This window comes from Triticum aestivum, chromosome 3A (assembly GCF_018294505.1).
Source record: "Triticum aestivum cultivar Chinese Spring chromosome 3A, IWGSC CS RefSeq v2.1, whole genome shotgun sequence".
Taxonomy (NCBI): domain Eukaryota; kingdom Viridiplantae; phylum Streptophyta; class Magnoliopsida; order Poales; family Poaceae; genus Triticum; species Triticum aestivum.
In genome coordinates, this window is record NC_057800.1 from 175,779,248 (window position 1) to 175,851,336 (window position 72,089).

The window sequence follows — 72,089 nt, forward strand, 5'->3', positions numbered from 1 at the left end:
CCGCAGGTAGGCGTCAATCGAGCAGGCGATTAGGTCGGGTATGTTAAGCACGCAGGAGGAAATTCATTTTAGGCAGATGCGGGAAAAGCTAATGCCGCTGGGCCAGGCCCGAGCAGCTTGGGGATGATGCAGCCCGAGGGGCGCCCCCAACAAGGTAGGTAGAGAGCATAAGCAAAACGGATACATGCCGCAGGGACGGACCCACGCGGCCTGGGAATGATGCGGCCCTCTGGGCGCTCCCAGCTAAAAATGGAACTCGGAAAGATGTCACCTGATGCTGTTGAAGACGAAGCGATGCTGAAGAAGTGGGCGATGCGCGGTGAAGACGTCGACCCTCACAAGCCCCCAGGCCTTGGAGCCTCGGGAGGCTCTGGGGGCACGGGTAGGTCTTCGGGGGCCATCTCCACCTCCGCCAGGACCGCGCGATGCCTGACCTCCTGAGCCTCCAGAACGCTCCTCGGCAGGCTCTGATGAGCGGCGACCACGTTCGGCAGGCCGAAAGGCATGCGAACATAGCTGTGAGGTGGACCCTCGCAACGCCCCACGCGCGAAGGCCAAAGGCGCTCCTGAGACGCGGCTCGGTTGAGCCCTGGCACGTCGACGAAGACGCGCAGCCCACCATCCTCTCCTGGATGTGGGGCTATGGCGGGTAAGCGGCGGCTGCCGCGCATGACTCTCGACTCCTGTAGCTCCTGGGTGTTTCTTGCGATGAACTCCTGAGGGTTTGGTCTTCCTTGCCTTGTACCTTCCTGAGGGAAACGTGCCTGGAAGCACCCCTCCAAGTGGTGCCCGAGCGCCTCCCTCGCGACCTTGGCAAAGTCGGTGGCTCTCCAAGAAAGAGCCCCCGAGCCCTGCCTGGGGAGGGCGCCGGGCGCGCCTTCCTATGCGAGAGAGGGTGGCGCTCCCTGATCGGGCGCAAATCCTGACGCAACACCTCTGGAGGCGTCTGCCTCCTTATGGCTCGGGCCAGGCGAAGCCTTCTTCTTCTTAAGGGTCGCCTCGGGAAGTCTTCCGCTCCTGTGATCTGGGTCTTCGATTGCTGCGGCTTGGAACGCACGCTCAAGTGAACACACTGCGTCCCTTTCTTCGCAGGGTACGGTGATGACTCCACCGCTTCCCGGCATCTTGAGGACATTGTAACCATGGTGAGTCACTGCCATGAACTTGGCTAGGGCTGGGTACCCGAGGATGGCATTGTAGGGTAGGCGAATGTGGGCGACGTCGAAGTCGATGAGCTCGGTGCGGTAGTTGTTGCGCTGCCCGAAGGTGACTGGGAGGCGAACCTGCCCTATTGGGACAGTGGAACCATCAGTAACTCCTAAGAAAGGCTTTGTCGGCTGAAGTTGATCGTACGGCACTTTGAGATTGTCGAACGCCTCGACGGACAGGACGTTGAGTCCTGCTCCGCCATCAATGAGGGTCCTGGTGACCTGCACATTGCTGATGACTGGGGAGCAAAGCATAGGGAGGACTCCGGCCGTTGCCGCGCACTTGAGCTGATCCGCTGAGCTGAACATGATAGCGCATGCAGACCACCTGAGAGGGTGCGTGGCCTCAAGCTTGGGGAGGACTGCATTCACCTCGCGAGCAAACTGCTTGAAGATGCGCTGTGATGCTGGGGCTTGGGCGCCACCTAAGATCCAAGCGATTGCGCGTGGCTCGTGGAAGCCCCCAGCCCCCTCGTCTTGATGTTGGTCTTCGTGCCTCCTTGGCGGTGGCGGCAGAGGAGGAAGGCCTGTGTTGCCATGTGGGCGATCCTCACGAGGCTGATCCCTCCAGCCTCCCTCGCGAGGCTGGTCCTGCCAGCGATCCTCGCGAGGTCGGTCACGCCACCCATGGTGAGGGCCACGGTCTTCCCATCGTCCTCCACCTCTTCCTCCTCCTCGGCCATAGCCCCTGTCGTTGCGCTCGGGGCGTCGGCCGATTTGCCCATCTCGCACGGCCCTGAGCTCTTGACATTCACTGGTGTTGTGGGTGTGGAGGTCGTGGTACACGCAGTATCGACTGCCCTTGGATGACTCAGGCTGATCCCTGCCTCGCTTGGTGTCTGGTTCCGCTGCCAGCACGGCAACCCCCTTGCGCTTCACGTCCTCGGCCTTGTGCTTTTTCTCTTCTGGGTCGGCTGTCAGGACCTCGAGGAGGGAGAGGCGCCCCTCCTCAGCCCTGGCACACTTGGTCGCCAAGTTGAACAGCTCCAGGGATGTGCACAGGTCTTCATGGATTGCCAGCTCCTCCTTCATCTTGATGTCGCGCACGCCATTGGAGAAAGCTGAGATGATGGCTTCTTCAGTCACCCTGGGGATCTTGAGGCGAGCGTTGTTGAAGTGTTGGATGTATTTTTGCAGGGTTTCCCCTGGCTGTTGCTTAATGTGGCGCAGGTCGCTCACGGCCGGGGGCCGGTCGCGAGTGCCCTGGAAGTTGGCGATGAAGCGAGTGCGCATCTCGCCCCAGGAGGAGATCGTGCTAGGAGCCAGGTTCAGGAGCCAGGTGCGGGCGCCGTCCTTGAGCGCCATGGGAAACCAGTTCGCCATGACCTTTTCGTCTCCGTTGGCGGCTTCAATTCCCATCTCGTAGAGCTGTAGGAATTCCGTGGGGTCTGTCGTGCCATCGTAGCGAGGGGGCAAGTCAGGCTTGAACTTGCCTGGCCATGTGACGCCGTGTAGCTCGGGGGTGAAGGCGAGGCAGCCTGCTGTGGCCATCGACGCCCTTTGCTGGCGCTGAGCCTGCTCTTGGTGGTCACCACGCGCCGCCGCTTGGAGTAGCGCGGGGTCTTGTCGTGGAGGCGCAGGGACGCGATCTTGGCGCGTCGGTGCTGGGAGCGCGCGAGCACCTTCTTGGAGACGAGGGGTCTCTTGGCAGCTTCCTTCTTGCTGCGTAGGCGCCGGACGTGGAGGGTCTCGCCCTGGGGCTGCGCGCCTTGGAGCCAGGGCGCCTTCTTGGGGAGGAGGTGGTGGAGGCGCCTCCTGATCCTCGCCCCCTGCGCGGAATGGAGGGTGAGGCAGCAAGAGGGATGGCAGGGGGAGCCCCCTGCGACGCTGACGAGCTCGGTGATGCGGGCGAGCCAGTCCTCGTCGATGGGGCGGTAGTGCAGGAGCTTCCTTGCCAGGAGCAGCGCGGCGTGCGCGTCCGCGGGGGCGCGACGGGCGTGGGACGATGAACCAGCTGGAGTCAGCGACGGGGTGGCAGTGCAGCCATCCCGCCGCACCGAAGGATGCTGGGACGAGGCCTGCTGCTCGTTCCCCGTCGGGCCGGTGGCGGCGTTGGCGGCAGGCGACGGGGAACGACGAGGGCGTCCACCGATGGGCGCCGTCTGGGCGACGCGGGTGGCCTGAGCAGCCCGGCGCTCGACGCGAGCCCGACGAGCGTCAGCCATGGACACGACGGAAGATCACACGCGAACAGCGGAGGAAAGATTCCGGCGCACCCCTACCTGGCGCGCCAAATGTCAGATTTCGGGTTCCGGCAGACCCTTAAGGTTCGAACTCTGGGGTGCGCGCGGAGATCTCTCCCCTATCGATCTACGTCCGATCTTCTCGTGTGATCTAAGCTAGAAACGATGAACAACACAAAGAACGCGAGATTTATACTGGTTCGGGCCACCAATGTGGTGTAATACCCTACTCCAGTGTGTGGTGTGGTGGATTGCCTCAGGGGCTGATGATGAACAGTACAGGGGAAGAACAGCCTCGCGAGAGGTGTTCTTGAGCTGGTGCGGAGTGTTCTACTTGGTCTGGGTCTCTCCCTCTATCCGCCTAGATGCCTCTACTCTGTGGTGGCTAGCTCTATTTATAGAGGCCCTGGGCCTCTCCCCAAATAATGAGCGAGAAGGGCGCCAACAATTGTCCATTTCGAAGGGGAACATCTAGTGCATGTTATCCTGACCAAACGTGGTCTTCGGCTGCCAAAAGCACTGGTGATGACGCCGTCTTGGGCTCCACGGTGACCTTCGTCCTGCCGCTCTGCTGGTCTTGGTCTCGTTGCACCGGAATGGTAACCTTTGCCCGATGCCTTGGCCTGTGCTTGCTCCCTTTGCGCTGAAGAGGAAACAAGGACACTGCGCAGGCCGGCGCCTGCCTGGCGCCCGCCTGGTCTCGATCGTCATGTCTTGCGTCACGGGTTCCTCGCGAGGTACCCCTGCCTTGATCTCTCCGCCTCCTCGCGAGGCTGCCTGATGAGGCTGCCTCTGAGGAAGCTTCCTGTCATCCGCCCCGCGAGGCTTGGTCCCTCACGAGGGTCTTGAGCTTGAGCTGATGAAGATGGCCCGTGCTGGGCCCCCACTTGAGCCACGTTGCAGGCCGCAGGCAGGCAAGTCTGGGGACCCCCGTTCCCAGAACGCCGACAATCTTGAATAATCATCAACAATGACGAAGCCATAGAGACAAGAAGTTGTAGTGGGAGTAGAGTAGTGAGTAGAGCAAAATAATTCCATGTGTAGCAGCTCGAAGGGTCGAGATGTCGTCATGATTGTCTTCGAGGGATGCTTGGCCCTAGTCATCTTTCTAGCTTCGCAGGCACCGCACAAGTGATCCTTCTTGAACTTGACGCCCTCAATGCCTATGACATGCTTCTTATTTGTGAGAGTATGTAAGTTCCTCATGCCAGCATGCCCTAGCCTCCGATGCCAGAGCTAGCACTCTGAACCTTTTGCAAGAAGACATACGGCAAGCTGTGGCCCTACTGAGAAATCTACCATGTATAGATCATCTTTCCGGTACCCTTCAAAGACTAGAGACTTGTCAGATTCCATGAGTACAAGACAACGATATTTTCCAAATATCACAATCATGTTCAAGTCGCAAAAGCATTGAGACAGACATTAAGTTGAAACCAAGGGATTCAACAAGCATCACTTTATCCATGTGTTGATCCTTTGAGATTGCAACTCTACCTAGACCCAATACCTTGCTTTTACCAGTGTCGACAAATGTGATGTGACTTTTGTCAGATGGACATAAAGTTGAGTCCATGAGAAGACTTCGATCACCAGTCATATGATTAGTGCATCCGCTGTCCATAATCCATTCTGAAGCATGAGGTGTCATACCCTACAGTACAGTTAGGGGTATAGGATTCACCAAGAGTATTGTGAAGCATAAACATTTGACGGGCAAGAGGATTATCAAAGCTCGGATCAAGATTAGGACTCATAGGATGTTTGGCAAATGATTCGGGAACAAAATACATAGTAAGACCATTTGGGCATTTGATATTGCACCCTACAAGATGTTTTAGGTCCCCAGCAATAGCATCAGACACCTTTGATTTCCGGCTGGAGACCTTACTCTGCAAAAGAAAGTTAATTTTTCTTAACCACCCACATCTTTAGGGATGGCTTAGAAGCAATGAGTCTAAGTGCAGCATCTGAGAACTTCGGCTTTGGAGCCCTAGCAAATAGCCTTGCAGGAGATGAATGATACTCATATGAATAAGCAGAAAAGTTCTTAGTCTTATGAACATAGCGGTTTGAAGAAACACGCTCATATTCATAAGTCTGAGTATGGTTTCCCCGCAAAACATTGGCGTTAGGGTGACTCAGGTGAGTCCTCTGTCTGTATGAAGCCTTTGGGCCATATGAAGCCTTTGGTCTGGGATTTGTCTTCTTCCCAGGTGGTGTCATGATGACATTCACAGGAAGATTCTTAAGACAACTTTTGGGAACCCAGATCTTCTTCATAGGTGGCCCATTCCTACAATTAGTACCAATATACCTGGCAAACATTTCACCATTCTGATTCTTAAACAGTTTATAGTTTGCATCAAAGGATTCATCAATGATAATAGGGTTAGCACAGGTAAAGCCAGATAAGGTGAATGGATCCACTGAAGGTCCCTTTGCAGCAACCCAAGTGGTTTTGGGATACTGCTCAGGCTTCCTGTAGGAGCCATCAACATTCATTTTCCTCTCGAACCCAACACCCTCTTTCCTAGGGTTTCAGTTGAGAATCTGCTTTTTGAGGACATCGCATAGTGTCTGATGCCCTTTCAGACTTTTGTACATCCCTGTTTCAAGCAATGTCTTCAACCTATCATTTTTATCAGCAATAGTAGTGGCATCCTCAGCAGAGGGGTTAGTTACCACATTAGCAGTTGAAGACAATGCAACAGTAGCAGCAGTAGAACATTCAGCAACAGAGGTAGCGTTGTCACGCTCAAGGCATTTTAGACATGGTGGTTCAAATCCTTCCTGAGCGGAACTGATCTGTTGAGCGCGAAGTGACTCATTCTCTTTGAAGATCTTCATGAGCCGCTCTCAATTTCTCAAGCTCTTGCTTCCTTTGAAGATAGTCATAGGAGAGCTTTTCATGAGTGGTTGAGAGCGTTTCATGACGACTTTCAAGTTCCTGGTACTTAGCATGAAGATTTTTTATGTCTTCAACTAAGGACTGAGAACGGGTCATTTCCGCATCCAACATGTCATCGCTTTTGTCTAAAAGTTTTTTAGTATGTTCCATAGCTTTCTGTAGTTCAGCTACAATTTTAGCAAGTGTTTTGTAGCTGGGTTTGGATTCACAATCAGAGTCATCTTCACTTGATGTTTGAAAGTAAGCATCGCATGATTTTACCTTGGCACCACATGCCATGAAGCAGTAGGTGGGAGCAGAGTCGTCCTTGTCATTAGCTTCAGCACTGGTGACGGAGCCATTGTCTTCAGTGTTGAAGATTGACTTGGCAACATAGGCTGTAGCTAGAGCCAGACTTGCAACACCAGGGTCGGACTCCTCCTCAGACTCCACCTCCGCCTCCTTTGAAGCAGACTCCTCCTCTGAATCCATCTCCTTGCCAACAAAAGCACGAGCCTTGCCAGATGAGCTCTTCTTATGAGATCAAGACTTGGATGAGGACTTGGAAGAAGACTTTAAGGATTTCTTCTTCTTGTCATCAGAATCATATTCCTTGCTCTTCTTCTTCTTGTTGTTCTCATTGTCCCACTGTGGACACTCAGAGATGTAGTGTCCAGGTTTCTTGCACTTGTGACATGTTCTCTTCTTGTAGTCATGAGTGGAAGCTTCATCATTTCTTGAGCTGGATCGTGAAGACTTTCAGAAGCCCTTCTTCTTAGTGAACTTCTGGAACTTCTTCACAAGCATAGCAAGTTCCTTTCCAATGTCTTCAGGATCATCAGAACTGCAGTCAGATTCTTCTTCAGATGAGGAAGCAGCTTTTGCCTTCAAAGCGTGAGTTCGGCCGTAGTTGGGACTATAGATATCTCTTTTCTCAGATAGCTGTCATTTCTATACCGAAATTGACAGTGGTGGGCCACTCATCTGTCAAATACTCCAAACTTGTTATTAGATCCACACCCGTTCAGGTACAACAGTCTCCTTCTACCTCTCCTTCTGGAAATTAACATTATTTATAATTTTGAAGATGTATGTTCGTCCATCATCCAGAAAATGATTCCAACAAGCTTAACCCCGAATCTACGCAGTGAAGGTCTTGGCACTAGAATCTATAGGCCCCAACCTGGACCAAGTTGTCAGTTTCCTGAGATGCTTTCCGTGCCTGGAGAAGCTATGTATCGAGGTGATGTTCCTTTCCTATTAAATGTTAACCATAAGGGAGTTCAATTGTTGCCACCTTTTCCCAAGTTTACAATGACAATGTACTACGATTTCTGAAGAATTTTTGGTGGATTTCAGTACATACATGTTTCCCCCCATATTGGTTGCTTGATTCATATAGTTACAATCCATAAGCATTTCTCCTTTGGATTCATCTGTACTAGTTTTCTTAGGGAATTTTTCATCCACCCCAGCCTTTTGTGAAGAAGGCTACATTTTTCTAGATTGTAATCAAATGCCCATGTTAATCATGTCGGATCGAAGATGGCACGTTAGTGCATTTTACAAATCTTGCAAACCAAATAGGCCTATAGTAGTGTTCAAAACTGCATTTACGCACTAATACGTTCTCTTCTTTTGTAGATAAGATTAGGTCCGGTGGTGGATAATGTGATAAATATAATAATCACATGGAATGCCTAGATCTGCATCTCTCAGAAATTACTTTGAACTCCTACCGAGGGACCTTACCGGAGATTATATTCGCCGGGTTCTTTGTTGTCAGAGCAAGGGTGCTGAAGGTAATGAGGTTTGCCCTACATTTCTTTAACAAAAATGAATGGTTTGTTGATCAACGTCGACGGCTGCGACAGAATGGAAAAGGCTCCGAAGAAGCTGAATTTCATTTTGGAGCTTCAGATGACAGAGTAATCGGAAGTCATTATGTCAAGCTCATACATGACTTGTCAGCGGCTGATCCCTTTGCAGAAATGATGAGGTTTCTAAACAAGCCTTACAAGTGGTAATATCAGTTTGAACCTCTCTTATATCCATGTTTAGCTAATCTGCGCGGGCGTTTGCAGCTGCATGAGCTGAATTTCATTTCTAATATCAGTTTGAACCTTGTAATCTTCGACATTTGAGCCATATAACTCTAGAACTTGAACCTTGTAATATTTGGGGCTTTTGTGGTACAATTGTTGAAATGGCATCGTATGAGACTCGTATATTGGTAGTACTATTTTGACCTTAATATGCATTGGACTTAGATTTTATTAACCATTCTCGAATGTGTTTTCCCAGTCGATCTCATCGCAAATGATCTATATAGCTTACTTGATTGCGATCTTCGACATTATTGCACACCGTTGGTTTCTTCAACCGTGTGCCCTGTAGAGCGTGGAATTAATTATCGCAATCGAGTGTCGATCATTACCCTTATGTGTAACTTTGACCTCATCACCAATGGGTAAACTTATGGTCGAAGTCATTCCACACACTTCGTTTTTGCAAAGCCTTTTGCCAATAAATGCCCACAATTTGCCCCTCTTCTAGCCGACGCATGGCCAAGCTAGCCGGGCGGGAAGCTTGCACGGTTGCACGCGGTAAATTGCGCGGTTGCGCGGGAACAGGCTCACTAACGATACATTTGGCGCCTCTTCGAGCACACTCGTGGTCAAATGAAATGCGTGTGGGGTGCTCAAGTGTGCACTGGAATCCTCAGCTACGAACGCGGTGACAAGACGTGACGATTACAGGCCGATCGGCCCCCATTTATTACAGTGGCCATTTAACCCTTGTGTCTCTTCAACCTTTCGATCGCGCCCCAGTATTGCATGAAGCACACCCACCGTGACAAATTCTTAGAGGGTATCCTGCGCAGCTCCAATAGTGCGCCGAGCGGCTTCCAACGACGAGCAGCAGTTCACCATGCATGCCGTGGTGAACACCCACAGAAGGTTCATTGAGCTCTCGGTGGTGTACACCAACAACCCGGTCTGGGTGGAGCACTCCATCCACATCATGAAGTTTTTGCTTGCTGAGGAGAAGTACAAGGTGGTCAGGTTCGACCTCGAGTACACCCGCGCTCGTGTCGGGTCTCATCCCAAGGTCGTCGTCGTCCAGATGTACGTGCGCAATCACATCCTGGTCTACCACTAGTGCCTGGCCACAAGGCCTTGCGAGCATTTCACCAGGTTTGTCAACAGCGCCCACTACATGTTCGCTACGGTGGACATCACCAATGATGTAAAGGTGCTCAAGAATTCGGGCATCGCCTGCTAGAATCTTGTCGACATCTAGGGCCAATACAAGTTCTAGGGAAGTAAGAAGCATGAGAAGGACTCGCTAATTCACCTCGCCGAGGCCATCATCGACCCCTACTACAAATACATGAAGGATTCCTACAACAAGGACAAGCATGCCTGGCACTCGGCCTGGATGGAGAAACTCGACAAAGCGCACATCGTGTATGCGACCAAGGAGGCGTACACGAGCTATGGGATGTACAGGCAGATCATTGACCTGAGGAAGTGCCTCCTTCCCAAAAATGTCCAGGGATCCAGCCGGAAATAGAGCAATGGCAAGGGTCGTCACAACAAGAAGTAGATGATTAGATGCTTGTTTCTCCTAGTTTAGTATGCATGTAATTACTTACTTTGGTGTGTGGAAATGTTATGTGTGTAGTCACTTATATAATTGTATGCTTAATTTGGTTATGCAATGTTGTTCTTATAAGTATATATGTTGATGTTCTGTAGACAGAGCGTAGATGTTGTGCGGATAGAGCAAATCACATCACACACGGACTAAACAATGGAACCCATCGGTGATGATTTCATCAATCTCTCACAATTGCACACCAACAATCATTTGCTAACAACACACACGGCTTCTTAACAGGAATCGTCTGTGTTGTTATTGGTCTTCCCACACATCTCTGATTACTGACCTGTTTGCCGCGTATCACACGCATCTTGTTAAGTCAAACCATTTCTTTTGTGTTGGCTCATCGGAAACAGTTCATTTGAGTGAACTGTATGTCATATATCGCACAGACCTTGATCTGGCTGAACATTTCTGTTGTGTTGCCTAATCACAAACAGTTCATCTGAGTGAACTGTATGCCGTATATTAAAATTCCATGAAGAAAGATCCCAAATAATGGATGTTGTGATGCTACTCGATGGCTAGTGGGCTAACTTGGTAGGTGGATCAAGGCAACCTTTCTGACCCATTTCTCCCAAGTTTTTTTTGCTATGTGTCACCTTATAGTTGTGTCCTTGGTTACAAACATTAGATTGTCTTTTACAATGATATAATTAAGGTAGAGCTTTATTGGATATAATTGGATTAAGATTAATATTACAACTCTCTACCAAATTTTGTTAAACAACATAATACTACTGCTCTTGAGTCCCAGTTAACCTCTCTGGCCAAGATTATATTTCAAGTAGTTTTTGCATCTCTGAACAAACAATGGATACGGATTCTGCTTTATATACATGGCCCTAATGCTTTCTAAAATAAATTGTCCTTGGCACTGCTTACTAACGACCTGAATTAACCTACTCCTAGATAGGACATTTAGTATGTTGATTACACTTAAAATAAACGCCCACAGTCTATCCTCAAGGAGATTGTACTATCTTTTTAAATGGAGTAAACAGGTTCATGTTGTGCAAGCATACCGGCAAGTGAGGGGTCTACTTAAGTGGTATTATAGGTGTACTTCCATATTATTAGTATTGTTTTCTCTTTAGAAGATTTTGAGTCCCTTAAATAATGGTTCATGGTAGCTTGGTTTTGCTGAGAAGTCATTTTTAAGAATAGTGTTCGACCATCAGTACTTGAAACAACCATCTTGGCTTTTTCCCTCTTCATAGATGAGGGGTAATTATCTTGGTTATATGGTTGACTTGAACCCCAAGAGGAACAAAGCTTGCATATGTTCTTTATGTTTACATTGAAATGTATTATGAGTGTTTTATTCCGTTTCGCTCCTCATATTTCTTCCCCTGGGTCTTTTTATCAGCGTACTGCCCTTATACCTTTCCATCATGTGGACCTGGTAGTGAAATATGCCCTGATTATATGATGCAAATTGAGTCTTCATGCTTTGTAATTGGTGCCATGATTTTGATGGTGTGGCTCAAGGAGGAAGATGTGGCGCTCGTGCTCGTAGGCGGGACGGTGCAAGGCGCAACTCCGACGCGGTTCCTCGCCAGTTGGACGGCATTCAGGCGCAACTCTGTCACCCACTGAGTGCTGCCTCAGCTACAACCTCCCTTGGTGAGCTCCATTTTCCTCCTGCTCCTCTGCTTCGGCTATTGTTTGGGACATGGTCATGGCTATCTTGATGTGGTCTTCATCTGGTTGATGCATTGTACCCTACTCATGCATCAATTCCTACTTAATCCATGTTGTTCTAGGGTTTACGGGTTGTTGTTCATGTTTAGTTGCTATCATAGGAGCTCCTATGATGGCCCTGGTCATGGCTATGCTGATGTGGTGCTCGTCTGGTTGATGCTTTGTGCCCTACTCATGCATCAGTTCCTACATGATCTCTATAGTTGTGTATCCATGCTATTCTAGGGTTTGCATGTTATTGTTCATGTTTAGTTGCTATCATAGGAGCTCCTGTGATGCCCTGGTTTGCATGTGGATGCCCTAGACACGGGAGGTCCGTCCCCCTCTCCTCCTCACATGATAATAATGGCTAATCACATGATAATATCACATTAACATATGTACCTGACACCACTCATGTAATTACCCATTATTTTTGCCTTAAAGATGAGCTTGAAATCCTAGCCCTCCAAGGATTCTGATTTGAGCTATCGTTATGTTCATGTCGTTTTGAGTTTTTTTTCCAACAATTAATGCCCTTCTCGTTTTCTTTAGTGATCTTTGATTACATGAACCGAGCACTAGGACTGGAATCTAACTGGACTACCATGGCACTTGAGTATTCAGTCTGTGTACTCCCAAATTTAATCTTCCCTTTCTTAGTTAGCAGTATTGATGTTGCTTATCAATCATGCAATTTGTTGTTAGCAACATGTACTAGATTTGAGTTAGTTTCATTTCAATATTGTTTTTGTTTTCAGACATTCTGGATCGTACTAAGACACTTGGTAGAGATGTCCTAGATTTATTCTTTTGAGTTTCACTAATTTCTTTCTATGCTTTCAAGTTTGTCATTGTCATCTCTAGTTACTATTGGTCTGTTTAGGGTTCATCTAGATATGACATTTATGTCACATCTAAGTTGACTTCATCACCTGTTTATGGCTCCCACAACTTGTTTTCTTTGTTTTTTTACAGTATATAAACAAGAAAGCTACCACATTCTCGTACAACTACATGCTCAAAAAAAGTTTGGCTATTTGATGCTTAAAAAAGCTACACGTGCACGTCCGGCTAGCTAATGTAAATCATATAGATTAGAATTTTTCTTATATGGATTAAGAGAGATAAATTATTTCTTTTTATAAAATAAGGATCAAATATTTCCTTTTTTGGTCTCCCACTCCGGAGTGCTAAGGAGCAGCCGGCGGCTTCCTAGACGCGTCCAAGTAATTGTCTACGAGCACGTGCATGAATGAATCAACAACCCCAGTTGGAAGAGATTAACAAAAGTGCCTACTTGTTGCATGCCCCTCGAGCATAGGAAAGAGATAAAGGAGAGAATAAATCAATGGGCATAAGACTGCCTGCATAGTGGGAATAACTTCAAGAGTAACATAAGCTCCAACTCCGTAAAATTGTTTATATGGCATTGAGTTAATGAGAAGAAAGACTAGTTACCATAACATCACATATCCCAATACAATACGAATTTATAACCTAATAAATGAAGATTTGCATGACACCACACTTAGAGGGTGCTTGGTTACGTTTTAGTCTCATGACTAAAAGTAGTGGGACTAAAACTTGTTAGCCTCACCCATGCTTGGATCCAAATACTAAAAAGACTAAAATCAAATTATTGAGCATTTATTATCCTCCAAACCCTCCAATCCAGAACTCGCATGTGTTAAAGAAGAGACATTAAATGATGAGAGAGAGGGCTAATACATATTTTAGTAGGTTTCCTATGACTAAAAATTTTTAGCCTCAAGACTACTCCTAGCCTCTCTTTAGTCAGGGGTGCTTGGAACTTTAGCCTCTAAAAGAGACTATTTTTAGTCAGACTAAAAATAGTCCCTTGGATCCAAGCACCCTCTTATACTACTACCCAATACCCACTATGAAGATAGTAATATAGCCTAGGAAAATGTGTAGTATATTACTTTTGAAGTTACTCTCGGCTAGTTTCAGGAACATTGGCCGTTGCCTGCTGTCGTTATGGAAAGAGGAACATTGGCTGCTGCATTCTCAGCAAGCTTCATCATATAAAAATCGTTCTTTTTAACCTATGTAGTAGTTCACATAGATATTGAAGGGTGGATTCGTAAACGCATTGGTTTAAATTCAAACCGTTATTTTCAACTACATTGGAAATAAAGGATAAACTTGAGAATCCCTGTTTTTGTAATTCATTTGTGTATCTGATGTCTTTCCAAGAGTGGCGAAAGAACAGGCGACCTTGCTTGCTCTTGGTACATAGACCAACGGCTGAACGACGCGTCGCTAGAAGAATTAAATACGATTGTATAGGCTGAGAAGGATACAACCGGTTGGACACTACTGTACGGTGACGACTCCATCCAACATGACGACATGATGACGGTACATTTCGGACATGTTCTGTTGGTACATATATCGATACGTCGTTATATAATGATTTGCGACGGGGGGTCTGTTTAATAAACGGCATGTGCACAACAGATAAACATATATCACACAATCAATCCACCATGCCCCGCCCCTCGTTTAATAATAAAATATAAAAAGTAAATCTATCCCTTCAGACGCCGCACGAGTCAGAGAAGCTCAAAGCTATGGCGACGGCGGAGGCACGAGTCAGATTCATATGGCTGACCGGTGGGTCTGGACCATTGCTTTTGAGCTTGAAGGCAGCCTCTTACGCTAGCGTCGATGCTAGTGTTTTTGGCTTAGAGACAGCAACACACAGTGTATAGAGGCAGCTGCTACACACTTGGAGGCGGGCTTAGAGGCGAAAATATCGCACACTATGGATGCTCTCATGTCTCGTCCTCCATCGAGTGTCCTGCATCCCCGCCTGCCTCACCCGTGCTCCCGTCACCAGAGACAGCGAGGCCCGGTTCTGGTCCCTCATCTGTGCCACCAGCATCGCTCCGTGCTCCTGCTCCTGTGCCCAATCGGCCACACACTCCTAGTCGTAGCGGTATTTTTCAGCCTAAGCAGCGTACTGACGAAATAGTTGCATGGCTTGCTACCTGTATGGCACATGCCGTATCAGATCCCAATTCCGAGTCGCGTCATTTTCAAGCTGCTATGAGCATTTCACACTGGCGAACTGCGATGGAACAGAAATATAATGCTCTTTTTCATAATAAAACATGGCGTTTGGTTCCTCCTCCGGCAGGTGTTAATGTCATTGATTCTAAACGGGTTTTCAAAATGAAGAAACATCCTGACGGATCTATTGAACGGTACAAGGCACGTCTGGTTGCTAAAGGATTTGAACAACGACATGGTCTTGACTACGAGGATACCTTCAGTCCGGTCGTCAAGCCTACTACCATACGGCTGCTATTATCTTTGGCAGTTACTCGTGGCTGGTCTCTCCGTCAGTTGGATGTCCAGAATGCCTTTCTTCATGGTGTGCTTGAGGAGGAATTTTATATGCGGCAGCCACCGGGTTTTGTTGATCCCGATTACCCTCATCACTTATGTCATTTGGACAAAGCTCTATATGGCCTGAAACAGACGCCTCGTGCCTGGCATGCTCGTCTTGCATCTGCTCTGCATGCTCTCGGTTTTGTTCCCTCTACGGCAGACATATCGCTATTTCTTTTTCGTCGTCCCGAGGTCACCATGTATCTTCTGGTCTATGTTGATGACATCATCCTTATCAACTCTTCAGTGCCTGCTACTGATCGTGTGCTCTCAGCTCTTAGTTCAGACCTTGCTATCAAAGATCTCGGCAAGCTTCACTATTTTCTAGGTTTGGAAGTTACACATAATGCTCCTGATCTCTCTCTTACTCAGAAGAAGTACTTTATGGACCTTCTACGATGTGCTGGTATGCTCAAATACAAACCTGCATCCACACCCATGACTGTGACTGATAAGCTCTCTATTGATGATGGTGTTCTTCTCTCTCCTGATGATGCTACCACATATCGCAGTATTGTTGGTGGTCTACAATACCTGACTATTACCAGACCAGACATTTCCTTCGCGGTTAATCACGTTTGTCAGTACCTTCACTCGCCTCGTGACTCGCATTGGTGTGCAGTTAAGCGCATTCTCTGCTACGTACGTCTCACCATCTCCTATGGTTTGCATCTTCGGCCTGCTCCCTCTGGTAGTTTGTCTGCTTTCTCAGATGCTGGCTCGGCAGGTAATCCGGATGATCGGCAATCCACTGAGGGTTATGCCATGTTCTTTGGTCCTAACTTGATCGCCTGGAGTGCGAGAAAGCAGGCCACTGTGTCTTGCAGCAGTACTGAGGTTGAGTACAAAGTTGTAGCCAATGCAACCGCCGAGCTCATTTGGGTACAATGCTTGCTTCAGGAGTTGGGGATGTCACAGAGGCAGCCACCTGTTCTTTGGTGTGACAATATTGGTGCTACATACCTTTCCTCTAATCCGGTATTTCATGCACGAACAAAGCACATCTAAGTTGATTATCATTTTGTCAGAGAACGTGTTGCATAGAAGCTACTTCAAATCAAGTTCATCTCCTCTAAAGATCAACTTGCGGACATCTTCACAAAGCCGTTGCCATTGCCTTTGTTTGAGGTTTGCCGGCAGAATCTCAACCTACGGGACACGGTTGAGATTGACGGAGGGTGTTAGACTTTGTATAGCTTTCCGTATATATGGTGTATACCTTGTATTCTACGGGACACGGAACCTATATCAGCAACTGATGAAGGATTAGTGAGGTCATTTGTGTGGAGTGCAGAAGTTAAACCATAGGAGATGGACTCTACAATGTTAAAGAACACCATTCAGCCAACCCCATTATCTACAATCTATTATCCATGTAAGTTTCCACTAAATGCCAGATCACCACTACACTTGCATAATTCCACTTTATTGGTCTGCAAGTACATTTCTGGACTTGATTTCCTTAAATCGTTAATGCAAAAATAAATACTTAATTTTACCTAGTTAGCGATACCTTCCGCATGCTCTTGGGAAATCAAATGATGTACTCCCTCCGATCCAAAGTAAGTGTCGCAGCTTTGAAGTAAGGTTAGTTCAACCTTGGTTCAAAACTACTAACCTTACTTCAAAGCTGCGACACTTATTATGGACCGGAGAGAGTATCAAATTGATTAGAAAGGTACTGAACATGAAAACATAAAAAAACATGTAAACCAAATCAGATGCGGAGATGGATAATTTACATCAGGCCATGTATTTTTAATGAATTCCACAACAGCATACGATAGATCCCCTTGGACATCTATTTGCTCCTTCTTGTTTGGGCACTGGGAAACACACTCAAGAAAAGACAATTAGACAGGACGTAAATGAAAGATTAAAAGCCTTGATAGTTTCATAGGTAACTAATTACCTTGACAACTGAAGCTCCAGCAGCAAACTTCTTTCCAAACTTCTTTGAAGCATCACTCAAATTTACACCTAATTGTTCAGAAAACAAACATGATCTATTAAACAATGGCCAACCTTAATAGCCAGCAGATACTATCATGGAGCTTGAGGCAGGTTCTGCTCAAGCTTGGATCTGCAACTATAGAACTACCTCTTCAAAAGAGTTCAAAATATATTCACGTTCATTCTTTTTGCTTAACTAGCTGCGAACAGTTAGTCCACTCATGCAACGGCCTATCAAAACCACTTACCGAACAATTCCAGGCCTTTCACCACAGTAACACATTTGCGCTTGTTGCGGACAATCTTCTCGATAATAACCTCTTGCTTGTCCTACACATAAAAAGGTAATTATCCATTAAAATGTTGCAATTCAGATATTTACATTGGCCCGAACTCAAACCAAAGATATCAATAGAATAACAAGCACTAAAGGCAAACTCGAAGTTGGATCCAGATGCCAGCATCGGAGAAAACTTACATGTTGCAAGACTTGCAGGCTGAACTTGGGGGGCTTTTCATTGGTTGCAGGGCCTGCCTTCTTTGCCAGGTGCACAGTCGCCACATGGAGAGCCCCATTGTCACCTGCAAGAAATAGATATGATCCACCAAGCCACATGGATTACGAAAATCCCACAAAGTTAGCATTTCATACCTGTCTTAGGGTCAGACATTTTTGCCACCTTTGGCTTCTTATTGGAAGTAGCCACCTTGAAAGCACTTCCAGCTGCTCTCTTATTAACATGCTCCGACTTCTGCATAGCATTGTGCTGGTGTCAGGTATTATCATGTATATGTTGTAATATGGAAAAGCACATCAAGTACAAAACCTTAAGTTTTTGTTCTTCCTCGTTTTCATCACTCTGACCTTCACTATTGTTCTCTCTCGGACACTACAACAGACCATGACAGTAGTCAAGCATCAATCTTTAAAAGTCAAAACTATAAATTAAATTCTCAACAACTCACAGAAAACTGGTCATCGTCATCATCCGCACCATCATCATCAACAGCATCATTGTCACTATTGTTCTCTCTCGGACACTACAACAGACCATGACAGTAGTCAAGCATCAATCTTTAAAAGTCAAGACTATAAATTAAATTCTCAACAACTCACAGAAAACTGGTCATCGTCATCATCCGCACCATAATCATCAACAGCATCATTGTCACTATTGTTCTCTCTCGGACACTACAACAGACCATGACAGTAGTCAAGCATCAATCTTTAAAAGTCAAGACTATAAATTAAATTCTCAACAACTCACAGAAAACTGGTCATCGTCATCATCCGCACCATAATCATCAACAGCATCATTGTCACTATTGTTCTCTCTCGGACACTACAACAGACCATGACAGTAGTCAAGCATCAATCTTTAAAAGTCAAGACTATAAATTAAATTCTCAACAACTCACAGAAAACTGGTCATCGTCATCGTCATCATCCGCACCATCATCATCAACAGCATCATTGTCACCATTCTTATCTGAAATTGGAACAGACTGGTTAAAAATCCTTGCCAGGTGCATAAACACAGAAATACCACCAAGTATTGTGAAATGTACCTCCAGATCCGTCATAATCAAAAGCGATCGTGGAACCAGGGTGGAGGTCAAGGAAACAAAACATGCACAAAATTGCTTGTGCTGAACAATAAAATAGCATAATAGACGTGTATTTAAGGACTGTAATCACACATTATTAGGATATTCATCGCCTTTAGCTGGATGGAAAATATTGTAGCCACGGAAGCTGACGGTGGCTGATGAAGATGTGTGTGATAGTTCAAAATCTTTCTCGAAAAACAGGTCAAAGTTAGTTTGCGGGAATCTATCACTGCAAAGTGTTCCGATGCATATCCTTTTGTCACCAACTTTCACAAACATAGTTGCCATGTCTGCTTCCTTTGATTTTACAAGAACAGCCTACCAAACAGCAATAACAAAATGAAAATGGCTCAATTTACCAAATAAAAGTCGCGGGAAGAAAGGAGGGATAGGCGTACAACAAACCTGAGTGAGTTGCCAAATGAAGCCATACTCAATTGAAAACCTGATTTTACACCCAGGCTTAACGTCAATGACTACACATGCCAAATTAGAGGATCAATGACAGTGAAATTTCAGCTTTTTGGAAATGGAACATGGTCAGACTATAGATGTATTCATGTGAAACAATGAGAGTGAACAACTGTGCATCGACAGAGCAAATAACTTATTGGAGCGATAACATGCGAGTGGATGGGAAATCAGAGAGTGAGATATGTGTATTACCACAGAGCTCGGTTGAAGAAAATACTTTGCTCCTTGGATATAATTCTGTTTTGGCTACAATTTTCAATCATTTTGGGAAGCAAAACATCAGCCAAAAAGGAAGCACCGAATCTAAAAAGTTCCTCAAATGCGAATTTCTTTTTGAACTGCTACATGTGCCTTATCCTACGTTGCCATTCATTTGACATTGTGTCACTGCAAATATTTGACAGTGTTGTTGTATCAAGATCTGTAAGATCGGCAAAACAGAAGCCTGGTAACTTCAACCCATAATCGTCTAGATCCAATGTTGAGAGTCCAATCCACCTTATTGAAGGTACAGAAATGTTGAAATTGTCAAACGCAGCATTTACGGAACCTCGGGCATAAACAGATATTATTTCAATTCCCTCGGGGTCAGGATCACACAATCCATATACAGGTAGTCCAGTGTGGTCTTTAAGCCATTTCAGGAACTGCCTGGTTGATATGCTAGGCATTCCCAAACCAGTCAATATAATGCAATGATGCTTGTTATGGTAATCCATCTCTTCCAAGTATGTCATCATGGTATACTTTTCAACAACGAGGATGTACTCGATGTCACCTGCATCTTCGTGGACTACAACATCTTGAATAAGTTCAGGTTTTCTTGGGATTGGTGTTCCAAGTGAGCAACTTACATTGTTGCCCCCCTTCATCCTTAAGAGAATATTTCCCATCACCACGCCTCGTTCGGCGGGGACCACATTGAGGGACTTCCGCCTGCACCCTGTCATGCAGCAGAGGTCATTAATGATCCCATCAGACTTTGCCTGGTCTAGATACAGACGTTTGTTCAAATAGAGTAAAGTCCGCTGTGACATTTCTCTTCCAGAGTGAAGTGATTCCCTTAATTTCGGGATAGCCCAAGCTGTCCTTGTGGCAGCATTAAGTTGACCGCGATTCTGGAATGATCGCCTTTTATTGCGTCCTGCCAGAAGCAAGTATACCTTCGAGTTCTCATCATACTCCATGTTGTCTTTGTGACAATTGGGAAATCTGAAGGTATAACCGTTCCGCTGTTCAATTGTACCAATGTTTGTCTCCAGTACAGTTTTAAGCGTCTCTGTGACTACCCTTGGCATCTTCTCCTCAGCAATGAAATATCTCTTATACCATTCCTCCTTCATGGAATCTGGAAGTTCCGCTACAGCACAATCATGGTCACATTTTTTGTAACTCGCGAATATATTATACCCATCGCCTTCCTGGAAGAAGCCTCCTTTAACACTGATGTAGTCCTGGCCCTTTATAACTCTACAGCGCTTATCCGGCAGAAAAGCGAAGCGTGATTGCAAATCATCATTGGCACGTGACAGATGCATCCCACCTTCCATTTGTCACTCCACACCTACAACAATCGTTGCAAAGTACAAGAACAGTTTCAGAAAAGACTTAAACAACACAAACTGAAACTTTTAATAAGAACTAAAATATTTTGCTGCTCTATAGTCCAGCAGCAGACTGAATCTCTTAGTCATCTTCCTCTAGGTCGAGTATTAAGTAGCACAAGCAAATTGCCTCCCTACTAAGAACAATTCAGTAAATAAATGCTATGATTCTGCTTCCTAATTTATGCAACGAAAAACGTACCTGTTGGTGATGACAACCTTCTGCCGACGATCTCCTTGATGAAGAAGAATAGAAGTCCAAGGGGTGCGGCGGGGACGTCCTGTTGATGACGTGGACGGGCAAGTCGTGGTTGATCGGAGGCGAGTCGTCGGTGTCTTGCCTCCAACCGACGACGAACTCTTCGTGAACAAGAATCGAAGTCCGGGGGTGTGCCGGGGACGTCCTGTTGATGACGTGGACGGGCAAGTCGTGGTTGATCCGAGGCGAGTCGGCGGCGCCTTGCCTCCAACGGACGACGGCACGGCTGAGCGGCGCGAGGGTGATGAGTAGAAGTCCGGTGCTAGCCGCGGCGTCGAGAACGCACGGGGCGGAGGGTTGGAGTGGGGTGAGGCGGCTGAGGCGGCTGAGAGGAAGGTGCAGGCCACGGGAAGGGAGCAGGACCGTCGGGCGAGATGAACCATGAAATTTAATCGGTTCCTGTAAAAACCCTAAGGCCTTTTGGTAAGGCAAGGATTGTGGCCCATTAAAATAAATTCGTGTTGGGCTGAAAAGCCCGAAAATAAGACATGGGGTATCTAATCCCGAGCACAAAATACCCACATAAACAGTAAATTTCGAGGATCCTAAAAAAATACAGTAAATTTCAAAAAAAAAAGTAATTTCAAAAAAAAACAGTTAACAAAATCCAAAAAATCTGAACTTTTTGTGTATGAACCTCAACAAAAGTTCTAACATCCTGCAAAATTTCACACCGAAAATACATCCGTGGAGGCCTGTACAAAAAAATCGGGACCCAAAAGACACCTATTTTGGAGCACTTATTTTTATTTTTGTTTTTTGCACACGCCTCTACTCATGTCTTTTGGGGGCAAAATTTTGCAAGATGTTAGAAAAACCCACAAAAAAATCAGTTTCTTTTTTTTGTTGTAATTTATTGTTCATGTGGCAGCATTTGTGCTCAAGACTAGAGTAACACTTTCGTGGAAAATTCTAGTTTTGTGCACCGGCCAGCATTGCACAATTCCCATCTTAATTAACATGCATTTGTAATAGACTCAGCGTTAATCTACCTCGCCCATCTATCCTGCCCAAAGGCTTGTTGGTATGGAGCTGGTGTCTTGGCGGACGTCCTTTCGTCCCTATGTAGGTTGTTTCCTTAAATTGGTAGATGCCTTTGAGATCCGGTTTGGATATCAGAAGGTTTCCATACCTTTTCCTCAAGGAGTAGCCCTGGGTTATCGAATCCATGAGAGGATGTGCACTACGTGTCAGAGTAAATGACCACGGGTAGCCTAGCCGGCTCCCCTTGACCCGTCTGAAAAAATTACGAGCCGATCCGGCCCTTAAAAATCCAAGACGTGGGGCCGCCTTCCCCTTGCCGGCTGTCTCCCAGACCGACTATCGGAAGGCAGCCCGGGTTTAGCCCTCATGAAGAAAGCCGCGGGAGGGCCGGCTCCAAGAAGCCGGCCACGAGAAGGCCGACTCCAAGAGGCCGGCTCTCACAAAGCGGTCAAGATCGTACCCTCGAAGTCCGCATCCACCTAACGGCGATGTGGCGGGGCGTGGCTACAGTAAAGCCTGCCACCCCCGAATCTCGGAGCACGCCTGGCACAGTGCGCCGTAGGGGGTGGCCATGACCCGTCCGGCGCGGCACTGTTGCCATGTTGACCCTGATGCCACCCACGATGGGCTGTCAGCGCGGCCCACGGGCGGTGGGCCCCTTCAGGTAGAGAGACACCCGAAGGCGGCCAGGCCTCCCCCAGTCGGCTCAAGACAGGGCCGGCTCCCCGCAGCCGGCTTGCCTCCTCCCTCGAAGGAGACGCCCCATTAAGGAGACAAGACGCAGTGAGGCTACAGCGATCGCCCGCCGGGCGGCGGCACTGTAGCCACGCCCACCTCGGCGAAGCCCTCGTCACCAGGTTGAGGCAACAGTAACCAGCCACCGACAAGGCCCTGGACAGTGGGGCCTGCCTGTCGACCAAGGAGCCGGCAGCCGGCAGCACCCACCAGCCGGCCGGCCCCAACAGCCGGCGCAGAAGCCGGCAAGCGTAGACACCGACGGCTGGGGCCCACGCCCAGCCGGATTACCATTGTACCCCCAGGGGGTGGGCCTATATAAACCCCCCGAGGCACCCATGCAAAGGATTGATCAGAGCTAGTTTTAGACACCACATAGAGAGGAGAGGAGAGCAAGCCGTGCCCTTCTTCTTCCTCTCGCCAAACAACTCAAGGAGCATCTTGTAGCCACTCGTTCATCTAGTGATCATGCGGAGACCCCGCAGAGCAGCAGTAGGGATGTTATCTCCTCGGAGAGCCCCGAAGCTGGGTAAGATTCGCCGGCGTGCATGTCTTCACCTCATCCCACTTCCAGGCACCGACGACGTCTTACTGGCTCCCACAATGATAAGCCACCCGTTGGCATATGTCGCACCTACCACCCGACACTACGTTAAGACAAAGAGTCAAACAAGTTATTGTAAATTGAGTTCAGTTCCACTTTTGTAACCAGACCATTAACATCCTTTTTGGTTGTAAACACAGATACGAAAATCGGCATGGATATGAGGTCTTAGGTTGTGTTTGGTTGGACAGATTGTCCCAACTTCTGCTTTGTAGAAGCTAAAAGCTAACCAAAGGGGTAAATTTCCGAAGCAGTTTCTAGTAATCTGTAGGTTTTACGTAGTACAAATTTCCCAGCCGGGGTACCCCCAACTTTTACAGCTTCTAAACCAACCACTTTCAGCTGTCCCCATAAAAATTGATGGTATTTACCCACCAATGCCACTCCCAAGTCATACATGTTCGATCTCTTCTTCTCAACTTTCGTAGGAGGCAGGAACAAAGCAATAGGGGACCGCAAGAGCTAGGGTTGGCCGCCGCCGCCGGCTCCGGCCATCCTCCGCCGCCGCCTGCTCCAGCGAACCTCCGCTACCGCCCGCTCTGTTCCAAGGTAAAATTTCCCCAACCTCCTCCCTCCTCCATGCTCCTCCCTTCCCTTGCTGTTACCAGCGGCCCAGCTCCGGTCGGCCGTCCTCGCCGGCGCACCGGCCACTCGTAGTACCCCCACGTCCCTCCTCCCTCCTCCCCACTTTATACATCCTTCGTCCATCCTCCTCCCTGCTTGCGCCTTCCGGCCCACCTGTTCTCGGCGGCCTAGGTCCGATCGGCCGCGCCAGCTCACCGGCCTCATTCCTCCTAGCCCCCTCCCCAATTCACTGCTCCCTCCCCCCTCCCCCCCTCTCCTTCCTCCACACCCTCCCTGTTCCCATCCCCTGTTTAGGTTTCCTTTGAATTTTTTGCACAGTTTTATTAATGTAATGTTTAATTGCTTATATACATGGTATGTACAGAAGCTGAACATGATATACCTAATTTTTTGTTTGATGTATAAGCTTGTATGACATGCCATCTAAAAAGACAGCAAACAACATTCACGAAAATTTCTTGTATATAGATATTATGTTTGCTACTTGTACATACTATTTGAGTACTTGTTGCTATTATGTAATGCATTGTTCTTGATATGTGCTTTTCTCATATTGCTTTATTGAAGTATGACTGAGAAGGCGGTGTGGGATGATGCCCATCTAAAGAAACTCATTGAAATATTGAGAGAAGAGGTTGAAAAAGGGAATAGGCCATTAGGTTATTTAAACAAGAAGGGTTGGGAAAACGTTTTGGAGAAATGGGAAGCAAGAACGGGAAAGAAGTATCCCAAGGATAAATTCAAGAACAAGTGGGATGCCATAAAAAATGAGTACACTTGGTTCATGGAGTTGAAAAATGAAGCAACTGGGCTTGGATGGGATGATGCAAAGAGAATCGTTGATTGCTCTAAAGAATGGTGGGATGAACATATCAAGGTAGGACTAGCCATTTTGTTTTTCATTTGGCATTGTTCTATATGACTGCAGTACCTCACTTATACATTAAAATCCATTTTAGAGATGCCAAGAGAGTACAGGAAAGAAATGCAATCATATGAAGTTCAAAAAACAGGGACCAAAGCACCTTGAAGATTTGCACATCATATTTGACAAAGTACATGTTACTGGGGCTAGTGCTTCTTGTGCTGGTGATATATCTTCTGATGAATCAAGTGATGATTGTCGGCGTTCTGGGAACGGGGGTCCCCAGACTTGCCTGCCTGCGGCCCACAGCGTGGCTAAGCTAGCAGGCCGTATGGCCCATCTTCATCAACAAGGCATCCAAGACCCTCGCGAGGGTCCAAGCCTCGCAAGGCGGGCGATGCAAGACCTCCTCTGGAGTGGCCTAGCCAGGCAGGCTCACGAGGAGCGGAGATATCAAGGCGGGGCAAACCTCATGAGGCTCTCGTGACGTGAGCCATGACAAACGACACCAGGCGGGCGCCAGCGCGTGCAGCGTCCCTATTTCCTCTTTGGTGCTAAGGAGGCCAGCGCAGGCGAAAGAGTATCGAGGCATCAGGCAAAGGTTGCTATATTGGTGCAACGAGACCAAGACCAGGAGGACGGCAAGACGGAGGTCATCGTGGAGCCCAAGACGGCGTCACCACCAGAGCTTTTCGCAGGCGAAGACCACTTTTGTCAGGATAGCTTGTACTAGCTGTCCCCCTTCAAATTTGCCCGCCGTTGTTGCCTCCCTTCCCGCTCGATATTTGGGAAGAGGACCAGGGCCTATATAAGTAGAGCTAGCCACCATAGTAGAGGCATCTGATCTTAGCTTGATCCAACCCGATCGAGAGCCTACCCTAGCCACAAGAACACCTCAACCTTAGGAGGCTATTCTTCCCTTGTATTATTCTTCATCAGCCCAAGAGGCAATCCACCACCACCACACTGGAGTAGGGTATTACACCACAACGGTGGCCCGAACCAGTATAAATCTCGTGTCTTTCTGTGTTGCGAGTTCGTCGGGTTCGTCCGCGAGATCTTAGCGAGCTAGTGCGTAGATCGGTAGAGGGGACAGACTTCGTGTGCACCCCAGTGTTCGAACCTTAAGGGTTTGCCGGAACCCCACATCCGACATTTGGCGCGCCAGGTAGGGGTGCACCGGAGCTTCTTCTCCACCAACCAGCTCGCCGACGCTCCACAGCCATGATGTCCGGTGACTCAAGGGCTGGCTTTGAGCGCTGGGCAGCCTGGCCGGCCCGAGCGGCGCCGCCTGCCCATGAAGATCTTGACCCCGTGCTCCAGGCGGCGCGAGTGCCGCTAAACTCCGCCGGGCGCGGGCAACCAGGCGTCGTCCACCCTCACCAGGCGGCAAGTATGGTCCGCCGCAAGAGCAGCGAGCCATGCCGCAGCAACGGCGCCGCACTCACGGCAGGAGCAAGCAAACATACGGGCAGCGCTCACCGTGGCAAGGGAGCTGCTGCGATGCAGGCTGATGGAAAGCGGTCGAGATACACTGCTGGAGCGTGTTGCCGAGCTGCTGGATGCAGCAGCATCGGGAGCACCACCCTTCTGCTATCGACTTCCTCCTCAGGCCACTGTAGGGCCACGCGGTGAACCTCACCACAGCCGCGCGCCATCAACTACGCCCGGGGGCTTCATCAACATCAGCACGGCCAGCGGTGTAGGGGGCTCCGCCGCCCCCATGCCGCCCGCGACAAGCACGAGCGCAAGTGTCACCCTCCATGGTCCTAGCCGGATGCCACGCTACCATCCTTAGGACGCCACCCTAGGCCGAGCAACATGGAGCGTGGGGCACCACGGCGAGGTGTTTGGGGTGACGGCCCCGGAGGCCTACGTGCCCCGCCTGATGGACCAAGAGTACGCACCAGAGGACGACCTCGGCTCATTCATTGGATTAGATTGGGGAGAGGGGGCGCTAGGAGCCGAAGCCTTCCAAGAACCAACGGAGAACCACGACGATCGCGCCGGCAACGGCAACTACAGGGTATCGCTAATCTCTCAGGAACAGGCTTATGCTAACCATGGGCAGCAGATGAATCAGGTTGCAGCGTCGATCGACGACCCTGGCACGACAGCACCCGTTCCAACAAGGGGGACGCGCTGGGGCCGCCAGAAGGGAGCCAGGAGCAAGGCCCCTCCCCGCGATGCACGACGCCTGGCGACACCCGGAGGTAGGACCTCTGCCGGGGAGGCCTCGACAACCCTTCCCCCGGCAGAGGACCTGTGTTCGCCGAGGGCACCGCTGGCATCCTCTTTCCGTCCTTTGTGTCATCCCAGTGACCGGTCGGCTCAAAGGAGGTCAAGGGTGGCGCAAGGCGGGGCCCTCGTCTGGCGATATGAAGCAAGGCCGGTACCTGCGAAGAAGGCCCAGTGCCTGTAAAGCTCGCCGCCCGTGACACTCTCACGTAATAATGAGTTGGTCATCAAGACTCTTTTCTGGCGCCGTTGCCGGGGAGTGAAGCGCCTTTGGTAGGTGGAATTTGGTAAGGAAAAATTTATATAGTGTGCTGAAATTTACTGTCACTTGTTACTATGGAAAGTAATCCTCGGAGGGGCTTGTTTGGGGTATCTTCACCCCGACCAGTAGAGCAAATAATTGCTCCTCAACCTACTAAACCTATTGAAGATGAAAATGTTCCCTTTGAAGTTCCTTCGGGTATGATAGAAAAACTGCTAGCTAATCCTTTTGGAGGAGATGGAACAAAGCATCCTAATGAGCACTTAATATATGTGGATGAGGTTTGTGGATTATTTAAGCTTGCAGGTATACCCGATGATGTTGTCAAGAAGAAGGTCTTACCTTTATCTTTGAAGGGAGATGCATTGACATGGTATAGGCTATGTGATGATACGAGATCATGGAACTATCGAAGATTGAAATTGGAATTTCATCAAAAGTATTATCCTATGCATCTTGTTCATCATGATCGCAATTATATATATAATTTTTGGCCTCGCGAAGGAGAAAGCATCGCTCAAGCTCGGGGGGGCTTAAATCATGTTATATTCATGCCCCAATCATGAGCTTCCAAGAGAAACAATTATTCAAAATCTTTATGCTCGGCTTTCTAAAAACAATCGCACCATGCTCGATACTTCTTGTGCTGGCTCTTTTATGATGAAGACTATTGAATTTAAATGGGATTTATTGGATAGAATTAAACGCAATTTTGAAGATTGGGATCTCGATGAAGGTAAGGAGTCAGGTATGACACCTAAGTTTGATTGTGTTAAATCTTTTATGGATACCGATATTTTCCATAAGTTTAGCACTAAATATGGACTTGACTCTGAGATAGTAGCTTCTTTCGGTGAATCTTTTGCTACTTATGTTGAACTCCCTAAGTATAAGTGGTTTAAATATCATCCTCCCATAGAAGTAAAAGTAGCTGCACCTATTAAAGTTGAAGAAAATATTGTCACTTATAATGATCCTATTGTTCCTACTTCTTATGTTGAGAAACCACCTTTCCCTGTTAGAATAAAGGATCATGCTAAAGCATCAACTGTTGTTTGTAAGAGCAATATTAGAACTTATACACCTCCTGAGCAAGTTAAAGTAGAACCTAATATTGCTATTGTTAAAGATCTCTTGTCTGATAATATTGATGGGCATGTCATTAAGTTCTGTGGTGAAACTGCTAGAATTGCTAAACCTTGTGCTAAATATAAACATAGACCTGTGGTAGGTGTGCATGTTATTTCTATTAAAATAGGAGATCATTGTTACCATGGCTTATGTGATATGGGTGCTAGTGCTAGTGTTATACCTATTACCTTATATGAAGAAATTAAGCATGAAATTGCACCTGTTGAGATAGAAGATATTGATGTCACAATTAAACTTGCCAATAGAGATAATATATCACCAGTGGGAATTGTTAGAGATGTTTAAGTCTTGTGTGGGAAAACTAAATACCCTGCTGATTTCCTTGTTCTTGGTTCCCCACAAGATAGCTTTTGTCCCATTATATTTGGTAGACCCTTCTTGAATATTGTTAATGCTAAGATAGACTGCGAAAAGAATGTTGTTACTGTTGGCTTGGATGATATGATTCATGAGTTTAATTTCTCTAAACTTAGTAAACAACATCGTGAAGAAGAATTACCTATTAAGGGTGAAATTATTGGTCTTGCTTCTATTGACGTACCTCCTAGTGATCCTTTAGAACATTATTTGCTAGACCATGAAAAAGATATGTTTATGAATGAAAGAAGGGAAATAGATGAAATATTCTTTAAACAGGAACCTATTCTGAAACATAATTTGCCTATTGAAATCCTAGGGGGTCCTCCTCCACCCAAGGGTGATCCCGTGTTTGAGCTTAAACCATTGCCTGATAATCTTAAATATTCTTATCTTGATGAAAAGAAGATATATCCTGTTATTATTAGTGCTAACCTTTCAGAGCATGAAGAAGAAAGATTATTGAAAACTCTGAAGAAGCACAGTGCTGCTATTGGATATACTCTTGATGATCTTAAGGGCATTAGTCCCACTCTATGTCAACATAAATAAATTTGAAAGCAGATGCCAAACCAGTTCGTGATCCTCAACGACGTCTGAATCCTAAAATGAAAGAAGTGGTAAGAAAAGAAATACTAAAGCTTCTGGAGGCAGGTATAATTTATCCCGTTGCTAATAGTCAGTGGGTAAGTCTTGTCCATTGTTTCCCTAAGAAAGGAGGTATTACTGTTGTTCCTAATGATAAAGATGAATTGATTCCACAAAGAATTATTACAGGTTATAGGATAGTAATTGATTTCCGCAAATTAAATAAGGCTACTAAGAAAGATCATTACCCCTTACCATTTATTGATCAAATGCTAGAAAGATTATGCAAACATACACATTATTGCTTTCTAGATGGTTATTCTGGTTTCTCTCAAATACCTGTGTCGGCTAAAGATCAATCAAAGACTACTTTTACATGCCCTTTTGGTACTTTTGCTTATAGACGTATGCCTTTTGGTTTATGTAATGCACCTGCTACCTTTCAAAGATGTATGATGGCTATATTCTCTGACTTTTGTGAAAAGATTTGTGAGGTTTTCATGGACGATTTTTCCATCTATGGATCCTCTTTTGATGATTGCTTGAGCAATCTTGATCGAGTTTTGTAGAGATGTGAAGAAACTAATCTTGTCTTGAATTGGGAAAAGTGCCACTTTATGGTTAATGAAGGTATTGTCTTGGGGCATAAAGTTTATGAAAGAGGTATTGAAGTTGATAAAGCCAAGGTGGATGCTATTGAAAAGATGCCATGTCCCAAGGACATCAAAGGTATAAGAAGTTTCCTCGGTCACGCCGGATTTTATAGGAGGTTCATTAAGGACTTCTCAAAAATTTCTCGGCCTCTGACTAATTTACTACAAAAAGATATACCATTTGTCTTTGATGATGATTGTGTAGAAGCATTTGAAATACTTAAGAAAGCATTGATCTCTGCACCTATTGTTCAGCCACCTGACTGTTATTTACCCTTTGAAATTATGTGTGATGCTAGTGATTATGTTGTAGGTGCTGTTCTAGGGCAAAGAGTTGATAAGAAATTAAATGTTATCCATTATGCTAGTAAAACTCTAGACAATGCTCAAAGAAATTATGCTACTACTGAAAAAGAATTGTTAGCAGTTGTATTTGCTTGTGATAAGTTTAGACCTTATATTGTTGATTCTAAAGTAACTATTCACATGGATCATGCTGCTATTAAATATCTTATGGAAAAGAAAGATGCTAAACCTAGACTTATTAGATGGGTTCTCTTGCTACAAGAATTTGATTTACATATTGTTGATAGAAAGGGAGCTGAGAACCCCGTTGCAGACAACTTGTCTAGGTTAGAAAATGTTCTTGATGACCCACTACCTATTGATGATAGCTTTCCCGATGAACAATTAAATGTTATAAGCACTTCTCGTAGTACTCCTTGGTATGCTGATTAAGCTAATTATATTGTTGCTAAATTTATACCACCTAGTTTCACATACCAACAAAAGAAAAAGTTCTTCTATGATTTGAGACATTACTTTTGGGATGACCCACATCTTTATAAAGAAGGAGTAGATGGTGTAATTAGACGTTGTGTACCTGAGCATGAATAGGAATAGATCCTACACAAGTGTCACTCTGAAGCTTATGGAGGACACCACGCTGGAGATAGAACTGCACATAAGGTATTGCAATCCGGTTTTTATTGGCCTACTCTCTTTAAGGATGCCCGTGAGTTTGTCTTGTCTTGTGATGAATGTCAAAGAATTGGTAATATTAGTAGACATCAAGAAATGCCTATGAATTATTCACTTGTTATTGAACCATTTGATGTTTGGGGCTTTGATTATATGGGACCTTTTCCTGCCTCAAATGGATACACACATATTTTAGTTGTTGTTGATTACGTTACTAAGTGGGTAGAAGCTATGCCAACTAGCAGTGCTGATCATAACACCTCTATTAAAATGCTTAAAGAAGTTATTTTCCGAGGTTTGGAGTCCCTAGATATTTAATGACTGATGGTGGTTCACATTTTATTCATGGTGCTTTCCGTAAAATGCTCGCTAAATACGATGTTAATCATAGAATTGCATCTCCTTATCACCCGCAGTCTAGTGGTCAAGTAGAATTGAGTAATAGAGAACTCAAATTAATTTTGCAAAAGACTGTCAATAGGTCTAGAAAGAATTGGTCCAAGAAACTTGATGATGCATTATGGGCCTATAGAACTGCATATAAAAATCCTATGGGTATGTCTCCGTATAAAATGGTTTATGGAAAAGCATGTCATTTACCTCTCGAACTAGAACATAAGGCATATTGGGCTATTAAAGAGCTCAACTATGATTTCAAACTTGCCGTGAAAAGAGGTTATTTGATATTAGCTCACTTGATGAATGGAGAACCCAAGCTTATGAAAATGCCAAGTTGTTTAAAGAAAAAGTTAAAAGATGGCATGATAAAAGGATACAATAGCGTGAGTTTGATGTAGGTGATTATGTATTGCTATACAACTCTCGTTTAAGATTTTTTGCAGGAAACTTCTCTCGAAATGGGAAGGCCCCTATGTTATCGAGGAGGTCTATCATTCCGCTGCCATAAAAATCAACAACTTCGAAGGCACAAATCCGAAGGTGGTAAACTGTAAAAGAATTAAACATTATATCTCAGGTAATCCCATAAATGTTGAAACCAATATTATTGAAACCGTAACCCCGGAGGAATACATAAGGGACACTTTACAGACCGTTTCAGACTCCGAAAAGGAATAGGTATGTGGTACGGTAAGTAAACCGACTCCAAAACAGTTTTTAAGGCAATATTTATCCGTTTTGGAATATTTAGAAAAATAGAAAAATAAGTGGCAGTCCGGGAAGGACACGAGGGCCCCACGAGGGTGGAGGGCGCGCCCTACCCCCCTGGGCGCGCGCCCCTACCCCGTGAGCACCTCGTGTGCCTTCTGGACTCTGTTTTCTTGCACGATACGTATTTTGATTGGTAAAAATACATTATATATTCTCCCGAAGGTTTTGACTCCCGTATCACGCAAATATCCTCTGTTTTTGTTTTCGAGCTGTTGCTGCTGCAGATTAGAGCAAGATGTCTTCTCAAGAGTCAATCGGGGAGAGCCGAGTATCTAATCCGGCACCGGAACCAAGGGCAAATAGCGATGCTGACCACTTTGCGTCAGCAACGGAGGAAGAGATGGAGGCTGATTTGATGAGGGTAGATGCCATGGAGGATCAAGAAGTCACTTCTCGCTTCCGAGCTGGGTTCACGATGGGGGAACTACAGAGCTCAGCTATTCCAAACTCGGTTATCCCTTCCAATGTTAGATTTCTTTCTTATGAAAATATGAAGAGGAGTGTCACTTGTTCTCCCGCAGCTATGCAACACCCTTGGGTGCAAGGAGCTTTAGCTGTCACAGGAAAGCTTCATAAGGAAATAATGGACCTCAAGCAGCAAGTCAATAAGCTCGAGGAGGAGAACCGCATCCTGAGGGGAATCATCGCCAAGAATATTACACCAACAACAAAGAAGGAGACATAATCACATGGGTATGGGCACTCCCCTTGGCAACTGCCAAGCTTGGGGGAGGTGCCCCGGTATCGTATCACCATCACAACTCCTATCTTTACCGTTTTTCTTAGTTTGATCCTATTAGTAGTATTTTGATCTAGTAGAATAAAGTTTATGGCATGATCTAGTTTTGAGTTTTGAGTTTTGCTTTTTGATCTCTCTATGTAATCGAGTCCGTGAGCTATATATAATAAAGATTAGTGTTGAGTCAAGGGCTTCATTATTTTGCCATGATCTTGAGTGAATAAAAGAAAAGAGAAAAGAATAAAAAGAAACAGATCTTATTGAAAGTGATGACTTCACATAGAAGAGTATGATGATTGAAAGTTGTTGGGAGTTGGCAAACATAGCTTTGGTCATCGTTGCAATTAATAGGAAGTAATAAGGAAAGAGGTGTTCACATATAAATATACTATTATTGACATCTTTTATGATTGGGAGCACCCATTAAAATATGACATGCTAAAGAGTTGATGTTGGACAAGGAAGACAACGTAATGAGTTATGTTTTCTTATGTCTGAGATAAAGTATGTTGTCATGGATCCTCCAACATGTTGAGCTTGCCTTTCTCCCTCATGCTAGCCAAATTCTCAGCACCAAGTAGAGATACTACTTGTGCTTCCAAAAGCCTTAAACCAGTTTTGCCATGAGAGTCCACCATATCTACCTATGGATTGAGTAAGATCCTTCAAGTAAGTTGTCATCGGTGCAAAGCAATAAAAATTGCTCTAAATATGTATGATCGATTGGTGTGGGAGAAATAAGCTTTATATGATCTTGTGATGTGGAAGTAATAAAAGCGACGGACTGCATAATAAAGGTTCATATCACAAGGGGCAATATAAAGTGACGTTCTTTCGCATTGAGATTTTGTGCATCCAACCATAAAAGCGCATGGCAACCTCTCCTTCCCTCTGTGAAGGGCCTATCTTTTATTATTATCTTCTACCTTATGCAAGAGTCATGGTTATCTCACCTTTCCTTTTTCATTTTATCCTTTGGCAAGCACAGTATGTTGGAAAGATTCTGATATATGTACCTAATTGGATGTAGGGGAGCATGAGTTATTATTGTTGACATTACCCTTGAGGTAAAAGATTGTGGGGCGAAACTATAAGCCCCTATCTTTATCTGTGTCTGATTAAAACTCCGTAACCACAAGTATTGTGTGAGTGTTAGCAATTATGAAGGACTAGATGATAGTTGAGTATGTGGACTTGCTATTTAGCTCTGACATAGACTCTTTCTGATATTATGATAAATTGCAATTGCTTCAATGACTGAGATTATAGTTTGTTGGTTCTCAATAAAGTTTATGATTCATACTCTGCATTGTGAATGGATTATTACTTGAGCATAAGAAATCATATGACAATATTCATATATGTTGCTGTTATGAAAATAATCATGATGCCTTCATGTCCGTATTTTATTTTTATCGACACCTCTGCCTCTAAACATGGGGACATATTTATCGTTATCGGCTTTCGCTTGAGGACAAGCGAGGTCTAAACTTGGGGGAGTTGATACGTCCATTTTGCATCATGCTTTTATATCGATATTTATTGCATTATGGGCAGTTATTATGCATTATGTCATGATACTTATGGCCATTCTCTCTCATTTTACAAGGTTTACATAAGGAGGGAGAATGCCGCAGCTGGAATTCAGGGCTGGAAAAGGAGCAAATATTAGAGACTATTCTGCACAACTCCAAAAGTCCTGAAACTCCACTGAACATCTAGTTAAAAATAAAGAAAAATTCTTGCCAAAGATGAAGACCAGGGGGCCCACACCCTGTCCACGAGGGTGGGGGCCGCGCCCCCCTCCCTAGGGCACGCCCCCTACCTCGTGGCCCCCCTGGTGGCTCTCCGATGCCCATCTTCTGCTATATGAGGTCTTTCGATGAGGAATCAAATAATAAGTAACCTTTCGGGACGAGACTCTGCCACCACGAGGCGGAACCTTGGTGGAACCAATCTAGGGCTCCGGCAGAGCTGTTCTGCCAGGGACACTTCCCTTCGGGAGGGGGAAATCACCGCCATCATCATCACCAACGCTCCTCTCATCGGGAGAGGGCAATCTCCATCAACATCTTCACCAGCACCATCTTATCTCAAAACCCTAGTTCATCTCTTGTATCCAATTCTTGTCTCTAAGTACGGGATTGGTGCTAGTAGGTTGCTAGTAGTGTTGATTACTCCTTGTAGTTGATGCTAGTTGGTTTATTTGGTGGAAGATCATATGTTCAGATCCTATATGCATATTATTACCCCTATGATTATGAACATGAATATGCTTTGTGAGTAGTTACGTTTGTTCCTGAGGACATGGGAGAAGTCTTGCTATTAGTAGTCATGTGAATTTGGTATTCGTTCGATATTTTGATGAGATGTATGTTGTCTAGCCTCTAGTGGTGTTATGTGAACGTCGACTACATAACACTTCACCATTATTAGAGCCTAGAGGAAGGCATTGGGAAGTAATAAGTAGATGATGGGTTGCCAGAGTGACAGAAGCTTAAATCCTAGTTTATGCGTTGCTTCGTAAGGGGCTGATTTGGATCCACATGTTTCATGCTATGGTTAGGTTTACCTTAATACTTTTGTTGTAGTTGCGGATGCTTGCAATAGAGGTTAATCATAAGTGGGATGCTTGTTCAAGTAAGAACAACACCCAAGCACTGGTCCACCCACATATCAAATTATCAAAGTACCGAACGCGAATCATATGAACATGATTAAAACTAGCTTGACGATATTCCCATGTGTCCCCGGGAACGCTTTTCCTTATATAAGAGTTTGTCTAGGCTTTTCCTTTGCTACAAAAAGGATTGGGCCACCTTGCTGCACTTTATTTACTTTTGTTACTTGTTTCTCGTTACAAATTATCTTATCACAAAACTATTTGTTACCACTTATTTCAGTACTTGCAGAGAATACCTTGCTGAAAACCGCTTATCATTTCCTTCTGCTCCTCGTTGGGTTTGACACTCTTACTTATCGAAAGGCTACGATAGATCCCCTATACTTGTGGGCCATCACGTCCCTATTTCCTCTTTGGTGCTAAGGAGGCCAGCGCAGGCGAAAGAGTACCGAGGCATCAGGCAAAGGTTGCTATATTGGTGCAACGAGACCAAGACCAGGAGGACGGCAAGATGGAGGTCATTGTGGAGCCCAAGACGGCGTCACCACCAGAGCTTTTCGCAGGCGAAGACCACTTTTGTCAGGATAGCTTGTACTAGCTGTCCCCCTTCAATTTTGACCGCCGTTGTTGGCTCCCTTCCCGCTCGATATTTGGGAAGAGGACCGGGGCCTATATAAGTAGAGCTAGCCACCATAGTAGAGGCATCTGATCTTAGCTTGATCCAACCCGATCGAGAGCCTACCCTAGTGTAGAATCGGAAGTATGTCTAGAGGGGGGGTGATTAGACTACTTGACCAAATAAAAATCTATCCTTTTCCCAATTTTAGTTCTTGGCAGATTTTAGCTATCTTAGCACAAGTCAAGCAATCTCCACACAATTCAAGCAAGCATGCAAAAGAGTATATGAGCAGCAGAAAGTAAAGCATGCAACTTGCAAGAATGTAAAGGGAAGGGTTTGGAGGATTCAAACGCAATTGGATACACGGATGTTTTTGGCGTGGTTCCGATAGGTGGTGCTATCATACATCCACGTTGATGGAGACTTCAACCCACGGAGGGTAACGGTTGCGCGAGTCCACAGAGGGCTCCACCCACGAAGGGTCCATGAAGAAGCAACCTTGTCTATTCCATCACGGCCGTCGCCCACGAAGGACTTGCCTCACTAGCGGTAGATCTTCACGAAGTAGGCGATCTCCTTGCCCTTACAAACTCCTTGGTTCAACTCCACAATCTTGTCGGAGGCTCCCAAGTGACACCTAGCCAATCTAGGAGACACCACTCTCCAAGAAGTAACAAATGGTGTGTTGATGATGAACTCCTTGCTCTTGTGCTTCAAATGATAGTCTCCCCAACACTCAACTCTCTCTCAAAGGATTTGGATTTGGTGGAAAGAAGATTTGAGTGGAAAGCAACTTGGGGAAGGCTGGAGATCAAGATTCATATGGTAGGAATGGAATATCTTGAGCTCAACACAAGTGCAGGTGGTTCTCTCTCAGAAAATGTGTATTGGAAGTGAAGATCTGTTCTGATGGCTTTCTCCATGAATGAAGAGTGGGTGGAGGGGTATATATAGCCTCCACACAAAATCTAACCGTTACACACAATCTGCCAAACTCGGTGGGACCGAATTGTTAAACTCAGTCGGACCGATTCAGCAAACCTAGTGACCGTTAGGATTTTCGGTGGGACTGAGATGCAACTCGGTAGGACCGATATGGTTAGGGTTTGGGCATAATGTAATCTCGGTGTGACCGATTACACAAACTCGGTGGGACCGAGTTTGGTAATAAGCTAACCAGAGGGTTGGTCAGGTAAACTCGGTGGGACCAATTTGCTCTTTTCGGTGAGACCGAAATGTTACAAAAAGGAAACAGTGAGTTTACATTGCAATCTCGGTGGGACCGATCGCTCACTTCGGTTAGACCGAAACGTTACGAAGGGAAACAGAGAAATTGCAATCCCATCTCGGTGAGACCGAGATCCCTATCGATGAAACCGAATAGCTAGGATTTGTGGCAGTGGCTATGACAAATGAAACTCGGTGGCGCCGGATGGAAAGAATCGGTGGGGCCGAGTTTTGACTTTTGGCTTAGGTCAAATGTGGATGTGGGAAGATAGTTGAGGGTTTTGGAGCATATCACTAAGCACATGAAGCAAGAGGCTCATTAAGCAACACCTCATCCCTCCTTAATAGTATTGGCTTTTCCTATAGACTCAATGTGATCTTGGATCACTAAAATATAAAATGTAGAGTCTTGATCTTGAAGTTTGAGCGAATCCTTTGTCCTTATAATTTTGAGGGATCCACTTTCCTCATCCATGCCATGCCATCCATTGAGCTTTTCCTGAAATATTCATCTTGGAATAATGTTAGCTCAATGAGCTATATGTTGTAGGAATTACCAAAACCACCCAGGGATAGTTGCACTTTCACCTAGCCACAAGAACACCTCAACCTCAGGAGGTTGTTCTTCCCTTGTACTGTTCTTCATCAGCCCAAGAGGCAATCCACCACCACCACACTGGAGTAGGGTATTACACCACAACGGTGGCCCGAACCGGTATAAATCTCGTGTCTTTCTGTGTTGCGAGTTCGTCGAGTTCGTCCGCGAGATCTTAGCGAGCTAGGGCGTAGATCGGTAGAGGGGAAAGACTTCGCGCGCACCCTAGTGTTCGAACCTTAAGGGTTTGCCGGAACCCCACATCCAACATCTGGCACGCCAGGTAGGGGTGCACCAGAGCTTCTTCTCCACCAACCAGCTCGCCGATGCTCCACGGCCACGATGTCCGGCGACTCAAGGGCCGGCTCTGACCGCTGGGCAGCCTGGCCAGCCCGGGCGGCGCCGCTTGCCCATGAAAATCTCGACCCCGCGCTCCAGGCGGCGCGAGTGCCGCTAATCTCCCCCGGGCGTGGGTAGCGCGGCCAGGCGTCGTCCACCCTCACCCCGCGGCAAGTACGGGCCACTGCAAGAGCAGCGAGCCATGCCGCAGCAACGACGCCGCACTCATGGTGGGAGCAAGCAAACATACGGGCAGCGCTCACCGTGGCAAGGGAGCTGCTGCGATGCAGGCTGATGGAAAGCGGCCAGGATACACTGCTGGAGCGTGTTGCCGAGCAGCTGGATGCAGCGGCGTCGGGAGCACCACCCTTATGCTAACGACTTCCTCCTCAGGCCACTGCAGGGCCACGCGGTGAACCTCACCACAGCCGCGCGCCATCAACTACGCCCGGGGGCTTCATCACCATCATCACGGCTAGCGGCATAGGGGGCTCTGCCGCCCCCATGCCGCCCGCGACAAGCACGAGCGCAAGCGTCGCTCTCCATGGTCCCAGCCGGATGCCACGCTACCATCCTTAGGACGCCACCCTGGGCCGAGCCATGTGGAGCGTGGGGCACCACGGCGAGGTGTTCGGGGTGACAGCCCCGGAGGCCTACGTGCCCCGCCTGATGGACCAAGAGTACGCACCAGAGGACGACCCCGGCTCATTCATTGGATTAGATTGGGGAGAGGGGGCGCTAGGAGCCGAAGCCTTCCAAGAACCAACGGAGAACCATGACAATCGCGCCGGCAACGACAACTACAGGATACCGCTAATCTCTCAGGAACAGGCTTATGCTAACCATGGGCTGCAGATGAATCAGGTTGCAGCATCGATTGAGGACCCTGGCATGGCAGCACCCGTTCCAACAAGGGGGACACGCTGGGGGCTGCCAGAAGGGAGCCAGGAGCAAGGCCCCTCCCCGCGGCGCACGACGCCTGGCGACACCCGGAGGTAGGCCCTCTACCGGGGAGGCCTCGACAACCCTTCCCCCGGCAAAGGACCTGTGGTCGTCGAGGGCACCACTGGCGTCCTCTTTCCCTCCTTTGTGTCATCCCGGTGACCGGTCGACTCAAAGGAGGTCAAGGGTGGCGCAAGGCAGGGCCCTCGTCTGGCGATATGAAGCAAGGCCGGTACCTGTGAAGAAGGCCCAATGCTTGTGAAGCTCGCCGCCCGTGACACTCTCACGTAATAATGAGTTGGGCTGTACACGCCCCGGAGTCTCAGGGGTGCTGACCTCAGGCCCTGGGGCTCCCTCCCACGCCTAGTGGCAGCACTTAGCTCCGCGCTGGTGAGAAGACTCGAAGACCAGAAGACTAGACTAGGTGTCGGATGCGGCCTTTTGCTTTAGATCTCTCTTTATGTTGCTTTGCTTTGTGGATCTGGATTTGAGTTGAAGCTGAGTTTTTATCGATGCGCGCGGGGGGAGCCTTTTCTCGTTCGAGCAATTTCTTGCCTTCTGGATCTCGTTTTGTCTGGGACTCATGTCCGACGCCTTCCCCTCACGAGCTCCTCGCGAGCGGGACTGCGCGAAGCACGCGCACGCCAAGCGCGTGCTAGCACTGCAACTTGTGCTCACCTCTCGTGGGGCCCCTTCTGACGGGGCGACAAGCTCCGCAGGATTCTTAGAAACTCGACGCCTTGCGACCCAGCTCAAAGCTGGTGCTGACTAAGGTAAACCATGACAGAGAACTCGCACTTGGATTCATTAGTCCGCGAGGATACAAACTCACACAGCATAGGAAAGTAAAACTACAATGTGCTTACATGAGGGGCTCCTCCTCCCAAAATGCTCTTACTAGTTTTCCAAGGGCCATGCCCGAGCTTCGTGTGCAGGATGAAACGACATGAGAACATGGGATCAGCCAAAAATGTCGCTCGCTACATCACCCGCGGACGCGTCACTCGCGTCATCATCATCTTCATCGGCATCGTCGCCGCCACCGGCAACGCCCCCGACGCCGTCATTAACCACGTCGCCTTCGCCTACGGCGACCACCACCGCGTCATCTTCCAAAGTGAAGGCCCTGACCAATGCGTCCACGTTGTCTTCAACCCAACGCGCCAGGTCATCCCGGATGACTGTGGGAACGGGGGCGATGGCAGCGTCGAAATCAAAGTTGGGGTCAGCATTCAAAAAGTGGCTGAAAACACAGGAGAAAATGCGCTCAAGCAGGCCACGCCCCCTTTCCTCCACAAGCTGGCGAGCCCTGGTAGATCGAGCCTCCAGGTGCGTCACCACCTCAGTGAAGAAGATCAGATGGCTGGCATAGTCATTCGAGTGAGGGGCCGGCACCTCCACGTCGCAAATATGGCCCAGGGCAGTGTTGGCCCTGTTCCGGAGATCCTGAAGCATAGGAGCATGCTCGCGCTCCAGCATTCGTTGTTGGAGCACTTCCTTCGTGTTCTGCCATGCAACAGCCTCAGCGTCATCAAACCGCCTACGAAGGGAGCGCAGCTCGGCGGAGGCGGAGGCCAAGTCCGCCTGCGTCGTAACCAGGGCGGCGGCCGTGGCCTTCGCGTGCCTCTCAGCCTCATTCAACCTGGGCCTGAGGGCAACGGCCCTGCCCGCATCCTCCGTACCCATGAGCTTCAGCTTCAGGTCATAGCTACCCTCCAGGTCCGCGCGAACCTTGGCCACCCGGTGATTCACCTCCTCCTCAACTCCGGCCTCGCGAGCCATGACGACATCTTCTGCTTGAGCAACTTGGTGCTCCCTCGTCTCCAGTCACTCAAGCTTGAGGCTGCACTCCACTGCTTCCAGAGCCAGCGTCTCACCGCGCTTCCGGACCTCCTCATCCTCCACGGGCGTTCCCCTCAGCGATGCAAGAGCGGCCCTGCGCGCCTCCACCTGCTGCTCAAGGGACGTGCTCCAGGCCTAGAGCTCCCACGCGCGTTCCTCCGCAGCCTCGCGACGGTGGTCAGCCTCGCGAGCCTCTTCCAAGGCTCGCGAGCGGGCTTCATGGGCGACCTTGAGGGACGCCTCGGCCTTCGCATTCTCAAGGTCGCGCTGATAGCGACTGAGGTTGATGGCCACCCTCAGCTTGCACCGCTCCTCCACCAGCCGAAGACCTTCGACCTCAAGGCGCGAGTCTACGCCCGTGAGCTCTTCACCAAGTTGGCTCATCGCGCCCATCGCCTCCTGGAAGAGCTCGTGACGAACCATGCAACGCCCATGCTCGAGCTCGAACGCTCGACCCTCCTCGTCCTCCACCTCGGGGGCTACGGACGGGGCGCCAAGCAGCGCGCCACCCCCGGGTAGGGGGCTGGGGGCTGACGCCGCACCTGACGCCAGCCCGTCCTCGCGAGAAGCCCAAGCCGACTGGGGCTTGCTGCTTGAAGAGGAACCAAAGATCGAAGCCAACCAGTTGCTGCCCATGAGCAAAGGAGGAGCCTTGGGCACTGATGACCCACAAGTATAGGAGATCTATCGTAGTCCTTTCGATAAGTAAGAGTGTCGAACCCAATGAGGAGCAGACGGAAATGATAAGCGGTTTTCAGCAAGGTATTCTCTGCAAGTACTGAAATAAGTGGTAACAGATAGTTTTGTGACAAGATAAATTGTAACGAGCAACAAGTAACAAAAGTAAATAAAGTGCAGCAAGGTGGCCCAATCCTTTTTGTAGCAAAGGACAAGCCGGAACAAACTCTTATAATAAGAAAAGCGCTCCCGAGGACACATGGGAATATTGTCAAGCTAGTTTTCATCACGTTCATATGATCCGCGTTCGGTATTTTGATAATTTGATATGTGGGTGGACCGGTGCTTGGGTGCTGTTCTTACTTGAACAAGCATCCCACTTATGATTAACCTCTATTGCAAGCATCCGCAACTACAACAAAAGTATTAAGGTAAACCTAACCATAGCATGAAACATATGGATCCAAATCAGCCCCTTACGAAGCAACACATAAACTAGGGTTTAAGCTTCTATCACTCTAGCAACCCATCATCTACTTATTACTTCCCAATGCCTTCCTCTAGGCCCAAATAATGGTGAAGTGTTATGTAGTCGACGCTCACATAACACCACTAGAGGCTAGACAACATACATCTTATCAAAATATCAAACGAATACCAAATTCACATGACTACTAATAGCAAGACTTCTCCTTTGTCCTCACGAACAAACGTAACTACTCACAAAGCATATTTAGGTTCATAATCAGAGGGGTAATAATATGCATATAGGATTTGAACATATGATCTTCCACCAAATAAACCAACTAGCATCGACTACAAGGAGTAATCAACACTACTAGCAACCTACTAGCACCAATCCCGGACTTTGAGACAAGAATTGGATATAAGAGATGAACTAGGGTTTGGAGATGAGATGGTGCTGGTGAAGATGTTGATGGAGATTGCCCTCTCCCGATGAGAGGAGCGTTGGTGATGACGATGGTGATGATTTCCCCCTCCCGGAGGGAAGTATCCCCGACAGAACAGCTCTGCCGGAGCTCTAGATTGGTTCCGCCAAGGTTCCGCCTCGTGGCGGCGGAGTTTTGTCCCGAAAGGTTCCTTCTGATTTTTTTCATTGAAAGACTTCATATAGCAGAAGATGGATGTCGGAGAGCCACCAGGGGGCCCACGAGGTAGGGGGCGCGCCCTAGGAGGGGGGCGCGCCCCCCACCCTCATGAGCAGGGTGTGGGCCCCCTGGACTTCATCTTTGGCGAGGATTTTTCTTTATTTAATTTAAGATATTCAGTGGAGTTTCAGGACTTTTGGAGTTGCGCAGAATAGGTCTCTAATATTTGCTCCTTTTCCAGCCCAGAATTCCAGCTGCCGGCATTCTCCCTCCTTATGTAAACCTTGTAAAATAAGAGAGAATAGCCATAAGTATTGTGACATAAAGTGAAATAACAACCCATAATGCAATAAATATCGATATAAAAGCATGATGCAAAATGGATGTATCAACTCCCCCAAGCTTAGACCTCGCTTGTCCTCAAGCGAAAAGCCGATAACAATAAATATGTCCTCATGTTTAGAGGTAGAGGCGTCGATAAAAATAAAATACGGACATGAAGGCATCATGATTATTCTCATAACAGCAACATATATAGATTTTTTCATATGATTACTTATGTTCAAGTGATGATCTATTCACAATGCAAAAGTATGAATTAGAAACCTTATTGGGCTCCAACAAACTATAATCTCAGTCATTGAAGCCATTGCAATTTATCATAACATCGGAAAGAGTCTATGACAGAGCTTAAAAGCAAGTCCACATACTCAACTATCATCTAGTCCTTCATAATTGCTAACACTCACGCAATACTTGTGGTTATGAAGTTTTAATCGGACACAGAGAAAGATAGGGACTTATAGTTTTGCCCCACAACCTTTTACCTCAAGGGTAATGTCAACAATAATAATTCATGCTCCCCTACATCCAATTAGATAGATATATCATGTTCTTTCCAACATGCTGAGCTTGCCAAAGGATAAAATGAAAAAGGAAAGGTGAAGATCACCGTGACTCTTGCATAAGGTAGAAGATAATAATAAAGGATAGGCCCTTCGCAGAGGAAGCAGAGGTTGCCATGCACTTTTATGGTTGGATGCACAAAATCTCAATGCGAAAGAACGTCACTTTATATTGCCCCTTGTGATATGAACCTTTATTATGCAGTCTGTCACTTTTATTACTTTCACATCACAAGATCGTATAAAGCTTATTTCTCCCACACCAATCAATCATACATATTTAGAGCAATTTTTATTGCTTTGCACCGATGACAACTTACTTGAATGATCTTACTCAATCCATAGGTAGATATGGTGGACTCTCATGGCAAAACTGGTTTAAGGGTATTTGGAAGCACAAGTAGTATCTCTACTTAGTGCTGATAATTTGGCTAGCATGAGGGGGAAAGGCAAGCTCAACAAGTTAGAGGATCCATGACAACATACTTTATCTCAGATATAAGAAAGACATAACTCATTACGTTGTCTTCCTTGTCCAACATCAACTCTTTAGCATGTCATATTTTAATGAGTGCTCCCAATCATAAAAGATGTCAATGATAATATATCTATATGTGAAACCTCTCTTTCCTTATTACTTCCTATTAATTGCAACGATGACCAAAGCTATGTCCGTCAACTCCCAACAACTTTTAATCACCATACTCTTTCTATGTGAAGTCATTACTCTCAATAAGATCAATATGAACTCTTTGTTTCTTTTTATTCTTTCTTCTCTTTTCTTTTATTCACTCAAGATCATGGCAAAATAATCAAGCCCTTAACTCAACACTAATCTTTATTATATATAGCTCACGGACTCGATTACAAAGAGAGATCATAAAGCAAAACTCAAAACTAGATCATGCCATAAACTTTATTCTACTAGATCAAGATACTACTAATAGGATCGAACTAAGAAAAACGGTAAAGATAGGAGTTGTGATTGTGATACGATACCGGGGCACCTCCCCCAAGCTTGGCAGTTGCCAAGGGGAGTGCCCATACCCATGTGATTATGTCTCCTTCTTTGTTGTTGGTGTAATATTCTTGGCGATGATTCCCCTCAGGATGCGGTTCTCCTCCTCGAGCTTATTGACTTGCTGCTTGAGGTCCATTATTTCCTTACGAAGCTTTCCTGTGACAGCTAAAGCTCCTTGCACCCAAGGGTGTTGCATAGCTGCGGGAGAACAAGTGACACTCCTCTTCATATTTTCATAAGAAAGAAATCTAACATTGGAAGGGATAACCGAGTTTGGAATAGCTGAGCTCTGTAGTTCCCCCATCGTGAACCCAGCTCGGAGGCGAGAGGTGACTTCTTGATCCTCCATGGCATCTACCCTCATCAAGTCAGCCTCCATCTCTTCCTCCGTTGCTGGCCCAAAGTGGTCAGCATCGCTGTTTGCCCTTGGTTTCGGTGCCGGATTAGATACCCGGCTCTCCCCGATTGACTCTTGAGAAGACATCTTGCTCTAATCTGCAGCAGCAACAGCTCAAAAACAAAAACAGAGGATATTTGCGTGATACGGGAGTCAAAACCTTCCGGAGAATATATAATGAATTTTTACCGACCAAAATATGTAACGTGCAAGAAAACAGAGTCCGGAAGGCACACAAGGTGCTCACGAGGTAGGGGGCGCGCCCAGAGGAGTAGGGCGTGCCCACCACCCTCGTGGGGCCCTTGTGTCCTTCCCGGACTGCTACTTATTTTTCTATTTTTCTAAATATTCCAAACGGAGAAATATTGCCTTAAAAATTGTTTTGGAGTCGGTTTACTTACTGTACCACATACCTATTCCTTTTCGGAGTCTGAAACGGTCTGGAAAGTGTCTCTTATGTATTCCTCCGGGGTTACGGTTTCAATAATATTGGTTTCAACATTTATGGGATTACCTGAGATATAATGTTTGATTCTTTGACTGTTTACCACCTTCGGATTTGTACCTTCGAAGTTGTTGATCTTTATGGCACCGAAATGATAGACCACCTCGATAACATAGAGGCCTTCCCATTTAGAGAGAAGTTTTCCTGCAAAAAATCTTAAACGAGAGTTGTATAGCAATACATAATCACCTACATTAAACTCACGCTTTTGTATCCTTTTGTCATGCCATCTTTTAAATTTTTCTTTAAACAACTTGGCATTTTCATATGCTTGGGTTCTCCATTCATCAAGTGAGCTAATATCAAATAACCTCTTCTCACCAGCAAGTTTGAAATCATAGTTGAGCTCTTTAATAGCCCAATATGCCTTATGTTCTAGTTCGAGAGGTAAGTGACATGCTTTTCCATAAACCATTTTATACGGAGACATACCCATAGGATTCTTATATGCAGTTCTATATGCCCATAATGCATCATCAAGTTTCTTGGACCAATTCATTCTAGACCTATTAACGGTCTTTTGCAAAATTAATTTGAGCTCTCTATTCCTCAATTCTACTTGACCACTAGACTGTGGGTGATAAGGAGATGCAATTCTATGATTAACGTCATATTTAGCAAGCATTTTACGGAAAGCACCATGAATAAAGTGTGAACCACCATCAATCATTAAATATCTAGGGACTCCAAACCTCGGAAAAATAACTTCCTTAAGCATTTTAATAGAGGTGTTATGATCAGCACTACTAGTTGGAATAGCTTCTACCCACTTAGTAACGTAATCAACAGCCACTAGAATATGTGTGTATCCATTAGAGGCAGGAAAAGGTCCCATATAATCAAAGCCCCAAACATCAAATGGTTCAATAACAAGTGAATAATTCATAGGCATTTCTTGACGTCTACTAATATTACCAATTCTTTGACATTCATCACAAGACAAGACAGAATTACGGGCATCCTTGAAGAGAGTAGGCCAATAAAAACCAGATTGCAATACCTTATGTGCAGTTCTGTCTCCAGCGTGGTGTCCTCCATAAGCTTCGGAGTGACACTTGCGTAGGATCTGTTCCTGTTCATGCTTAGGTACACAACGTCTAATAACACCATCTACTCCTTTATAAAGATGTGGGTCATCCCAAAAGTAATGTCTCAAATCATAGAAGAACTTTTTCTTTTTTTGGTATGTGAAGCTAGGTGGTATAAACTTAGCAACAATATAATTAGCATAATCAGCATACCAAGGAGTACTACGAGAAGTACTTATAACATTTAATTGTTCATCAGGAAAGCTATCATCAATAGGTAGTGGGTCATCAAGAACATTCTCTAACCTAGACAAGTTGTCTGCAACGGGGTTCTCAGCTCCTTTTCTATCAACAATATGCAAATCAAATTCTTGTAGCAAGAGAACCCATCTAATGAGTCTAGGTTTAGCATCTTTCTTTTCCATAAGGTATTTAATAGCAGCATGATCAGTGTGAATAGTTACTTTAGAATCAACAATATAAGGTCTGAACTTATCACAAGCGAATACAACTGCTAAAAGTTCTTTTTAAGTAGTAGCATAATTTCTTTGAGCATTGTCTAGAGTCTTACTAGCATAATGAATAACATTTAATTTCTTATCAACTCTTTGCCCTAGAACAGCACCTACAACATAATCACTAGCATCACACATAATTTCAAAGGGTAAATTCCAATCAGGTGGCTGAACAACAGGTGCAGAGACTAATCCTTTCTTAAGTATTTCAAATGCTTCTACACAATCATCATCAAAGACAAATGGTATATCTTTTTGTAATAAATTAGTCAGAGGCCGAGAAATTTTTGAGAAGTCCTTAATGAACCTCCTATAGAATCCGGCGTGACCAAGGAAACTTCTTATACCTTTGATGTCCTTGGGACATGGCATCTTTTCAATAGCATCGACCTTAGCTTTATCAACTTCAATACCTCTTTCAGAAACTTTGTGCCCCAAGACAATACCTTCATTAACCATAAAGTGGCACTTTTCCCAACTCAAGACAAGATTAGTTTCTTCACATCTCTGCAAAACTCGATCAAGATTGCTCAAGCAATCATCAAAAGAGGAACCATAGACGGAAAAATCGTCCATGAAAACCTCACAAATCTTTTCACAGAAGTCAGAGAATATAGCCATCATGCATCTTTGAAAGGTAGCAAGTGCATTACATAGACCAAAAGGCATACGTCTATAAGCAAAAGTACCAAAAGGGCATGTAAAAGTAGTATTTGATTGATCTCTAGCCGATACAGGTATTTCAGAGAAACCAGAATAACCATCTAGAAAGCAGTAGCGTGTATGTTTACATAATCTTTCTAGCATTTGATCAATAAAAGGTAAGGGGTAATGATCTTTCTTAGTAGCTTTATTTAATTTGTGGAAATCAATTACCATCCTATAACCTGTGATAATTCTTTGTGGAATCAATTCATCTTTATCATTAGGAACAACAGTAATACCTCCCTTCTTAGGGACACAATGGACAGGACTTAACCACTGACTATCAGCAACGGGATAAATTATACCTGCCTCCAGAAGCTTGAGTATTTCTTTTCTTACAACTTCTTTCATTTTAGGATTCAGACGTCGTTGAGGATCACGAACTAGTTTGGCGTCAGCTTCCAAATTTATTTTATGTTGACATAGAGTGGGACTAATGCCCTTAAGATCATCAAGAGTATATCCAATAGCAGCACGGTGCTTCTTCAGAGTTTTCAATAATCTTTCTTCCTCATGCTCTGAAAGGTTAGCACTAATAATAACAGGATATATCTTCTTTTCATCAAGATAAGCATATTTAAGATTATCAGGCAACGGTTTAAGCTCAAACACGGGATCACCCTTGAGTGGAGGAGGATCCCCTAAAATTTCAATAGGCAAATTGTGTTGCAGAATAGGTTCTTGTTTAAAGAATACTTCATCTATTTCCCTTCTTTCATTCATGAACATATCATTTTCATGGTCTAGCAAATAGTGTTCTAAAGGATCACTAGGAGGTATGGCAATAGAAGCAAGACCAATAATCTCATCCTTACTAGGTAATTCTTCCTCACGATGTTGTTTACTAAATTTAGAGAAATTAAACTCATGAATCATATCATCCAAGCCAATAGTAACAACATTCTTTTCACAGTCTATCCTAGCATTAACAGTGTTCAAGAAGGGTCTACCAAATATAATGGGACAAAAGCTATCTTGTGGAGAAGTAAGAACAAGAAAATCAGCAGGGTATTTAGTTTTCCCACACAAGACTTCAACATCTCTAACAATCCCAATTGGTGAAATAGTATCTCTATTGGCAAGTTTAATAGTGACATCAATACCTTCTAACTCAGCAGGTGCAATTTCATTCTTAATTTCTTCGTATAAAGTATGCGGTATAACAGTAGCACTCGCACCCATATCACATAAGCCATGATAACAATGATCTCCTTTTTTAACAGAAATAACAGGCACGCCTACCATAGGTCTATGTTTATCTTTAGCACAAGGCTTAGCAATTCTAGCAGTTTCACCATCGAACTGAATAACATGCCCATCAATATTATCAGACAAGAGATCTTTAACAATAGCAATATTAGGTTCTACTTTAACTTGCTCAGGAGGTGTATAAGTTCTAATATTGCTCTTACGAACAACAGTTGATGCTTTAGCATGATCCTTTATTCTAACAGGGAAAGGTGGTTTCTCAACATAAGAAGTAGGAACAATAGGATCATTATAAGTGACAATATTTTCTTCAACTTTAATAGGTGCAGCTACTTTTACTTCTATGGGAGGATGATATTTAAACCACTTATCCTTAGGGAGATCAACGTAAGTAGCAAAAGATTCACCGAAAGAAGCTACTATCTCAGAGTCAAGTCCATATTTAGTGCTAAACTTACGGAAAATATTGGTGTCCATAAAAGATTTAACACAATCAAACTTAGGAGTCATACCTGACTCCTTACGTTCGTCGAGGTCCCAATCTTCAGAGTTGCGTTTAATTCTACCCAATAAGTTCCATCTGAATTCAATAGTCTTCATCATAAAAGAGCCAGCACAAGAAGTAGCGAGCATGGTTTGATTATTATGAGAAAGCCGAGCATAAAAACTTTGCATAATTATTTCTCTCAAGAGCTCATGATTGGGGCATGAATATAACATTGATTTAAGCCTCCCCCAAGATTGAGCGATGCTTTCTCCTTCGCGAGGCCAGAAATTATATATATAATTGCGATCACGATGAACAAGATGCATAGGGTAATACTTTTGATGAAATTCCAACTTCAATCTTTTATAGTTCCATGATCTCGTATCATCACATAGCCTATACCATATCAATGCGTCTCCCTTCAAAGATAAAGGGAAGACCTTCTTCTTAGCAACATCATCGGGTACACCTCCAAGCTTAAATAATCCACAAACTTCATCCACATATATTAAGTGCTCATCAGGATGCTTTGTTCCATCTCCTGTAAAAGGGTTAGCTAGCGGTTTTTCCATCATACCCGAAGGAAATTCAAAAGGAGTTTCATTTTCAATAGGTTCAGTAGGTTGAGGAGCAACTCTTTGCTCTACTGGACGGGGTGAAGATACCCCGAACAAGCCCCTCAGAGAATTACTTTCCATAGTAACAAGTGACAGTAAATTTCAGCACACTATATAAATTTTTCCTTACCAAATTCCACCTACCAAAGGCGCTACACTCCCCGGCAACGGCGCCAGAAAAGAGTCTTGATGACCCACAAGTATAGGGGATCTATCGTAGTCCTTTCGATAAGTAAGAGTGTCGAACCCAACGAGGAGCAGAAGGAAATGATAAGCGGTTTTCAGCAAGGTATTCTCTGCAAGTACGGAAAATAAGTGGTAACAGATAGTTTTGTGACAGGATAAATTGTAATGAGCAACAAGTAACAAAAGTAAATAAAGTGCAGCAAGGTGGCTCAATCCTTTTTGTAGCAAAGGACAAGCCGGAACAAACTCTTATAATAAGGAAAGCGCTCCCGAGGACACATGGGAATATCGTCAAGCTAGTTTTCATCACGTTCATATGATTCGCGTTCGGTACTTTGATAATTTGATATGTGGGTGGACCGGTGCTTGGGTGCTGTTCTTGCTTGAACAAGCATCCCACTTATGATTAACCTCTATTGCAAGCATCCGCAACTACAACAAAAGTATTAAGGTAAACCTAACCATAGCATGAAACATATGGATCCAAATCAGCCCCTTACGAAGCAACGCATAAACTAGGGTTTAAGCTTCTGTCACTCTAGCAACCCATCATCTACTTATTACTTCCCAATGCCTTCCTCTAGGCCCAAATAATGGTGAAGTGTTATGTAGTCGACGTTCACATAACACCACTAGAGCTATAAGCATATGAAAGATCAACAAAAGAAACTAAGTGGGTGTGCATCCAACTCGCTTGCTCAAGAAGACCTAGGGCAATTTGAGGAAGCCCATCATTGGAATATACAAGCCAAGTTCTATAATGAAAAATTCCCACTAGTATATGAAAGTGACAAAATGAGAGACTCTCTATCATGAAGATCATGGTGCTACTTCGAAGCACAAGTGTGGTAAAAGGATAGTAACATTGTCCCTTCTCTCTTTTCCTCTCATTTTTTTATTTGGGCCTTTTCTCTTCTTCTTTTTATGGCCTCTTTTTTTCTTTTTTTTCTTTTTCGTCCGGAGTCTCATCCCGACTTGTGGGGGAATGATAGTCTCCATCATCCTTTCCTCACTTGGGACAATGCTCTAAAAATGATAATCATCACACTTTTATTTTTCTTACAACTCAACAATTACAACTCGATACTTAGAATAAAATATGACTCTATATGAATGCCTCCGGCGGTGTACCGGGATATGCAATGAATCAAGAGTGACATGTATGATAGAATTATGAACGGTGTCTTTGCCACAAATACGATGTCAACTACATGATCATGCTAGCAATATGACAATAATGGAGCGTGTCATAATAAACGGAACAGTGGAAAATTGCATGGCAATATATCTCGGAACGGCTATGGAAATGCCATGATAGGTAGGTATGGTGGCTGTTTTGAGGAAGGTATATGGTGGGTGTATGATATCGGCGAAAGGTGCGCGGTATTAGAAAGGCTAGCAATGGTGGAAGGAAGGAAAAATGTGTATAATCCATGGACTCAACATTAGTCATAAAGAACTCATATACTTATTGCAAAAATCTAGAAGTCATCAAAGCAAAGTATTACGCGCATGCTCCTAGGGGGATAGATTAGTAGGAAAAGACCATCGCTTGTCCTCGGCCGCCACTCATAAGGAAGACAATCAATAAATAAATCATGCTCCGACTTCATCACATAACGGTTCACCATACGTGCATGCTACGGGAATCACAAACTCTAACACAAGTATTTCTCAAATTCACAACTACTCAACTAGCATGACTCTAATATCACCATCTTCATATCTCAAAACAATTATCAAGCATCAAACTTTTCTTAGTATTCAACGCACTCAAAAGAAAGTTTTACAAATCTTGAATACCAAGCATATTACGATTTTTAAGTAATTACCATGTTATTTAAGACTCTCAAAATAATCTAAGTGAAGCATGAGAGATCAATAGTTTCTATAAAACAAATCCACCACCGTGCTCTAAAAGATATAAGTGAAGCACTAGAGCAAAACTATAAAGCTCAAAAGATATAAGTGAAGCATATAGAGTATTCTAACAAATTCCAATTCATGTATGGCTCTTTCAAAAGGTGTGTACAGCAAGGATGATTGTGGTAAACTAAAAAGCAAAGACTCAAATCATACAAGACGCTCCAAGCAAAACACATATCATGCGGTGAATAATAATATAGCTCCAAGTAAAATTACCGATGGAAGTAGACGAAAGAGGGGATGCCTTCCGGGGCATCCCCAAGCTTTGACTTTTTGGTGTCCTTAGATTATCCTGGGGGTGCCATGGGCATACCCAAGCTTAGGCTCTTGCCGCTCCTTATTCCATAATCCATCAAAAGAATTCACCCAAAACTTGAAAACTTCACAACACAAAACTCAACAGAAATCTCATGAGCTCCGTTAACGAAAGAAAACAAAAGACCACTTCAAGGTACTGTAATGAACTCATCCTTTATTTATATTGGTGTTAAACCTACTTTATTCCAACTTCTCTATGGATTATAAACTATTTTACTAGCCATAGATTCATCAAAATAAGCAAACAACACACGAAAAACAGAATCTGTCAAAAACAGAACAGTCTGTAGTAATCTGTAACTAACACAAATTTCTTGAACTCCAAAAAATCAGAAAAAATAGGAAGACCTAGGAAATTTGTTTATTGATCAGAATCAATTGGAATCACTATTTTATCACGTTCTGGTGATTTTTAACAAATTTCTTCGTGAACAGAAAGTTTCTGGAAATTACAGCAAGATCAAATAACTATCATCCAAGAAGATCTTATAGGTTTAACTTGGCACAAGCACTAATTAAAAGATAAAACCACATCTAAACAGAAGGTAGATGGATTGTTTATTCCTAAACAGAAACAAAAACAAAAAAACAAAAATAAAATTGGGCTGCCTCCCAACAAGCGCTATTGTTTAACGCCCCTAGCTAGGCATAAAAGCAAGCATAGATCTAGGTAGTGCCGTAGTAATAAGATAGATCGGTGAAACTCACTTCATATTCTCTACGTTCGGCAGCAAGTTTTCTTTGAGGCAAGCAAAAGTAATCAAAAGGGCTAAATTTAATAGGCAAAAGTCCCCAAGATCAATTTTATGAGGTATAGGTTCCTCTTTCGGCCCTTCATATTGCACAACCAATTCATCATTATAAGCATTCTTTTGACAGAACCTTGTGAGCCTATACTCAAGAGAGCATCCTAGCTCATTTTTTTGAATAGCCAAATCATCATTAAGTTCAGAGATTCTATCAATTAAAATATTGGTAGGCACCTTTCTTCTAAGGTTTTCATTGAAAGCAACATAGTCAAGAGATTGAAAACGCATTATTTCTTCTTGATCAAAGAGGATAGATTCTATGGGAGGACGGTGAGCGTCCACCCTATAATGTGCAAAGATTTCTTTGGCCTCTTTTATTATAAATCTGAATTCATGAGCCAAAAAGATAGTAGCGGTACGCTTAATAGAAGAATGCTCGATGTTAGAAAATTCTAGGAAAATCCTTTGTATGCTAGGATGCATGTGCATAAATTGCCTTTCAAGTTCAACGATAAGCATGGCAATAGCGTCTGCAAGACTACTAGTTCTATGGAGAATAGAACTGCCCATAGAAGGAAAAGCACCGACACAAGTAAAGAAATCTTGAATAACTCCTTTTCCAATAATATTACCACTACAAATTCGAAATCTTTTTGTATGCAAGGTAGGGGTTCTCCAGCAGGAGCATCAGAATTTTCCATGTTATTATTATTGTCCATATCGGCAATAATTTCCCCAATTTCAGACATAACGACAAGCAAGCGAGTAAAAGGCAAACGGAAAAGAGAGGGCGAATAAAACGGCAAGGGTGAACTGGGGGAGAGGAAAATGAGGCAAATGGCAAATAATGTAATGCGAGAGATAAGGATTGTGATGGGTACTTGGTATTTTGACTTTTGCGTAGATTCCCCGGCAACGGCGCCAGAAATTCTTCTTGCTACCTCTTGAGCACTGCGTTGGATTTCCCCGAAGAGGAGAGGATGATGCAGCAAAGTAGCGTAAGTATTTCCCTTAGTTTTTGAGAACCAAGGTATCAATCCAGTAGGAGGCCACGCGCGAGTCCTCATACCTACACAAAACAAATAGCACAACGCAACCAACGCGATTAGGGGTTGTCAATCCCTTCACGGTCACTTACGAGAGTGAGATCTGATAGAGATGATATATAATATTTTTGGTATTTTTGTTATAAAGATGCAAGGTAAAATAAAAGTCAAAAGTAAAAAAGCAAATCAATAATAAAGTGATTGGAGATTGATATGATGAGAATTGACCCGGGGGCCATAGATTTCACTAGTGGCTTCTCTCAAGAGCATAAGTATTCTACAGTGGGTGAACAAATTACTGTTGAGCAATTGACAGAATTGAGCATAGTTATGAGAATATCTAGGTATGATCATGTATATAAGCATCACGTCCGAGACAAGTAGACCGACTCCTGCCTGCATCTACTACTATTACTCCACTCATCGACCGCTATCCAGCATGCATCTAGAGTATTAAGTTCAAGAAAACAGAGTAACGCCTTAAGCAAGATGACATGATGTAGAGGAATAAATTCATGCAATATGATAAATACCCCATCTTGTTATCCTCGATGGCAACAATACAATACGTGCCTTGCTGCCCCTACTGTCACTGGGAAAGGACACCGCAAGATTGAACCCAAAGCTAAGCACTTCTCCCATTGCAAGAAAACCAATCTAGTAGGCCAAACCAAACTGATAATTCGAAGAGACTTGCAAAGATAACCAATCATACATAAAAGAATTCAGAGAAGATTCAAATATTGTTCATAGATAATCTTGATCATAAACCCACAATTCATCGGTCTCAACAAACACACCGCAAAAACAAGATTACATCGAATAGATCTCCACGAGAGATGGGGAGAACATTGTATTGAGATCCAAAAAGAGAGAAGAAGCCATCTAGCTACTAACTATGGACCCGAAGGTCTGAGGTAAACTACTCACACTTCATCGGAGGGGCTATGGTGATGATGTAGAAGCCCTCCGTGATCGATTCCCCATCCGGCAGAGCTCCGGAACAGGCCCCAAGATGGGATCTCATGGATACAGAATGTTGCGGCGGTGGAATTAGGTTTTTGGCTCCGTATCTGATCGTTTGGGGGTACGTAGGTATATATAGGAGGAAGGAGTACGTCGGTGGATCTTCGAGGGGCCCACAAGGCAGGGTGCGTGCCCTCCACCCTCGTGACCGCCTCTCTTCTTTCTTGACGGAGGGTCCAAGTCTCCTGGATCATATCTGATGAGAAAATCACGTTCCTGATGGTTTCATTCCATTTGGACTCCGTTTGATATTCCATTTCTTCGAAACACTGAAATAGGCAAAAAACCAACAATTCTGGGTTGGGCCTCCGGTTAATAGGTTAGTCCCAAAAGTAATATAAAAGTGGAAAATAAAGCCCAATAAGGTCCAAAACAGTAGATAATATAGCATGGAGCAATCAAAAATTATAGATACGTTGGAGACGTATCACTATCCTTCGCTGCATCCTGCCGTTCTTCGTCATTCTTTTCTTTGGGTGTATTCACCATGTATATGTCATGTGATGAAGTGGCTGTCCAGCGCCCTGTGGGCACTGGTTCCTGTTCCTCTCCTGCATCGTCGTCCATGCCGTCGATGTCTTCGGAGTCGAAATCGAGCATGTCGGTTAAATCATCGACAGAGGCTACTAAGTGGGTGGTGGGTGGGGAGCGAATTTCTTCGTCGTCCGCATCCCATTCTAGCCGAACATAGTTCGGCCAAGGTTCTCCTGACAAGGAGAGAGACCTTAAAGAATTTAGCATGTCGCCAAAAGGCGAGTGCTGAAAGATATCCGCGGAGATAAACTCCATGATCGGCGCCCAATCGGATTCGATAGGCACGGACGCAGGCGGCTCGGAGTCCGTGGCCGGAGACGAATCTAGTGGTTCGGCAACACGGCTCTCGTAAGGGGTGAAGTCAGTATCCGGCTCTATCACCACTGAGAGTGCGGCCTCCATGGCGGGGTCTATCCACCCGTCCTTGGATGGTGCAATTTGCTCCGGATTGAGGGCCGGAGTAGTTGCAGGTGTGATCTCCCGAACACTGTCCGATGGCAGAGCTAAATCATGCTCGTCGTGATCGTGCGGCGCACCTGGCATGGGCTCGAATCCGTCGAAGATCAAGTCTCCGCGGATGTTGGCATTGTAGTTCAAGTTTCCGAACCTGACCTGGTGGCCAGGGTTGTAGCTCTCGATCTGCTCCAGATGGCCAAGCGAGTTGGCCCGCAGTGCGAAGCCGCCGAATACGAAGATCCGTCCGAGGAGGAAAACCTCACCCTGGACCGCATCGTTCTCAATGATCGAAGGAGCCATCAAGCCTTATGGTGACGGCATAGTGGAACTCTCAATGAAAGCACCAATGTCGGTGTCAAAACCGGCAGATCTCGGGTAGGGGGTCCCGAACTGTGCGTCTAAGGCGGATGGTAATAGGAGGCGGGGAACATGATGTTTACCCAGGTTCGGGCCCTCTCGATGGAGGTAATACCCTACTTCCTGCTTGATTGATCTTGATGATATGAGTATTACAAGAGTTGATCTACCACGAGATCGTAGAGGCTAAACCCTAGAAGCTAGCCTATGGTATGATTGTTGTTGTCCTACGGACTAAACCCTCCGGTTTATATAGACACCGGAGGGGGCTAGGGTTACATAAAGTCGTTTACAAGGGAGGAGATCTACATATCCGTATCGCCAAGCTTGCCTTCCACGCCAAGGAGAGTCCCATCCGGACACGAGACGAAGTGTTTAATCTTGTATCTTCACAGTCCAACAGTCCAGCCAAAGGATATAGTTCGGCCGTCCGGAGACCCCCCTAATCCAGGACTCCCTTAGCCATCAAGCCCCGGGTAGAGGGAGGCGCCGGCCGGCGGCGGGTATCGGCCCTGCCGCTGGACCGTGGCCGCGATTGACGCCGGTGGCAGCCACCCCAACAAGCACCTCGCCCTTCCCTGGCGCATGGAGGTCGTCAACCTCGCAAACCTGCAGCACCTCCAGCCTGTCGGGCTTGCGATCGCCACCACCCTCATAGTCGCGTCCGCCTGCCTGCGCTCAGCTCACTCTTTTTTTTGAGCAAGCTCTCAGCTCACTTGCTTCCGGCTTCTGGTTCTCGATAGCTCCGCGTGGACAGGCCACTGCTCTACGACTCTGCCCTCGGCTCTACTCGGATATAGGGCTGGGCCTTTCCAACTGAATCTGGCCCAAGAAAATTGAGCAAAACGTGGTTACGGCAAAATGTGCATGTGTGAACACATTGTTGGACGCCCATCATTCAATCGTACTCCCTCCATTCTCGAACAAGTGCACAAATGTATACCTGTATCTGTATCTATTCTATGTCTATACCTTCCAATTGCTGATAGTTTTTTTCGTTATTCCAAAAAATTGGTCAGACTGGAAAAGAAATCATGTGATAGTTTTTTCGTTATGCTAAAAAAATGATCAAAATGAAAAAAAATGATCAAAATGAAAAAAATCTTATCCAATAGTTTAAATTATTTCCACTATTTCAAAAAAGTTTATGTGTGTCAAACTGAAACAATTGGATGCTGATGCAATTGTGGCATGAGATTATTAAGAGCGAGGACATGCATAGGGTTGTTTTCCACTGGTACATAACTCCGTAATGAAAACAATATCATCATATATTTTATCCAGCTATTGTTCTCCAAAACTAATCACATTATTTACTTTCAACAGGTACTATGTCGAGTATCAAAGATGTCATCTTCATGAAACAAGAAAATGGCAGATAAATTTACCTGGAAGCATACCCCATGTCATGAGCTGATGTCGTGATCATCAAACGGTCCATTTTTTTGCATGAGCGATCTCCCACGACGCCGTTTCTCGACTCAGCCAACCATGGTTCATAGGAACCAATGTTCTCTCCCGTTGCAACGCACGTGCATTTGTGTCAGTTCGTAGATAATGTCCACAACCATGGTTCACTTCAAAGCCAAAAAAATGTGAGGAGAGTTATAAATAAAGAAAAACCTCTAGTTCATACTACCAATGCGAGCACAACAAGTCAAGACCATGTGTAGTTAATTATATTTTGGTCATTTTTGACTAAACGCGCTGGAAGCAGGTATAATTTCTAATGCCGGCCGCGGTTGGGGTCCACGATGTTTTGAGCCAAACCAGGCAACACACCGGGTGTCTATGCCGGCGACGCGGTGGTCGTAGCATTCATGGGTTCAGAGCGGCGACGGCTCCCGTGGTCTACTATTCCTCGGCCAGCATGTCGCGGTTCCGCCAACGTTTGCGTCGAATGGCGTGGCTAACCACGTTGCACTGGACGCCGTGGTTCCCCGTGAGCCGACGTGCAGCAACTGGCCACTCCTCTGCGAGAGGGCTTGGAGCGTCGAGTTGATGCACCAGGGGCCATCTTGGAGCGGCGGCTTGCTCCTCCGCTTGCCCGCCTGAAGCCTCACCCATGGTATCGACGGCCTGGGGCGGGGAGGGAGGTGGGGCAGCGAGTTGTCTGGCTTGTCGGGGCACCCAGCCGGCTTTTATGCCGAAGAACTCGTCTTCTTGCTCACCGGATGCTATGGAGAGTGTGGAGAAAATGGTGCAAGGAGGATATGGGGAGCAACAGTGTGGTGCAGTTCTTGCCAGGCATCTGGCCTCGTCTAAATAGCGAGCGGACAAGAGGGGCCAGCCGACATTGTGTTCTAAAATGCCGGCCGGCTCGCGGAAGGACGAGTTGCCAACACACGCGTGAATTCAATGGAAGCAAGCGGGGTAGTCTGAAGTCGGATGCATGCGGCAAGGAGGCGTGTTCAGCCTGGCCTGCAGCAAGTGGGGCCCTCTTGGCCGGCGCACCGATTCAATACCTGCGCTACGAGAGGTCGTGTCCGTGTCAGAGCAATCACTCCCTCCAGTCCTTTTTTGTTTGGGTAACAAAATCTCGTTTTCCATTCACATTTTATAAGTAAAATTCATGGACAAACTTTGACACAAAATACAATGGGGACTAGTAAACCAAGACAGAGGTAGTAGTAGTTATGCATTCCATTTTCTCTCCATACCAATCGTTCTAAAAATACTTGGTACTTATAACGCGTCATTGAAAATTGGAACTCTTACCCTGCTAAAAATGATATTTTAAACATGGCTACTCGATCAGTGGCGACTGGCGAGCCATCGCCTCCAGGTCATTCACCTATGGTCCCGACCATCAACTCCTACGGATCAAATTATCACGCGAGCTGACTATTCCTACAAAGGTGCACTCCACCATGTACCACGTACCCGCGCATGCAGCAATCGTGCATCTAGGGTTTTAGGGTGTCGGCGTTCTGGGAACGGGGGTCCCCAGACTTGCCTGCCTGCAGCCTGCGGCGTGGCTCAAAGGGGGGCCCAGCGCGGCCCATCTTCATCAACTCAGACCCAAGACCCTCGCGAGGGGCCAAGCCTCGCGGGGCGGACGACACGGAGCTTCCTCAGGCACGGCCTCAACAGGCTGGCTCGCGAGGAGGCGGAGAGATCAAGGCGGGGCACCTCACGAGGTGCCCGTGACGCAAGCCATGACGACCAAGGGTGCCAGGCGGGCGCCAGCCCGCGCAGTGTCCTCCTTTCCTCTTTGGTGCAAAGGGAGCAAGCACAGGCAAGAGCATCAAGCAAAGGCACCCGTTTCGGTGCAACGAGACCAAGACCAGCCCAACGGCAGGGAGGAAGTCATTGTGGAGCCCTAGCCAGCGTCACCACCAGAGCCTTTGGCAGGCGAGGACCAACTTTAGTCAGGATAAGTGTACCAGATGTTCCCCTTCAAAATGGCCAATTGTTGGCGCCCTTCCCGCTTAATATTTGGGAAGAGGCCCAGGGCCTTTTGCCTATAAATAGGACTAGCCACCCCCAGAGGGAGGAGAGACAGAGAGACCGAGTGAGAGTGAGACGAAGGGACTGAGCAGCCAGAGAGAGAGAGAGAGGGGTAACTGAACTCCTCCTAGCAGTTCATCGCCCCAGCCAAGAACAGACCCTCGCGAGGCTGTTCTTCCTTGTATTGCTCATCATCATCAGCCCAAGAGGCAATCCACCACACCACACACTGGAGTAGGGTATTACACCACAACGGTGGCCCAAACCAGTATAAACCCTGTGTCTCTTGTGTTGTTCTTTCCGTAGCTTAGATCTTAGCGTGGCGGTGGGGTGCAGGTAGGTAGAAGGCGAAATCTCCACGCGCACCCCAGTGTTCGAACCTCAAGGGTCTACCGGAACCCGAAATCTGACATTTGGCGCGCCAGGTAGGGGTGCGCCGGAATTCGTCTTCCACCGTCCCGTTCTCCTCCGACCATCGCGTTCATGTCTGACGCTCGTCGGGCCCGCGCCGAGCGCCGGGCCGCTCTCGCTTCCCGCGTCGCCCAGACGGCTCCTGTCGGCGGGCGTCCTCGCCGTTCCCCGTCACCTGCCGTCAATGCCGCCACCGGTCCGGCGGGGAACGAGCAGCAGGCGTCGTCTCAGCACCCGTCCGTGCGGCAAGACGGCCGCACCGCTACTCCCTCGCTCACCCCAGCTGGTTCTTCGTCCCGCGCGCTCCGCGCACCCATGGAGGCTCGAGCTGTGCTCATCGCGGCAAACGAGCTCCTGCGCTACCGTTCCGTCGACGACGTCTACGAAGAGTGGCTCGACTGCGTCGCCGAGCTCGTCCGCGCCGCAGGGGGCTCTCCTGCGCCGTCCGTTCCGCTACACCGCACCCCGCCCTGCGCGGGCGACGAAGCTCCGGGGGCGCCCCATCCGCCTCCTCCTCAAGAAGGCGCCCTGGCTCCAAGGCGCGTGGCCCCTGGGCGGAACCCGCTCCGTCAGGTGCCAGCGCGGCAAGAGCAGAGCTGCCAAGAAGTCCCTCGCCCGCAAGAAGCTGCCCGGGCGCTCCCTGCTCCAGCATGTCGCGACCATGCTCCTGCTCCCGCACGTCAAGACCCCGCGCTGCTCCCAGCTGCAGTGCATGGGGACCTGCAAGACCAAGCTCTCCGTCATCCAAGGCCTCCCGTGGCCACAGCGGGCTGCCGTGCCTTCACCACCGAGCTACGCAGCGTCGCGTGGCCCGGCAAGTTCAAGCCAGACCTGCCTCCTCGTTACGATGGCATGGCCGACCCTGCGGAGTTCCTCCAGCTCTATGAGCTGGGCATCGAAGCTGCCAACGGAGACGAGAAGGTCATGGCGAACTGGTTTCCCATGGCGCTCAAGGACGGGGCCCGCACCTGGCTCCTGAACCTGGCTCCAGGCACGATCTCCTCCTGGGACGAGATGTGCACCCGCTTCATCGCCAACTTCCAAGGTACTCGCGACCGGCCACCCGCCGTGAGCGACATGCGCCGCATCAAGCAACAACCCGGGGAGACCCTGCAAAAGTACATCCAGCACTTCAACAACGCACGCCTCAAGATTCCCAAGGTGTCCAAGGAGGCCATCATCTCAGCCTTCTCCGACGTCGTACGCGATGTCAAGATGAAGGAGGAGCTGGCGATGCATGAAGACCTGTCACTAGTAGAAAAAGGGTCAAACGTGAAGCACATTAGTGCCGGTTTGTATTTGAGCCGGCACTAATGTATACATTAGTGCCGGTTCCAACGGCTAGCCGGGCCGCTTTCATTAGTACCGGTTCGTGGCGAACCTTTAGCACCGGTTCGTGCCACGAACCGGTACTAATGAGAGTGGTGGCAGGATGTTGTTAGACTGGGGCCCCTCCAGCCCCTTTAGTACCGGTTCTTGGCACGAACCAGTACTAAAGGTCGTCCTACATAAACCCTTCGTCCACCCGAGCTCGCTCTGTTCTTCCCCTTTCCCCTCTCCTCCCTGTTCTTCCCCTCTTCCTCTCGAGCTCATCACACATTTTGCCCAAAATTTGTCAAGATTTGAAGGCCCCCATCCATTCAAATGATCACAAAGGTTAGCAACTTTGTCCTTTCATCTCTCATTGCTAGATTAGCTCTTGCAATGCTTTATATAGTGATTAATTTGTGAGTTTAGTAATTTGGGAGGATATATATGTGCTAGTATTTGATTTATATGCAATTTGAGGTCAAAAATAACACTTAGTTTGCATATGTAGGTGTGGTTTACTTAGTGCCTTCTAAATCTCCGTCGTAATCACCGTCGATCGCCCGCACCGTCCCGTCGCCGGCACCACCTTGTGGCGAGCCTCTTGTTCATGAAGTTTTATATAAAAATTGATGTTTGTGTGATTTGGATATATAGTTACTCGTATAATTATCTTACCCGTACGTTGTTTGTTATACATATAGTGCCATGGTTTTGATATCCGTCCCCGTCGGCCCTCGTCCTTGTTATGATTCGGATGTGGTATATATATTCTCTTTTAAAACTAGTTGCATTTCGTGTTTATGACAAATTATGCCCATCAAGTTGACATAGAAATTTTTTCTAGGAGGTATGTGAACCGGAAATTCCAACCGACCCTATTGTCGAGAGGTTAAATTTAGTTGAAAGAGAAAACGAGTACCTAAAATAAAAATTGAAAAGAATTGAGGGGGATAAGATGGAATTGGAGTTGCATGTTGCCGATGTCGTCGATGATCACAAGATCAAGATGGAGAAAATGCGCTTGAAGATTAGAAAGATTAGAAAATATGCCATCGATAGTGAGGCTTGGTATCATTATGCTGTTGGATCCATTGTTACTTTAGTTGCGATCTTGATTGTATTTGTTGTTGCATTTAAATGCTTTATCTAGAGAGTTATTTGTTTGTTGCATTTAAGTGTTGTATGAACTTTATGTATGAACTTGTATTAATTTGGTCTATTCGGTGTTGTGTAATGAAGATGAGCCGGCAATGGATGTACGATGACCGATGCTCTCCCCAGTTCATTGAGGGCGTGCATACTTTTCTGCTTGCGGCTGAGGCAAACAAGCGGGCGGATGGTTTTATGCCTTGTCCATGTGCTCACTGTAAGAATGGTCACAATTACTCTACGTCAAGAACCATTCACGTCCACCTGTTTAAGTCCGGTTTCATGCCCCACTATAATGTTTGGACCAAGCACGGAGAAAGAGGGGTTATGATGGAAGACAATGAAGAAGAAGAGGACGACGACAGCTATCTTGGCCATGGGTTCCCTGAATACGATGATACAACAATGGGGGAAGAAGCTGAGCCGGTAATGCGGGAAGAAGCTGAGCCGGCAATGCGGGAAGAAGCTGAAGAAGAGGCATCAGATGAGCCCGTTGATGATCTAGGTCGGGCCATTGCCGATGCAAAGAGAAACTGCGCAAGTGATTTGGAGAAGAAGAAGTTGCAGCGCATGTTAGAGGATCACAAAAAATTGTTGTACCCGAATTGCGTAGGTGACAAGAAAAAGCTGGGCACCACACTGGAATTGCTGCAATGGAAGGCAGAGAATGGTGTATCTGACAAGGGATTTGGAAAGTTGCTGGTAATGATAAAGGATATGCTTCCAAAGGACAATGAATTGCCCGAGAGTACGTACGAAGCAAAGAAGGTTGTCTGCCCTCTAGGGTTAGAGGTGCAGAAGATACATGCATGCCCTAATGATTGCATCCTCTACCGCGTTGAGTACGAGGATTTGAACGCTTGCCCGGTATGTGGTGCATTGCACTATAAGATCAGCCGCGATGACCCTGGTGATGTCGAGGGCGAGCGCCCCAGGAAGAATATTCCTGCCAAGGTGATGTGGTATGCTCCTATAATACCATGGTTGAAACATTTGTTCCAAAACAAAGAGCATGCCAAGGCGATGCGATGGCACAGAGAAGACTGTAAGAAAGACGGAAAGTTGAGAGTACCCGCTGATGGGTCGCAGTGGAGAAAAATCGAAAGAAAGTATGGGAAGGAGTTTGCAGATGACGCAAGGAGCGTATGGTTTGGTCTAAGCGCAGATGGCATTAATCCTTTTGGGGAGCAGAGCAGCAACCATAGCACCTGGCCTGTGACTCTATGTTTGTATAACCTTCCTCCTTGGTTGTGCATGAAGCGGAAGTTCATTATGATGCCAGTGCTCATCCAAGGCCCTAAGCAACCCGGCAACGACATTGATGTGTACCTAAGGCCATTATTTGAAGAACTCTTACAACTGTGGAATGGAACAGGTGTACGTGCGTGGGATGAGCACATGGGGGAAGAATTTGACCTAAAGGCGTTGCTGTTCATGACCATCAATGATTGGCCTGCTCTCAGTAACCTTTCAGGACAGACAAACAAGGGATACCGCGCATGCACGCACTGTTTGGACGATACCGACAGTATATATTTGGCTAATTGTAAGAAGAATGTGTACCTGGGACATCGTCGATTTCTTCCGAGCAGGCATCCCGTAAGAAAGAAAGGCAAGCATTTCAAAGGTGAGGCGGATCACTGACGAAGCCTCGCCACCGTACTGGTGCTGATGTACATGATATGGTCAAGGATTTGAAGGTGGTCTTTGGAAAGGGTCCTGGTGGACAACCTGTTCCGAATGACGCTGATGAACGCGCACCCATGTGGAAGAAGATATCTATATTTTGGGACCTGCCCTATTGGAAAGACCTAGAGGTCCGCTCCGCAATCGACGTGATGCACGTGACGAAGAATCTTTGTGTGACCCTGCTTGGCTTCTTGGGCGTGTATGGGAAGACAAAAGATACACCTGAGGCACGAGAGGACCAGCAACGTATGCACAGAAAAGACGGCATACATCAGGGTCATGCAAGCTACGCTCTTACCAAAGAAGAGAAGGAAATCTTCTTTGAATGCCTGCTCGGTATTAAGGTACCGGCTGGATTCTCGTTGAATATAAAGGGAATAATAAACATGGCAGAGAAAAAAATTCCAGAACCTAAAGTCTCATGACTGCCACATGATTATGACGCAACTGCTTCCGGTTGCATTGAGGGGGCTTCTACCGAAAAATGTTCGATTAGCGATTGTGAAGCTATGTGCATTTCTCAATGCAATCTCTCAGAAGGTAATCGATCTAGAAATCATACCAAGGTTAGAGAATGATTTGGTGCAATGTCTTGTCAGTTTCGAGTTGGTGTTCCCACCATCCTTCTTCAACATCATGACGCACGTCCTAGTTCACCTATGCGAAGAGATTAACATTTTGGGTCCTGTATTTCTACACAATATGTTCCCCTTTGAGAGGTTCATGGGAGTCTTAAAGAAATAGGTTCATAACCGTGCTAGGCCAGAAGGAAGCATCTCCAAGGGCCGTCAAAATGAGGAGGTCATTGAGTTTTGTATTGACTTTATTCCTGACCTTAAGCCGATTGGTGTTCCTGAATCGCGGCATAAGGGCAGACTGGATGGAAAAGGCACGCTAGTAGGGGAACAAATAATATGTATGGACGGACATTCTCTCACTGAAGCACACTACACAGTTCTACAGAATTCCGCCTTGGTGGCTCCGTATATGGATGAACACAAGAATTTGCTACGCTCCAAACACCCGGAGCGGTCTGATGACTGGATTACACGTGAACAAACTAGGAGTTTCGCTAGCTGGTTGCAGACACGTACCATGCATGACACCTCTATTGAAGATGACCTGTACTTGCTGTCCCAGTTACCATCTTCGAATATAATGACTTTCAAAGGGTACGAGATAAATGGTAATACATTTTACACGATCGCCCAAGATAAGAAGAGCACCAACCAAAACAGTGGTGTCCGCTTTGATGCAGAAACCAAGACGGGAAAGGAAACATATTATGGTTATATACAGGACATATGGGAACTTGACTATCGACGTGGTTTGAAGGTCCCTTTGTTTCGGTGCAAATGGGTCAATATGACACGAGGTGGGGTAACGGAAGACCCGCAGTACGGAATGACAACAATGGATCTCAACAATCTTGCGTATGCAGACGAACCATTCGTCCTAGCCAATGATGTGGCACAGGTTTTCTATGTGAAGGACATGTCTACCAAGCCAAGAAAAAGAAAAGATAAGGAAGCGAATGCATCGTACGATGAGCCAAAGCGGCACATAGTTCTTTCTGGGAAGAGAAACATCGTGGGAGTGGATGACAAGACAGACAAGTCAAAAGATTATGAAAAGTTTGATGAAATTGCTCCATTCACAGTGAATATTGACCCGAGCATCCCGTTAAATGATGAAGATTTTCCATGGTTACGGCGCAAAGGGACACACGTGAAGAAAAAGTTTCACACCCAAAGATCTGGGATGTGATCGGCTTCACTATCATCACTTTCTTCTGTGTTTCACACCCAGAAGGGAATCTCTGTAATAGTTAGGGTAGTTAATTATGTGTTTTGGCATTTGAAACGCGAAGAAATTTTATGTGCAAACAAATTATTTCATGCCTTTACTAATTTTTAAAGTTAAGTTATTCACAAACTAGTGATTCACACTAATTTCAAATAATTCAAAATTTAAACTATTCGAATTTGAAAACTACGGGCACTAACAGAAAGTTTGTAAGTTTTTGTACCTAAAGCAAAAATATTCACAAAGAAACTCTAAATACACAAAAAAAACAACTCAAAAATAAATAAAGCAAAAAAAATAAAAAATAAAGCCCGCCTACTAGGCCAGAGCGGCCTGCATACGACTAGAAACCCAACCTGTTGTTGGGCCAGGATGCAGGCCCGCAAAGGCCCAGTAGACCAACAGGGCAGCACAGAACATGTAGGCCCAGTAGGCCTGCTTTGGAGAGGAGCTCGAGAGAGCTACCGCACGGGGGTTTATAAACCAGTGCGGTCGCCCCTCGGCTAGCGAGGTGGGACTAAACTTGCGCACCGCACCTGCGCCAGCGCACCCCCTTTAGTACCGGTTCGTGGCACCAACCGGTACTAAAGGGGGGCCTTTAGTACCGGTTGGAGCCACCAACCGGTACTAAAGGGGGTGCGGTTCCCGCCGCTTGGCCTGGCCAAAACAGGCCTTTAGTACCGGTTGGTGGCTCCAACCGGTACTAAAGGTGCCTTCTATATATACAACACTTACGAAAATTTCATTCTCCCTCTGTTTCTTCCTCTGTTTCCCCATTGAAGCACCGCCCGCGCGCCCCGATCGATCGACGCCGTCGCCGTCTCCGCCCCCGTCCCCGTCGCGCCGTCCCCGCGTCGTCGCCCCCGCGTCACGCCCCGGCCCGTCGCCGCCCCCGGTCGTCGCCTCGCCGTTGCCGTCGCCCAGCTGTGAGCTCTCCCCCTCTAACACCTCTCCCTCGCCCCCGGCGGCCACCATGGGCACCGCCCCTCCCCGAGCCCATACACACACACACAAGCATGATGAACACACACACACACACGTACATATGTATGAATTAATGCGTGTATATATTAGTATATATGTATTTTGTATGTTTAATTAGTTTAGATTTTTTAGATTATTATTTTTTTCACTAGTATATATGTATGAATGCATGTTAGATGGATATAATTAGTGTTTAATTATTATGGAAATTTTTTATATAATGTTGTTTTTCAGTTTTTTAATGGATGTATAAAAGTTGTGTTTTCTGTTTTTAGTGTTAGATGCTTAATTAGTATGAAATAGCATATAGAATTTTGACATATGCAATGATAGCATAATTAGTGTTATATAGAAATGTTAGAAATTTTAGTTATCAAAATCCAATCATTAAAAAAATGTTACTTTTTGTGGGCATATAGCTAGTATTTGTTCTCGACGATGCCCGGCCCGCATCCTCGCCGTCGACCCGTCCGCGACGACGTCCGACTGACCCATGTCCGGGACTGGGTTCCGCCGGGCTGGCACTGGGAGGTGCTGCCTGGAGGGACGCGCCGCTTGATGAGGAACCCGGCCCCGGGTCCCGTCATCGACCCTGATCTCATTTGGTGGCGTTCGCATGGGCCAGTTTTGGTGCGGAGGGAGACGGCCCCGTCGGAGGTGGTACGTCGTCATGTCAGGGAGGAGGACAAGCACGTCCATCGCTACATGGTTGCGTTAGAGGGCGGCAGGTTCTCCAATACCTGGCAGTTTCTTCAGGGATCTCACTTCAGCTATGATCCTGTGAGGGTTCCTTCTCTTTGGGTGTCCACCGCCCGCGCCGCAGGAACCGCGAGTGTCCTAGATTCTTCTGTAGTATTCGATCTTTATTAGCTACCTAGCCAGTGATGTACTCGATATATAATATTCAAGACGATGTATTCGAGATTATATATTATTCGAGACGATGTATTCGAGATTATATCTATTATTCGAGACGATATATTCGAGATTATATCTATTATTCGAGACGATGTATTCGAGATTATATCTATTATTCGAGACGATGTATTCGAGATTATATCTGTTATTCGAGACGATATATTCGAGATTATATCTATTATTCGAGACAATGTAATTTGAATACTAAATTGTTTTATATTTCTTTTGGCATAGTTAAATAAAAGCTATGGCGGACAATACCGATAGAGAGGGAGAACAGATCATGTTCGATATAATACGCGGGCCAAATGATGATCAGAATGAAGAAGATTATGACGGCTCCGAATTTCTAAACAACACCGGAGAGGGTGATATGATATTCGATCGCGACGACCGAATTGATGAAGTCATGAACTACGATTATGACAACACCGGAGAGGTATATATATTTATATAAGCAGGCATCTGGTGATCATCACATGTTTTAAATGAGTTGAAGATATATTAACGAATCGATCTTTCTTCTTTCAGCCATCCGGATCGAGCAAATCTTCAGGCAACAGGATGAAACGAGGCCCGAACAAAAAGTTGAAGGAGGGCGTAAAGTATAATATCGAGGCAATCAAACCTAATGGCGAACCATTAGCGCCTAAGAAGATTGCGGACAAGTTCGTTCGTCAGTGCGGAGTTCTTGTGAAGGACCAACTCCCGATCTCCCTTCAAGAATGGAGAGAGCCAGCAAAGCCACGTCCAGATCTTACTTTTGTCGACGACAGACAAAAAAGTCTACTTTGGGATACTCTCATGGAACATTTCACCCTACCAGATCATTTCACAGAAGCAGATGTGCAGAAAGTCAAGGATGCTGCTCTTAGGAAGATGGCGGTTGCATTCAAGAACCACAAGAATCGTGAATGGGACAAGTACGTCAAGGGAGGAAGGAAGACTCCAGTATTCGAGGGAACACTAGAGAATCAAAGTGCTCATTGGGACAATTTTGTGAAATTCAAGGATTCGGAATTATCTAAGGAACGGTCAAGAATAAACAAGGCCAATGCCGCAAAAAAGGATAAGTTCCATAAGCTGGGGCCAGGTGGCTATGCGGTGGGAATGCCTAAGTGGGATAAGTCTGAGAAAGAGATGCTGGATGCAAGTGTCACTCCAGAAACATTGAGCTGGCCCCCCAGGTGCAGGACTTGGTTCTATGCGCATGGGGGGGAGTTGGACCCGAAGATAGGCAAAGTTTCCAAGAAGGCATGTCTGGACGGAGCCGAAGATAAGCTACTTGTTGCAATAGAAGAGGCTCGATCCGGGTTGTTTGAGCCCAACAGAGAGAACGACGAGCTTACGCGTGCCCTGGGAAATCCTGAACACCCGGGAAGCATACGAGGCATGGGCGCTATTCCGTGGTATGAGGGGTTTTCGGACTGGAATGCCGACTACAGAACCCGTGCGAGAAAGAAGATTGCGGAGGAGAAGAAGAGGAAGATGGAGGAGGAGCAGAGGAAGCTCGACTATGAACGCCTTCAAGGCCTAGAATCAGCGCACGCGGACTTGGCAATCAAATTCCAGCGGCAGCAGGAGCAGATCGACTCACTTAGCCAGCAAAGGGGGTCTCAGCAGTTGCAGCAGCTAGCGGATGATCCAGCATTGGATACCACCGCCCCATCCATGCCGAGAAGCAGCGTGGATTCCGCCCCATTTGACGCAATGCTGGATAGATACCCCGTGGATGACATCGCGGAGAACACTAACTGCGAGCTACACTTCAAAATTAAGAACATATCCTTGAAGGTGGCGGACGGCGTTGCTTATACAAATTCCCCCAATGCAACCTTCCATTGCAACCCGATTCCAGCAGGCTATGCTCGTGTCGTGGTTGATGAGGTGGTGGACCAATATTCGGGGATAGAGCTTGACATTCCTGGAGGTGACGAGGAGCACACACTCGGAGATGCCAAACATCGTATCATCCTATGGAGAAAGGATTGCATCATCTTTCGAAGGCCACCGACACCGCGTCACCTAACTCCTCGTCGAAGTCCGCCACCGAGTCAGCAGACTCCTGCTCCTCCAAGTCCACCAACGCGTGAGGCCACTCCTCCTCCTCCAAGTCCGGCAAAGTGTCAGGCCACTCCTCCTCCAAGTCCGACACAGCGTCAGACGTCCACTCCTCCTCCAAGTCCGGCACAACCTCAGGCCACTACAAGTCCGACACAGCTTCAGGCCACTCCTCCTCGTCTAACTCAGCCCCGTCAGCCATCTCCGCCGCCTCAGCAATCGCAGAAGAGACACCCCGCAGCTATGGTGTGTAGCGGTACGAGTCGAGGTCATAGTACAGGAAGTACAGGCAGAGGCAAGCGATATAAATATGGTCCAAACCTCACTACTCCTCTTCCTGAGAGGGCTTACGACAGGACCAAGGAGCAAACCAATGCCATAGTGCGGGCAGAAGTCGACGCCCATTTTGGATCGAAACCGCCACTGCTGCCAAGGGAGAAAGTGCCTGTGGAAGTAGTTGACCACTTCATTCGTATGGCTCAACCACCAGCTCCTAAGCCTGTTGACACAGACTATGAGCGCCACATCAGAAAGTTACATCGACAACGTCTACAGAAGGAGGCGAGCTCGAGCTCGAGCAAACAACAAGCAGCTGTCGAAAAATGCGGGAAAACCGTTGCCCAGCTGGGAGAACAGGCGGCGCAATCGATCCCCCCACTTGTTGTGCCGCCAACAACACGTGACAGTACGCGCGCCCAATATTATTGTGGGCAAACAGTTTACATTCCCGAGGTGGGCGATGTGGTAATAACCCAGGAGCATATAATGCAGGCTGAAACTCTCAACATCACTGTTGGACAACTCCTCGAGATCGAGGACATGCCTGTGCTTACAGAGGAGGAAATAAAACGGAAATATGCCCGGGGCCAACCTTTGGTCAAGCTAGAAGAGGTCAAGAAGCTCCCAACGAGAATGTATGAATTGCATCAATGGTACATGGACATTACCAAGAGATCCGGTCGAGAGTCCCTCATGGTGCAAGTCAAGAAGGATCATTACTACCATGAGAAACCTGTGACCATTGAGTATTCTGAACTGTTTCAGTTATACAATCAAGACGCACTCGACAAATCTATCGTCAGTTGCTATTGTCTGTAAGTGATTTCTTTCTGTAATTTAAGTCTCAAGCTAGCTGTAGTGATCCTTTTGATCAATCATTACCTGTAATTATCCTCACTATTATTTTCTGTGGTATTATGCAGGATGAAGATGTATGAAATGAGAAAAGGTGGACGCTATGGCATTGGGTTCATTGACCCAAACACCGTTAATGAATACACATGGAAAATAAACAAGCATCATGAAAAGCAGGTAGAGGACAGCATGCTAGAGTTCTTGAAGCGCCTCAAATACAATGAAGATATACTACTTCCTTATAACTTCCAGTGAGTCACACTTTCTTGTACTACAAATTCTCTGTTTTTGCCTACTAGCTAGCTACATGTTTTTGCTTACATATGCCCGCTTAATTAAGACATGCAAACG

General features: G+C 46.2%; 2 protein-coding genes and 1 long non-coding RNA gene across 3 annotated transcripts; 1 reads left to right on the top strand and 2 right to left on the bottom strand.

Annotated features, from left to right (window-relative positions):
• Positions 1–14,601: 14,601 nt before the first annotated feature.
• Positions 14,602–19,205, bottom strand: LOC123056865 (histone deacetylase HDT2). The gene is made up of 15 exons (XM_044480110.1): positions 19,199–19,205; positions 19,020–19,090; positions 18,718–18,932; positions 18,573–18,601; positions 18,423–18,493; positions 18,272–18,346; positions 18,121–18,195; positions 17,970–18,044; positions 17,831–17,893; positions 17,656–17,755; positions 17,482–17,585; positions 17,252–17,333; positions 16,963–17,030; positions 16,793–16,876; positions 14,602–16,199 (listed from the first exon to the last, which is right to left on the bottom strand). The coding sequence occupies exons 1-15, from the start codon at positions 19,203–19,205 to the stop codon at positions 16,098–16,100; spliced, it is 1,221 nt and encodes a 406-aa protein (XP_044336045.1). The 3' UTR covers positions 14,602–16,097.
• On the bottom strand, positions 19,020–21,319 carry LOC123060858 (meiotic recombination protein SPO11-4). The gene is made up of 3 exons (XM_044483719.1): positions 20,895–21,319; positions 19,281–20,652; positions 19,020–19,090 (listed from the first exon to the last, which is right to left on the bottom strand). The coding sequence occupies exon 2, from the start codon at positions 20,636–20,638 to the stop codon at positions 19,430–19,432; it is 1,209 nt and encodes a 402-aa protein (XP_044339654.1). The 5' UTR covers positions 20,639–20,652; positions 20,895–21,319; the 3' UTR covers positions 19,020–19,090; positions 19,281–19,429.
• Positions 21,320–24,582: 3,263 nt separating this feature from the next.
• On the top strand, positions 24,583–24,908 carry LOC123058193 (uncharacterized). The gene is made up of 2 exons (XR_006427090.1): positions 24,583–24,736; positions 24,819–24,908. It is a non-coding gene; the product is annotated as an uncharacterized lncRNA (long non-coding RNA).
• The last annotated feature ends 47,181 nt before the right edge of the window (positions 24,909–72,089 follow it).

What these genes read in the sequence shown, in the direction of transcription:
- LOC123056865 (XM_044480110.1), bottom strand. An exon ending in ATGACGATGACCAGTTTTCT is followed by an intron (nt 18,045 to 18,120) that starts GTGAGTTGTTGA and finishes GGTCTGTTGTAG; the next exon opens with TGTCCGAGAGAGAACAATAG. An exon ending in AGGAAGAACAAAAACTTAAG is followed by an intron (nt 17,756 to 17,830) that starts GTTTTGTACTTG and finishes AATGCTATGCAG; the next exon opens with AAGTCGGAGCATGTTAATAA.
- LOC123060858 (XM_044483719.1), bottom strand. Translation starts at nt 20,638, where the DNA reads ATGGAAGGTGGGATGCATCTGTCACGTGCCAATGATGATTTGCAATCA.